Raw genomic sequence first — 66555 nt, forward strand, 5'->3', positions numbered from 1 at the left:
GCACGCAGGTGCCCCGTCCTTGCACGCAGGCGCCCCGTCCTTGCACGCAGGCGCGAAGATAGGCCAGACTTCCATGTTTGCATTTTCACACTTACCTCAACTTGGTGGTTAAAACTTCTAAGGACATGAAAATGTTCACAATCAATAATGCAGTTTTTTTTTTCTTAACATTTCAGCCTGCACTCGCTAGGGAGAGGCAAGTCGTGGATGGCGCTCTCTGCTCCCTGCAGGCCTTCACCTGGGAGTTGGCCTGACCCATGCTGCCTGCAGTCTTGAGGGGACAAGCATGTCGGCTTCAACAAAACCCCTGGCACTGGCAGAGCTAGCCCCCTGCCCCGAGGACAAGCCCAAGGGGAAGCCACTCCTTACCTGGGGCTCTCTCTTTGGCCCCCGCAGCGAGAAGGTGGTTTTCACCAGGAGCGAGGGAAGCCCCGAGGAGAACGTGCTCACCATAACCATTACAGAGACCACCGTCATCGAGTCTGACCTGGGCGTGTGGAGCTCCCGGGCTCTGCTCTACCTCACACTGTGGTTCTTCTTCAGCTTCTGTACCCTGTTCCTCAACAAGTACATCCTGTCCTTGCTGGAAGGGGAGCCCAGCATGCTAGGTAACACGGGCCCCCGGCCTTCTGGGGGTGAGGGCCACTCCCCTCGCATCTGCAGATCAATGCTGGGTCCCTGTGAGAGGCACACGGAAGTGCCCACAGCCCCGGGGAAGGAGGGCACTGAGGGTACTGGCTGTGAGCCGTGTCTGGGATGCAGAACAGCACGTCCTGTCTGCCTGCGCAGTAGGAACGGAGGCAAGTCTCTCCTCTCCCTCCTTCAGGTGCTGTACAGATGCTGTCAACTACGTTCATTGGATGTGTAAAAATACTGGTTCCTTGCTGTTTATATCAGCACAAAACCCGGCTTTCTTATCCACCCAATTTCCTCATGATCATGCTGTTTGTGGGTCTAATGAGGTAAGGGATCTGACGGTTGGGTTGAGTGTTGCGTAAAATGTCTTGGCCATCACCAGGAGTGGGAGGCCAGCTGACTGACCCTATAATTATGGGATCACAGGTGTGTTTTCAGTGCAAACTTTATGTAATCCCCAGGGCTGTCTAGATTTTAGGACAACAAATGGATTGGTCTTGTGGATCTGAATGCAGTCAGAGTCCTTCTGGAACTGCCATGAATCTAAGAGTGGTTTGAGAGGGGTACCCCTCCTCTCCCTGGGCTCGCCACTCTGCGCACGAAGCAGCACCTTGCGGTTGCGGTTGCGGGGCCCCTCCCTGCAGGGCCAGACCTAAGTCTTCATGGGGGAGGCCAGCAGGACGGGGAGCGGGAGGAGGAGGGCAGCTACAAGTGGACTTCTCCATCCCAGTGACACTCTTGGCTTATTTTTAGGTTTGCAACCGTGGTTTTGGGTCTGGTCAGCCTGAAAAATGTGGCGGTTTCGTTTGCTGAGACAGTGAAGAGCTCTGCTCCCATTTTCACTGTGATCATGTCCCGGATGATCCTGGGGGAGTACACAGGTGAGGGGTCCTCTGGCCCCGGCGCCCCTTCCCTGCCCACCTGTGCCCCCTCCCCCCGGGGTGAGGATTCTCCCAGCAGTGGTGCGTGCCGGGGCTCACCTCTCGGAGGTGGACGTTTTCACTTGCGTCCTAGAACATTCTCTGAGCAGCCGCAGTGCCTCACACACTCGCTTTGGCAAGTGTTCACCTCCGCTGAGCGCAGGGCTGTTCAGACATGTGCAGGCCTCGTGGTTGGTGGGGGACACAGGAGCAGGGGAAAGAAGTAAAAAGCAAGTAAAGGAGAAGTCACTGGTCCCGGAAGGTGAGACCGCCTTCTGTGTCACGCGAGGGGCTGCCTGGTGACGGTTGTGTGCTGGCGCGCCCATCGGTCTTGCCCAGGTCGGCCACCTCCTGCGTCCTTCCCGAGCTCGTCTGACAGCCTCCTGCTCTTCACTGCTTCTCAGCTGCACGTCTCTGTTCTCCATAAGGCCCAGAAAGCTGATTTATTTACAAATCGCCAACCTTCAATGACAGCAGACTGTTTCCAACTCCGCGTCACACACGTTCCTGTTTTTCCCACCAGCCTTTTCAAACGGAGCCCATCCAACATTGTTCCGTGAAAATGACCAGAGTGCGGACTAATGCATATACTGCGTAATCTTTCATCTAAGAGCAGTACCGATAGGTGTTTAGATACAGATATGCATTTGCTTCAACTAAGAAAATGACAGGATCTTGAGGCGAGTGGTGGAGGGAGGAGAGCACCGATTCGCAGCTGGACCCCTCCCAGATGTGCCTCCGGAACCACACTCATGTTTGAGGTGGTGGTAAGACGATCCAATCAGAGTGTAAACAGCAATCCCTAGAAATCACAAGCAACAGGAAACAAACGAAGCTGATTGCATATCAAGTGGGGGGGGGGCGCTCAGCCACACTGTTTATTTCAGTGACTTGAAAACAGCATGGTTTGGCTTCCAGCGGTGGTGGCTAAGCTTGTGGCAGACCAGCTCTCTTGTTGAGAACAATGAGAACATCTTGATAAAGCAAAAAGGATCTGTCAAGGAGAATGACCGAGGGGCCAGGATTCTAGAGCTGAGGGTCACCCGCTGCAGGGACCCTGGTGTGTGGCTCCCTCCCCACAGAGGCGTCTGCTGATTCTCGAGCAGTGGCTGGGATTTGGGGCAGAGCAGCCTTGTGGGGCTGCAGGGCTGAGGGCAAGTGGGGCCTGCCAGGGGGACACCCCAGCAAAGCCCTGGGCTCTCCCCCGGGACCCCGAGCATGCCCACGCCCGTGGGTGCCTCCCAACAGCAAAAGCAAGTCCTTCCTAAGAGTGAGACGGCTCTTGTGGCCTTGTGTTCTCTGGGTTTTCACACGTACAGTCTGTCATGCAGCAGACATTTCTAGGAGGACCGGAGGCCAAGACCACATGCTAGAAAACTAAGGGTGCTGGCCCACGGAGGCCCAACATGCCAGGTTCCCTTCCTCCAGCTCTCAGCCTGGCAACTGTGTGGGCCTGGGGGCTGCTCCTCGGTGTGATGGGGGCTCCTTAGTGACTGGAGTCTGGCCAGCACGGTCCTGTGCCGGGAGGTGGCCATCGTCTGCAACGGTCAGCATGGATCTCTCCCACGGAAGACTTCTTCCCTCATACTTTGAATTTCAAAGTAAACTAAATAGGATCTGAAATTGAAGCAACATGAGGCCCAGTGTCCTGTTTCCAAAGTGAATTGCTTTTCTGTTCTGCTCAACTTAAACCCTGTGTCAAGTTTGTTCCTTGGATTTCAGAATGAAGCAAAGAGAAGTGACCTCCACATCGTTGGCAGATTGTGGCCGGAGACTCGTTGAGCCAGGGCGTCAAACTGCCCCCACCTCTGGCTCCCCCTTTTGGACAGACTGGTCCAGAGACCATTCGCCCACCCTCCTCGTTCTCAAGCGAGAGTTTGTGCTATTGCAGTGCCTGGCAGGGCGGGACTTGGGGCTCAGGGCCCCAACCTCGTGCATCCTGCCCGCAGGCCCAGCAGATGCACCTCACGGAGAAAAGCCTTGTGAGGCCCCTGGCCTGGGAGAGGGTGGTGGGCTTGGTGCAGACGTGGATGTGTTGTATTTCCCTCCAGTGTAAAGAACTGGTAGCTGCTCATTTTTAAGCGAAAGTGGAAGTTAGCAGCTTTCGTGAGGGGTATGAAAACGGCCTTGGCGCCCAGAAGAGATTTTGCAGTGGGGAGACTGACCGCGGCATCTCTCCTGTATCTTTTGCCCTTTCCAGGGTTGCTGGTCAACCTCTCCCTCATCCCCGTCATGGGAGGCCTGGCACTGTGCACGGCCACAGAGATAAGCTTCAATGTCCTGGGGTTTTCGGCTGCGTTGTCCACCAACATCATGGACTGGTGAGTCAGGAAGAGCGTGGGGACACATGGTGTGATCAGGATGATGGACATTTAGGTCCAGATTAGCTTAGAATTACATCCCATAATTGAAAGCTGGACGCATCTGATGCTGCCTTTTGCGAAATACCAAACACCTTGTATCTCAATAAGGTAACCTTTTCTCAAAAAACAAGCCAGAGTTTGGCAACACGTGGTCTTGGTATGAAGAACACTCATCGTAGGGACGTGGTTAGCTAACATGCCGGAGTGCCCTTGTGGGTTCATGCGTCTGCATTCAGCTAAGCAAAGGGGAAGAGGCCGTCCTGCAGCTGGAACAAAGGGGCAGTTTCTGGTCTGTGCCCAGGGCCGGCACCAGGGAGGGGGCAGCCTGAGTCAGGTGCCGGTGGGAAAGCACCACAGGGGCGGCTCCTTGTCCCGCAGCAGGAAGGGGACGGATGTGTTGCGGGCTGCTCTAGGATTCGTGCAGCCGCCCTGTGTCGGGGCCGTGGTGTTGAGTCCACACTAGGCCCCCGCTAGCCCTGCTCTTTGAGAAGTACTGATTGCCTCTGGAAAAGAGAGGAGACAGCCACACAGGAGTTTATCATTGCCTTTACTGTTAAAGCCGGACAGGCTCACCCTGAAGTTTTCGACACTAGGGCCAAGTAAACATTTAAAAGTCACCTGTAATTTCATTTCTGACATTTAGATGTATTTCTTTCTGGCTTTTTCCCTCTGTGTTTGTAGCTCCTAGAAATCTAATACGGCCTCATCATGCATTTGGTCTGGTTCTGGCTCTGCTCCCTCTGTGGTCCCGTGAGTGTCACGTGCCGGCACCAGGGGCTCTCAGAAGCCTGGGCCTTGTGACCGCCTCCTTGTGTGGCTCGCAGCTGCCTGCGAATTAATGACTCTTTGTCTAGATGTGCAGGGAGCGTCTCCATTGCAGTTTCTGACGTTGTTGGGGTGAATTCCCACCGGAGACACAGAGCCTGAGAGTGTCTGGTTTCTAGTTCTATAGTGAGAGCTTTGGTCTTAACCTTGCCCTCAACTAAGTTTTTGCATCAGAACAAAATGAAACAACCACTGCTTCCGGAGCCCAGAGGGCAGAGTCCCTAGTGGAAGTGGCAAGCCCTTTGGTTCCTGGGGAAGCTGGACGCTGTTTCATTTTCTTGTTGGCCACATGTGTGTTTCCCTTGTGGTGTTTCTGTTTGTTTGGGGGTTTTGTCCATTATTTTTCCACTGGAGTCTTTGTGAGCTTAGACTGTGTTGTTCACCCGCTCCCACACGTTCAGCCCGCAGGTGCCCAGCCTGTGGCAGTTACTGGCTTATGGGAACTCTTGGTTCAGGGCAGGGTTTTGTGCAGCACTTTGAGCAGGGAGATTGGGATCCTGTGATCCCTAAGAGCTACGTAACCTCAGGCACATCGCTCAATCTCTGAGTACCTCAGTTTACCCTTCTGTAAAAGGGGCCAGTCATGGGGCCCCCCTCACAGCAGAGCGATGCCCAGGAATCCCCCGGCATGGGCCCGCCGTGCGGGGGCCATCCCTGAGGCCTGCCGTCATTGTCACCGCTTTGGAAGGATGCAGACGCTCGGTTCCTTTGAGGTCCATGCTGACCCCTTGTATCAACAGCTAACCTCTTCTTTTCTTTATTCTAGTTTGCAAAATGTTTTTTCAAAAAAGCTGCTCAGCGGGGACAAATACAGGTTCTCGTAAGTATCATTGGCCTGTGAAACTCCCAATTTTGTAGGCCCGAAAGGACTTCTTTCCCATTTGAAGGTTCAGAATCCCCTGTAGACCTGACACTTTTCCCACTTTGGCTTACGTGGCTTTTAGAAGTACTTTGTGGAGGGGGTCCCTGGCCAGCCCAGTCGGAAGAGCAGGCGACCCTTGATCTCAGGGTGTGGGTTCGAGCCCCATGTTGGGTGTAGAGATTACTTAAAAAAAAAAATAAACTTTAAAAAATAAGTAAATAAATAAAAGTACTTTGTGGAAACTTGGAAGAAAAGCCCCACCTGTTTCCAGCTGCCTCACTGAAGCAGCTGAAGGGCTGGCTGGTTCATGGCTGCGGGTTGGCCGGCACTCCGACCCTCCCCATCATGCCGCACAAAACAGACTCTGGTGTGCCAGGCGCTTGGGAGCACGCTTGCTGTGAGCTGTCTGCTTGAAAGCTGGCCTCTGCCGCGCAGAGGGAGCGTCAGGAGTCTCTGTTGCCTCCGCAGGGCTGCAGAGCTGCAGTTCTACACCAGTGCCGCAGCCGTGACCATGCTGGTCCCCGCCTGGATCTTCTTCATGGTGAGTTTCAGGACGCCGCTGGGCTCCTGTGCCGACGTTTCTCTGTGGTGACGGGCGAGTGGGACGATTTAACTTTCCAGGCCATGGGGTGGCTCCTTGCTGTGTCACTCACAAGGTCAGCAACGTGCACTTGAGGAGAAGGGAGAGAAGGCTGGAAACCAAACCTTGGACAGGCCTCTGTGCCCGTCGAGGCCAGTGTGTAGCTGCGGAGTTCCCTGAAGTTTGTGTGTGAGGGTCTGGAGGCTTGCTTATTTTATTACTATTTTAAAGTAACATGTGCCCACTTAGAGCAAGCAACAGGGCAGCAGTATGTAGACCAGAGACAAGGTCTGTCCCCTGGTCCCCTGACCCACTCCTCCAAAGCCCCTTTCCAGACCTGTCTGCTAGACTCGGACTCGGATACACGTGTACGTAGTACGATTCCACTAGTCTCATGAAAGCACGTGACCGTGTCCGTGCAGACATTTTTTTTTTTAAACACAAATGGAACTGGGCTGTTCTGTCCTATGCTTGTGTTCTGGGGTGTGACTGCGCCCTGACCTGTCATGGCCCCTTTGACAGACACCTGACTGCCTGGCACATTTCACATGGAACAGGGAGTTTCACGTGTCGTGTCTTTAGCAGACGAGTGTTTCTCTAGGATACATTCTTGGAATTGAAACGGTTGATTGAAAGAATGTGCATATCTAAAAATATTTTTATTGTGATAAAATGTACATAAACATAAAATTGACCATTCTACCCATTTTAAAGTGTACGTCAGATGTGTTCGTGTTGTGGCGCAGCCACCGTCACCGTCCGCGTGCAGACTTTCATTATCTCGGACTGAAACTCTGTCCCTATTAAACAGGAACTCTCCATTTCCCCCATAGGGGAGCGAGACTTTGCCTCTCCCTGCTAGGGTCTCCGGCTGGGTGATTAACAGGGGACGAGCCCACAGACTGATTTAACATAAGCTTTATGTGACACAGAAGCCTCATGAGGAAACCAAAGGAAGGGCGCAGTCTGCATGCGCAGCACGTGCCAGGCTGAACAGGGAGAGGTGACTGTGGGAGAGTGGGCTGTGTGTGGGGTGGAGGCGTGTGAGTCCTGACTCTCGGTCTCTGGTGATGAGCGTGTTTCGTTCCTCCTGCTGCGTGGGCGACCTCCATGTGGGGCCTTTGTCTCCTGCTTCTCAGGGAGGAAAAGGGAGGTCTGGGCCCTTCTTGCTCTTGCTCTTTTTTAAGGGTCTTCCGCCCAAAATAATCCTGATACCAAAGCGGCATATTTGAGTTCTGAGCTACTTCACCGCTCCCTTAGCCCTGGCACCTACACTGTACTTTCTGTCCATATGGATCTGTCAACTCTAGGTCTCTCGTGTAAGTGGAATCCTAGGGGATTTGTCCTTTGGGGATTGGCTTATGTCACTGAGCACGGTGTCCTCAAGGTCCCTCCTGCTCTAGCAGGTGTCGGCACTTCTCCTTTCTAAGGCTGAGTCATAGTCCCTGTGTTGTTGGAGCACGTTTGTCCGTCCATCCACCAATGGACACCTGGGTTGCTTCCACATTTTGGCTCTGGCAGACAGTCCTGCTGTGAACCTGGGCATGCACATAACAATTCAAGACACTGCTCCTGGTTCTTTGGGGAGTGTACCCAGAAGTGGGGTTCCTATTCTTGCAGTAATTTTCTCTTGAACTTGTTGAGGGCCCACCAGACTTTCTGCAGCGGCTGCACCATTTTACTTTCCCGCCAACAGTGCTCGAGGGCCCCACATCCTTGCCTGCACCTGACCTTCCCGTTTTCTGTGTTTGATGGTCACCGTCCTAATGGGTGTTAAGCAGTCTCCCGTTGGACTGTTGGTTTGTATTTCTCGGATGGTCAGTGATGCTGAGCACCTTCTCATGGGCTTATTGGCCATGTGTATATGCACGTTCAGAATGTTGATGGGTGCCGAGTGATTGTCCCCAGAAGGCTGTTTTCAGAGCACTGCTCAACATCAGTTTGTAGACCCGGATGACTGGGTACCTGTGACCCCACACCTCTCTGAGGGTGAGTTGCGGAAGGAAGCTGGGCAGCAGCACAGCGTCGTTCCCGTTCTGACCCACAGGACTTGCCGGTGATCGGCAGAAGTGGGAAGAGCTTCAGTTATAGCCAGGATGTCGTGTTGCTGCTGCTGATGGATGGCGTTCTGTTCCACCTGCAGAGTGTCACGGCCTATGCCCTCATGGGCAAAATTTCCCCCGTGACGTTCAGGTAAGCACAATAGCTTCCTGAGAGACAAAGTGTGCGTCCAGGTCATTTGCAGAGGAGTGGACTTTAAGCCCAGGTATTGTTATGAACGGTCTTTGTGTTTGTCATATGTGAAGTGAGGGCCATGGCCACATGGTGTGACTGCTGGGCTGTGCTGTTCGGTGCCGTGTAAAATATGGTGAAGCACGGGATGTCCATCTCTAGGGAAACCCCACCTACACATTAGCATGGAAACTGGAGCAGTTCGAGTGTTTTTCTGTCTGGGACAGCATGCCAGGGGCACTGCCTGTGATGCTGGAATGTTCTGGGCTGTCCAGTGGGGGGGTCATGGGCACCTGACATGTGGTGAGTGCAGTTAGGAACAGAATTATTTTATGGTTTTATTTATTTACTTATTTATTTGAGAGGGAGAGTGTGTGAGCACAAGCAGGGGGAATGGGACAGGGAGAAGCAGACTCTCCACTGAGCAGGGAGCCCGATGTGGGGCTCGATCCCAGGACCCTGGGACCATGACCCGAGCCGAAGGCAGACGCTTAACAACTGAGCCACCCAGGTGCCCCCAAGGAACTGAATTCTTAATTTTATCTAATTTTAAGCGATTTTAATTCAAATAGCCACACGTAGCCATAGTTCCTGTATCAGAGGCACCGCTATGGAAACAGAGGCCTCTCTGCCTTCTCTTCCTTCTGTAACTGGAAGAGTTTAATGGAAGCACCATTTCAAGACTGGAGAGTTTTCAGTAACAAGCAGAAAAGCATGAGCTTCTGTCGCCAGCAGCCTAGAAATCCACATCCGCAGCTTTGGCCACATCGTGTCATGTAAGTCAGTGGCCTGTTTTTTCAACCTCTGAGCTGGTGGCAGAGCAGGGGAATGGCCCTCAGCTGCGAAGTCCCCGCTGCACTTGCTAGAACTGCAGCGCCCTGAGGCCTCGCCGAGCCGCGCCAGCCTCTGTCTCCCCGGCGCCCCTCTGGGCGGCTAGCGCTCCTCCCTGCCCACGCCGTGGGGCCCAGGTCAGCGCGACAGCCGTGTGCGGCACCAGTCATGTGCCCTGACCTATGACCTGTGCGGTCCTCCCACTTGGTCTGCAGGAATGTTAGCAACTGTCATGATCTTCAGATTTGAAGCCGTGGTGGTCACTGTCTCTATCACACATTCTGATATCCATTTGGGGCCAGGAATTATTTCCAAATATCCCTGAAACTTTGTTTTTTAATGATTGTTAGTGATGGTTCAGAAAAGGGCAAAAAGCAGAAAACCAATTCTTTTTACAGAAAATAGTGTTTTTTGTGTGTTTTATTCCTAAGAGCGATACTTAATCCATTATAGGAAGTTTGGAAAAGACAGAAAAGTACAAAAAGTAAAGCATGTGTAGTCCATGATCCCCAGACACAAGCACTGTGAAGGTTTCAGTGATTTTGTATGAAGTTCCTTTTTACAGGGTCCTACCTAGCCTTGCTCTCACAGTGCTGTTTTCACTGGTCCAACGGTCTCCCCGGGGCCTCCCTGGGTGGCTCCCACTCGTCTCTGCCCATGTCGGTCAGCCTTGGAGTAAGGGTGCTACAACCATTTGCACAATTCTCCTGCTCTTTAACAGCGAGCTGAGCTATGTAGGGGCAAATGTCATAATGTCTGTGATTTACTTAAAAATATTTCGGTCCCAGAAAAGATGAAGCCGATAAAGCAAAATGTTAATTTAGTCTAGACACTGGGAATATGGCTCTTCATTATAACCTGTCCCTGCTTCTCTGTTTGACACCTTTGCTAATAAAGGAGGAGGGAGCCAGTGAGGGAGCGCCCTGGGCCAGGCGGGCAGGCGGGCTGAACCCGGGCCGTAACCCCTGTCATTGCAGTGTCGCCAGCACCGTGAAGCATGCCTTGTCCATTTGGCTCAGTATTATAGTGTTCGGCAACAGAGTCACCAGCCTGTCGGCCGTCGGCACCATCCTAGTGACGGCCGGTGTCCTGCTCTACAACAAAGCCAAGCAGCATCAGCGGGAGGCCATGCAGAGCCTGGCTGTGACCGCCAGCCGGACACCAGAGGATGACATGGAGCCACTGACCCCCAAGGACCCCAGACCACACCACTGAGCTCTGGAAGCCTCGGCAGGTGCCCAGGGCCCCGAGGTGCTGCCCACGGCGGCTGTCCTCGCTGACGCGAACACCCAGCCTCCTCGGGTCAGTGGGGTGATGTGCCTGCCGCCTTCCCTCCTCCTTTCTTGGGTTTTCAGTGAAAACCACCAGGAACGGGTGTCAGCTTCCCCAGGTGGAGACCAGAGCCAGCTGCTGCTGAGCCTGTAATGTGAAAACCCCCTCCTGCTGACCCTGTGCTGAGTGCAGGGGAGGGCGTCAGGACCCACACTGGCCTCTGCACGCCCTCACCAGCACGCAGGGCCGGCTGCAGTTAGGCCAGGCCCAGTTTCCCCGGGGGTGACAGCCACAGGTGCCAACGTGCACCACACCCACGGCACAGTGCCCACTCAGCGTCCCGGGCCTGCACACTGCCCTTCAGCCATCAGGGGTACTGCCATACTGAGACAGAAGGCTGAGGCACCCACTGCCTGGGCCGGAGGCCACAGCAGCCAAGTGACCACAGAGCTAGGAGAGAGTGGAAAGGGCACAGAAATAAGGGTTCCTGCTGCTGAGGGCAGGCTGTTGGGCCCTCACCTTCCTGCCCTTCCACCCACGGCATCCTCCACACCCCAGAGCTGCCAGCAGCTGGTACAACTTAGGGAAAGGCCACTGGTGAAAGGGAAGGTGCCCCACCCCTTTCAGGGTCTCTGCTGCACTAGCCCCCCCCCATCCTGAGGGTCCCAACCCTCACCTGTGGCTGGCCTTCAGTCAGGGACCCCCGAGGTGGTGTTGCTGGTCACTGGTGGAGGACAGACAGACATCTGTGGTGTTTAACTCAGGACAGGGATATACTGACATTCCCTTTTGTTTTTGGGTCCCCTGTTTGTAACACTGGCTGTTCTGAAGGGTTCCCTAGAGGTGCTCCTGCCATCACCCTGCTGGTCAGGGGCCACACCATACCTTGTCTCGTGGGCAAGGATGCTAAGGGTTTCCCTCATGAATGAGTGGGCAGGGGGGCGCTGGGAAGAACATTTGGTGTGTTCACAGTTTTTGTCACATTGCATTTACAATGACAGTGGAGTTTTTAAAGAAGGAAACAGGTGGCTTCTGGAAGGCGTCCTGTATAACAGGTAACCCACACTGAACTCACAGCCTGGCTCGGCCTGGCTCTCACCTCCCAGCGCAGACTGACTACCATGCTGGGCGTCTGAGCCCTTTGCTGGGTTCAGGCTCCTGGCCTCTTCACTCTGCTCCTCATCTCAAATCCTGGTGGAATTTCCGATCGGGGCTGCCAACCAGGCTCTAAGACCTCTCCATGGCGCCAAGCTCACGTGCTGGGGCATGTCACCTGCAGCTGACGCGGAGGACATCGGTGGTGACACGGCCATCTGAGGCCTGCCTGCCACGGCTGAGTGAAGTAGCCGACAGGAGGGCCTCGGGCGCTAACGGCCCCCGCGTCTGAGTTCCCCTCCCTGTTCAGGTCCTTGGCTCCCGTCATCTCTTCACTGGTTTTCCAGTTGGCTTCTCAGCTGGAAAATATAAAAATAGGCCCTCCTAGAGATCAAATCTCTCGGAAACAAAGAGCAATAATTACGTCTCATTAACTTCTTCCTACTTGAAAAAGTTTGCCATGATGATGGGTTACAACAGGCCTTTAAAACTACAACCTTTTATCAATGCCCACATTTTCCACCAAAAACAAAACAAAACAAAAAACTACAACCTTTTTATGAAGCTGACTTCGTAAAGCTGACTTCAAAATGTTATGAAGCTGTGCCCAGAGGACAAGCAGGTGTGCGTTCTACTGCACGTCAAGCTCAGCTCCGCTGTGATGTTTATCATGAGACTCTCCCCCTTTCCTCTCTGCTTCCTCCACAAACAACAGCGAAGGGGACTCGTTGGAGGTGGCTGGGGCGGCAGGATGTACATGCATCTGTGAGGACCAGCGTGAAAGCACGGCCTCCACAGCACCCTGCTCCCCCCTCGAGAATGTGGCTGCCATGACCAGCTACTGACAGGCCGTGAGCAGAGAAGAGGACGCAGCTGTAGTCATCTTGTTGCAAGACAGTTTCATGTTGCCTCTCTCAACGGATGTGGTCATCTGAGCATAGCCAGATGGGCAGCGCCTGCTTCTGAGCCTCATGAGGGACCAACCACCCTGCACGTCACCTGTGCCCTGTCTCCACTGAAGTGGCTTTCTGCCAGTTTTGATTTTCCAAATTCTTGGATCAGAAACAAAATGAAGATTTTCCTAAATTATTAGCAAATGAGATAATTTCCAATAAAGCTGCTTTTGAGACATTTCCTCAAACACAAGCTGTGGCCAGCACTGCGCTGGCCCGGGGCTTACGTTTCTTCTTCCAGTGTCTAGTCTCCACCCTAAAGCATGTGCAGGACAGCCCTGCCAGGAGACAAAACCCATGGCCTGTCTTGGCCATTTGTTGAATGAATGTACAGACATGTTTTTTATTAACTCTGTGTAGTAGTGTTTTTACTAGTATGTTCTTACTGAACCATAGCAGACATGTTTGCATTAACGTTGACACTGGTGTCACCGCTTCCTTGGGTCAGTTCTTCCATGTCCATGATCGTCGTCTGTGCCTTTGCAAAGAAAAAAAACACTTCAAACAGGTGTCAAGTCAGGTCACCTGCTTACCTACATCGATACTTAGAGATGTACGTATGTCTGGCTTTCAAGGAAACTTCCACTGAAGGGCATAAAAAGCTTTTTTTTTTTTTTTTATTCCAGTAGTCATAATTTCCTCTATATCAGCATTAAAAAAATCTGCCTTGGAAAGCTTAGAGTATCTTGCACAATCCAAACTTTGTCTTTAATTTGAGAAAAATACACATGGTGAATCAGAAACAGTCACACGCTGCACAAAGAACATTAGCCAAGTACAGTCGTGCCCATAACCCATGCTGGAAATGCTTTTCCCAGAACCAGTGGGTTCTGCCTGTGAATGGTCACTTGGACGGGCCGGTAGGGATGACACACGCACCACATGGCTTTTTACATCTGTCTGGTGATATGCTTTCCCAAGGCCTGGAAGTATTTTCACTGTTGCCCTGGGTTGGAAAAATAAAAGAGTGTTACTGCAGATAGAAATCTTCTTTTCTTTTGCCTTTGACCAACGTTGTACTAAGGGCTTCATTCTTTCACAAAATCCATACATGCTCTGGTTGGGGCCTCTTCATTCCTTAGTTTATAAATAAGAATGCCCCCAGCTCCCCTGGTGAATCTGCCCGTTTCCCTCTCTCCTGGCTGAGGAGCCAAGAGCAGAGGTGAGGTTGTGCTGACCTCCCTGCGACTCGGGTTGAAAACCTTCAACTTTGCCATCTCTGAAGAATTTCTTCCAGTTTTCCTGAGGGTTCTCATTCTGGGTTTGATGGGCACTGCACCCATGCCGATTCGAAACAGTTGAAAATATTCTAATTGGTAACAATTTTATTTTTTTAAAGATTTTGAGAGACAGCGAGAGAGGGAACACAAGCAGGGGGAGTGGGAGAGGGAGAAGGGGGCTTCCTGCCGAGCAGGGAGCCCGATGTGGGGCTCCATCTGGGATCATGACCTGAGCTGAAGGCAGATGCTTAACCGACTGAGCCACCCAGGCGCCCCTAAAGATTTTATTTTTAAGTAATCTCTACACCCAGTGTGGGGCTCCAACTCACAATAAGATCAAGAGTCACATGCTCCACCGAGCCAGCCAGGTGCTCCCAAATTTTTCCGTTTTTTTCTTTAAGATTTTATTTATTTATTTGAGAGAGAGAATGAGAGAGAGCACGAGAGGGAAGAGGGTCAGAGGGAGAAGCAGACTCCCCGCCGAGCCGGGAGCCCGACGCGGGACTCGATCCCGGGACTCCAGGATCGTGACCTGAGCCGAAGGCAGTCGCTCAACCGACTGAGCCACCCCCGCGCCCTGATTTGAGTAAAACTGACATTCATTGGCTATTCCTAGTCTGTCTGCAGATGTGTAAGTTGATTCTGAACCCGCCCAGGGGGTGTCCTGGGCTCTAGGCTGGGGAGGGCCACAGTCCCGGTGACTTTCCCACACTGGAAAACTTGAGAATTACGTCAATAACTGTCTACATCTGAACCAAGTTTTATCTGCTTTATACCGAACAAAACTGGAGAACCGAAAGTGCGTTGTAAAAATGTGTGTGCCGCTTTCTTTCACCGGTTGTGTTCAAGCGACTGGACCAGTACTTTCTCGAAATATGGTTGTTCAATCTGCGGCGGCGAAGCACCGATGCTCTTGGCCGTTTCTGTCCAAATCAACCACCTGGGACTCTCGTTCTGCAAAAGTACAGTAAACGTGAACCGCGTCCGTGCGCGTTCTCGTCCCTGGGGGACCGTCCTGCGTCTGCGCCCCCGAGCTGATTCCACGGCCGCTTCCTGTGGCCTCCCCAGTTTTCAGCATGAAGGGAGGAAAAAGCGAAGGTTTTCCTGTCCCCAAGAACTCAGGAAAGTCGGTCTCCGTTCCGCTCGCCCGCTTTATGCCCGAATCCGTCACAGGCTGCATTTTCCATTTCAAATGTCACTAATGTGGACGCCTATCTTCCGCTCTCTTCCCCGTCTGCGCGGCCCTCTGAAACCACGAAGGCCGGCGGGGTGCCGAGCGGGGCAGGGACAGGACCCCGGGAGCGAGGGTAGGCGCGCGGCCCAACCAGGCGGCCCGGGCCGGCGGCTCCGGGCCGGCGGGCGGAACCACCGAGGGAAGCCCAGGGCGGAAGTGACGTGAGGCCCGCGCGCCGGATCCCCTCGCTCCCGAGGCGGCGGCGGGCTCCGCCCCTCGTGTGTCATCAGTCCGCGCCGACGCAGGAAGTGGCGACGCTACTGGCGCGCGCCGGGCGCTGTTTCTCCTCAGGCTCCGGGACCGGCGGCGGCGGCGGCGGCGGCGGCAGTGCAGGGGTGAGTGGCGGAGGGCCGGGACGAGCGGCGGGCGCAGCCAGCTCCCTGACCTCTCGCGTCCGGGCGTCGCCCCGCGCGGAGCTGGGGGTTGGGGCGGCGTCGGGCCCGGACCCCGGCTCGAGGCGGCGGGGCCCGGGGGGCGAGGGTCCCGGCGCCGCGGCCGTGTCGCAGCGCCCCCCAGCCCGGCTCCCGGGCCCTGTGACGGGGGCCGCGGCCCTCCTGACGGCAAACCCGTGCGCGGGCAGGACCGGGGAGCGAGCTGCGCGCTCTGCGCGGAGGAGCTCGCGTAGCCCCCGGCCGGAGGGTGACGGGGCGGGGAGCCCGCCGGGACCGCGCGGGAGTGGCGGGGGCTGCGCGCGGGCCCGGCGGCCGCGTCCTGACGCAGTCCCGCTGCCCTCCTCGCTGCAGCGCCTCCACTCCAATGGGTGATGAAAAGGACTCTTGGAAAGTGAAAACCTTAGATGAAATTCTTCAGGAAAAGAAACGACGGAAGGAGCAAGAGGAGAAGGCAGAGATAAAACGCCTCAAAAATGTAAGCCGTGCTTTTAAGTAAGTGGTTTTCTTAAAGGAGATTCAGTGTCTGTGCCCTCGCTTTTCCGTTAGAACAGCGCTTCTGCGGTGGAGTTCTTTCGTACTGCAGGTGTCGCAGGTGAGCCCGGAGTCTGTTCTGAACGTTGGCGACAGCGCTCAAGCCCCCAGTTTACCAGCTGAGGACTGCGTGGACGGCAGGCCCACGTGCAGGCGAGGCGCTTTGGGCCGGCGTCCGTTGGCGCGGCGGGCTGGTTTCTCTCGCGTCCTGTCTCTGCGTCTGTGACAGCACCGCTGTGTGTGCCGTAGTAGGAAGTCACGCTGAAATCAACACCAGCGCTTTATCTTTCCTCCTTTGGTTTGCGTGGTAACATCTTCAGAGCAGCTTCTGGTAATTCTGGGAGGGGTATCGGCAGAAGGAGCTCCCCTGACGGTGTTGGTCACTGACCCTTGTCAGCGATTGCTGAGCTATCACGGAGTATCTGGCGTAAAATGTACCTTAGGGCTGGATTTCAGCTCGCATAAACAACTAACATACCTGGCACAGGGTCTGACATCCCTTGTCCTGTGTGTGCTGGTTTCAAATTTTTCATCTCAGGTTCTGAGTTTACAGCGAGTTTTAATTTTAGCATCATGTGATTTGAGTGAAAGGTTTTTTTTTCCATATTTTGTAACATTGGTCCATTCAAAGCGTATGTGAGACTTTGTTTTTGGATGTTGGCAAGGTTTGATCATCATTTAAAAGGCACTTACCTGTGAGGAAAATGACTTTCTCCTTGCTTTCTCAGTCTGATGACCGGGATTCCAAGCGGGATTCCCTTGAGGAGGGGGAGCTGAGGGACCACCGCATGGAGATAACGATACGGAACTCACCATACAGAAGAGAGGACTCCATGGAAGACAGGTGGGGGCGAGGTGTACAGCAGGGAAGGGCGTCCCGGCTGCACATGCACTTCACTGTGGAGGCCCGCTGGGCCCCACCGCATAGCAGGGGTCCTGTCTGACTTTTGTCGCTGTTACTTTGAACACATTTGTAGTCATGACTTCAGATTTTCCTCACAGTTGAGACAGACTCTGTGTGTTGTCACTTGCCACCGCAACCCTGTTGTGAAGATCGAATGAGTGTGTACCTCTTTCCTTGCAATTATCCTTCCGTTAAATCCACAAACTACGTTTGTTTATTTGTTTGTTTGTTCTTAAGGATTTTTATATTTTTGAGAGAGTGCAAGAGCAGGGGTAGGGGCAGTGGCAGAGGGAGAAGCAGATTCCCCACCGAGCAGGGAGCCCGACACTAGGCTCCATCCCAGGACCCTGGGATCGTGACCTGAGCCAAAGGCAGACATTTCACCGACTGAGCCGCCCAGGCGCCCCTCACGAACTACATTTAAATAATTGTTCTGTGTGCTTTTAATGATTAATAAAATCACTGCCTAAAATTGTGCACAGATAAACCACACTAGAGTACTGAAGTATAGCGAGCAAGTCCTGTAAGCAGAAATGGTCCTCCCCAGGCCTGTGTATTCCAACACTTTTCCCTGCACCACTTGATTCCTTCTTGTACCCATCGTCAGCACCAGATTATCCATCATCAGACAATTAAAGCCAACCTAACCAGCAATTAAGGTGCAGAGACATAGATCAAGAAGTCTCCCAGGATTTCAGTCATACAGGCAGTTGAAGATATTGTTGAGGGACCTTTTGGGTCATTAAGTTTTATTAAAGTTGTGGTACCTTTTTTTTTTTGTTTAACAGCTTTGTTGGTATATAAGTGACAAATGCATATATATATATATGAAGTGTGCAGTTTGACATCTTTGTACATACTTGTGCAGTTATGATCAGGGTAATGAACATGTCTGTTGCCCCCTAAAGTTTCCTCAGAGAGGCATTGTTCCATATAGACGTGGATTTTTCACTTACACTTTTGATCTGAGTCTGTATTTGACAAGCAGTTTTGGCTTAAGTTTCATAGTTAATGTTTAAAATGGTAGTTCAGATTGCACTCCTTTGTATTCTGAACGCTGCATGTTTCTGGGTTAGAGAAGCTCCACAGTACGCTGAGGCTCCTTTCATCCCTCTCTCTAGCATGGTGTGATGCTGTTGTGTATTTCAGAGGAGAGGAAGATGACTCTTTGGCTATCAAACCACCGCAGCAAATGTCTCGGAAAGAAAAGGCTCATCACAGGAAAGATGAAAAGAGGAAAGAGAAACGTAGGCATCGTAGCCATTCAGCAGAAGGGGGTACAGAAGCTTTTTTTTTAATTAAAAATTTTTTTTTTTTAAGTTGTTTGTTTGTTCATTTGGTTTGGGGTTTTCTTTTCTTTTATTTTTTTTTTTGGTTTCCCGCGTAAGTGTGGTCTGTTTCCTATATCATGATCTGCTGCCTTCTCCAGAACACAATTGAAAGAGAAGAGAAAGTAAAATTTTAGCTGAAAGCATAAATTTATTGTAGATCATTCTGAATAGGTGTTTCATTTTTCTTCTGGTGTTTTTTCCCCTTGTTACATTGTCGTGGGTTAGTTCGTTTAAACGTTGTATTGTCTTAATTCAACAAATATAGGTATTTATTATGCAATTTTTATAGCAGTTCAGTGTTGAATTAACTGAAGGAAAAAAAGATGTTTGATGAAGTCCAAATGGGTTTGATCTCCTACCATTAAGAGGTTCTTAGGGGTGTTGGGAAACATGGCCCTGGCACCTGGTTTAAGTTTCGTGTTATCAGTGCAGTTGATGAACATGGTTCTGTCACACAAGATGGAAACCCACCAGAAGGAGTTGAACTTTGTCCTGTGTTCTTTATGAATGATGATGTTGTTTAATTACGGAACTGGTGTACACCTGACCCCTGAACAGCACGGGCTGGAACTCCACGGTCCGCTTGCACACGGATGTCTCCTGGTAAATGCAGGACAGTGCCGTAAACACACTTTCCCTTCCTTCTAGTTCTTCTGATGATAGTCTCTTTTGTGTAGCTTACACAGTTTAAGAGTACAGTAGGGAACACGTGTGACACAAAAGATGTGTTGTCAGTAAAGCTTCTGGTCAGCAGTAGGCTGTTAGTAGCTGACTGTTCAGGATTCATAATTACCCTTGGATTTCCGGCCACAGGGGTGTCGGTGCCCCTGCCCTGTGTTCATTGGTCAGCTATAGTCCAATCGTAGTTTATTTACTACAGAAAGTTGAAAAACAAGATGTAGTTACAGTTCTATTCAGGGGTCACCACGTTGTTCTTCCCTGATTTGGAGGCTCCAAGTCATTAATTAAGTATTCTCTTCCTCACTGGGAATTTGCAAATTAAGTTTTGGGAGTTGGACCCCTTTGCATGACACTCTCTTCCTCCTTAGGGAAGCACGCTAGAGCCAAGGAGAAAGAGCGAGAGCACGAACGCCGGAAGCGGCACCGAGAGGAGCAGGACAAGGCTCGCCGAGAGTGGGAGAGGCAGAAGAGGAGGGAGATGGCCCGGGAGCACTCCAGAAGGGAGAGGTGAGCGAGCACAGTTTGCTAAGGGGCCTGAACGGAGCGCTCCTGGGGCCAGTAGGCCGTCAGAGTGGCAGAAGAGACCATCCTGATACACAGTGACCCGGCAGCATAACACAGATGTGATGCAGAAGTGGTTTATGAGCCCAGAGTCATGATGCAGTAAACGTGGTGGTGCAAACCAAGAGATTTGTCCTGAAGGGATTGAGTTTTCACTGCCTCTTGAAGACTGAAATGGGTGTGAATCTTCCTGAGAAAAGATAGTGAAGGGAATGGAACTCTGTGTGTCGGTTTCTCCAGGTGGAGGCTGGTGAGGGAGGTACTCAGGAGCGAGGCCGTGCTGGCAGTTGCTCGAGACCCCGTGTAAGAGTGTGACGTGGACCTGAAGGAAGGGGCATTGCTGGCAGGAGCTGGGTCTGAGATGGGAATTCAGACACAGGGAATGAAGTTTTGGGGCCAAACACCTAACAGTGGAGAGGGAAAGGAAGGTAGAGGAGGGAGAAGTGACTTTCCTAGGCCTCTCAGCTGATGATGGGTGAGGGGGAGGAGGGACTGTAAATACCTCTGAGCTTGGTGCCTCAGGATGGGGCGTGCCTCGTGAGAGGAAGGGGAGCACTGTGTTCGAATCATAGGGAGGCGCTCTTGGAGATAGCCCAGTGCACGTATGGAAATCCTGACACACAATCTGTACCCAAGAGAAGTCTAGTTTAGGGTAATTACTGGGCAAATATTTATTGAGTGTGTGCTCTGGACCAAGCTCTGTTCTAGATGGCCTGAGCCAGGAAAACTAAGGAAATACATTGCTTCGGGTTCTCTAATAGACTGTAGGCTGCAGGAATAGACTGGAGTTCTTTCAGACAGACAAAAGGAAATCCCAAGGGCTTGGTAGCAGCCTGGGTGCTGAGACACCAGACTCTCGGACATGTCTCCCAAGTACACCTCTGCGGGCTCAGATTCCCAGGAAAAAGCATCTGTTTAGCCCCAGATCTGTGATGTGAATAGTAGGGCCACCTGTGTATATTGAGGTCATTTCCAAAGAAAGCTGGTGGGTGGCCTGCTACAAGGAAGGGAGAAGTAGGGGGGTAGATGTGCCAACATTCCCAGGAGCCAAGGCTGAGGGCTCAACTGACGAAGATGTTACAAGAGCCTTTGTTCTCTCGTGGAGGCGCTGTGGGACGAGCTGTCTTCAGGTAAAAGTCTGAGATCATGAGGTTAGCAGAGCTCTGTGTCCAGGTTCACTGCTAGCATGTGAAACACCCATGTTTGCCAGGCCCTGTGCTGACTCTGTTTAGGATGGGCTGACCCCACAGCTGTGCACACACAGCGGTAACTCCAAGGAAGCCAAGCCTGAAAATAAAAAACGTATGGGGAAAAAAAACATCAGTGGCTGCACTCTAGTCGGGAGACAGAGTTCACAGATTAGCATGGCGTGTTGCCAGACAAATGGCAACTGAGAGAAAAAATGAGAATCCAAAGTTGCTACAGTATGTTATCTGAAATATCCAATTTTCTTTTCTTTTTTTTTTAAGATTTTGTTAGAGGAGCACCTGGGTTGCTTAGTCAGTTAAGCATCTGCCTTCAGCTCAGGTCATGACCCCAGGGTCCTGGGATGGAGCCCCACGTCAGTCTCCCTGCTCAGTGGGGAATCTGCTTCTCCCTCTCCCTCTGCCTGCCACCCCCCCCCCGCTTGTGTTCTCTCTCTCAGTCAAATAAAATCTTAAAAAAAAAATTTTGTTAGTGCCCCTGAAATATGTCCCAATTTTCAACAAAAAGGTTTTTTTGTTTTTTTTGTTTTTTCAAAAAGTTTTGAGATATAAAAGAAATAGGAAAGTATGACCCTGTATCAAGGAAGAAAAGCATCAGTAGAAATCAAATGTTCCACATTAGCAAGGAATTTGAAACGGAGTGATAGAAATTATGCTTTCTAAAGCATGGAGAGAATTGACAAAAGATGAACAGAGCCTCAAAGATGAAAAACATTTGGGGCACCTGGGTGGCTTAGCCGGGATCCTGGGATGAGGATCTTTGCTCGGTGGGAGGCCTGCTTCTCCCTCTCCCACTCCCCCTGCCTGTGTTCCCTCTCTCGCTGTCTCTCTGTCAAATAAATGAATAAAATCTTAAAAAAAAAAAAAAAAGAAAAACATTTATCTATACATCCTAGAAGCTCATACCCCAAGTAGGATAAATAAAGTGACATCACAGTGAAACGTGAAAGCCAAAGAGAAAATCTTGAAAGCAGGAGAAAAAATCTACATAGAAGGGAGGCTTCAGTGTGATTGAGGCTGACTTCTCAGAGTCAGTGGGGGCCAGAGGTGGTGGAATGGCATGGTCCCACTGCGGAAAGAAAGCCTGGCAACCAGGAATTCTGTATCCAGCAAAACTGTTCTTCAAAAGTGAGGGGGAATAAGGAAGATAAACTGGTGGAATTCATTGTTAGCAAGACCTGCCTTAAATACTCAAGGAATACCTTCATGTTGAATGGAAATGACAGCAGAAGGTATCAGGGAAGAAAAGGAAGAAGGAAGAAAAGACTACTGGAAATGGTAAAGGCTCAGGTTAACATAATAATCTATAAGTGTTTCTTCTCATGTCTTCTCTTAATTTCTATAAGAAACACAGGATTGCATAAAACAGTGATTATTAAAATGCTCTCATGTGACACGTAGCATGTGTAGGCTGCACAGAGAAGGGAGGGCTGGAGCTGTGTCAGAGCAGAGCCTCTACATTCACTGGAACGATAAGGTGCATACTTCCGTGCTGGAGCAACCACTAAGAAAATAACTAATAAAGTAATACAAACAGAGGAATTAACATGGTATTCTAAAAATCCTTATTTAAACCAAAAAGGGAGAAACAGGACCCAAAAAGACAGAAGGCATAAAATTAAAACAATAACAACAAAAAGTAAATTCAGCCAAATCCATGATTACGTGAACCGTGGAGTGTTTTCTATATCCCGGAGGAGAGGTCCTTTGATAGCAAAGCAAGATACAGTAAGTTGTCTGTAAGGAGAACCTCTGAGTCCAGGACAAAAATAGGTCAAAAGTAAACATATGGACAGAGATGTCCCATGCCCACAGCAGCTGCAGAGCACAAGTGGCTCAGGCGAGACATCAGAGTTACCTGACAGAAGTCAGACCGGCGCTGACACAGGTTTCCCAACGATGGAAGGGTCCATGCAGCAGAAAGAAGTGATGGTGGTGAACATGTCTGTGCCTGATAGCTGAAAGGGGAAATAGGCAGTTCATCAATTCTAGTTGGAAATTTCAATACCACGTTGTCATCATTGACAGAACTAGAGAAAAGGATATAAAACATCTGGAAAATAACCTGCACCAGCTCAGTCTCACTGACTTTGCATTTAGCACTCCACCCACAGCTGCAGAGTACACACTTGAGAGGGAACAATGTCCAACATAGATCATATGTGGGCCACACAAGTTCTGAATCTAAGAGAATTGAGATTGTACCAAGTACACCCTCTTACCACAAAAGGATTAAAGTAGAAATCAACACAGAAAAAAACCTGAGGACATGCTCAAATGGAAACCCAACAGTCCTTTCCTACATAACCTACGGCCCAAAGAAGAAATTAAAAGGAAAAACGGATGCCTGGGTGGCTCAGTCGGTTAAGCATCCGACTTGATCTCAACTCGGGTCTTGATCTCAGGGTGGTGAGTTCAAGCCCTGCGTTGGGCGCCTCACTGAACATGGAGTCTACTGGAGAAAAAAAAATTTTTTTTTGAACTGAATGAAAACAAAAGGAGTGTGCCAAAAGTTAGTGATGCAGAAGAGGCTGTGCATGGAGTGAGATGTTTTGGCTTTTAAGCACTGATAACAGAGAAGGAAGTTGTCAGGTCAGCATCCGAGCTTCTGCAGAAAGCAGAACAGAGAAGCAGACTCAACCCAAAGCAAGCAGAAGGAACATCCACAGAATCCCAAGCAGACAGAAGCAGGTTCACGGGGCAGGCTAGGAGCTGGCCACAGGTGGGCGTGAAGGGGCCTGTCAGGCGATGGGCATGTTTTAAAACTGGCTTGTGGTGACGGTTGCACAATCCCATAAACTTAGGAAAAATGGAGTACTGTGGTTGGATTTCATATGTTACGTTACAGTTTTTATCTCACAACAGTTTGGACTCGGGCACTTAGAGAATAGTTTCTAGAAGCCCAGCCTTCTGCAGTGGTGACATCTGATGGGCTCCAAAGTTGTACAGTATTGGTGACTGGACCACGGGCTATGTTCCGTTTTCGCCATTGTTTTGCTCATTTCTGTTTGTGTATACTAGTACTTACTTTTTTTTTTTTATTAAATGTATTAGCTTTCTATATTTGGACATAACCGTAGGGACATGAAACTAACTGGCCAGTTTTCACTATCTGCCGCGTTGTGGTGCAGTTAGCCACACACACCGCAGTACTCGAATGACTCTTGCCCCCTTCATGAAGCAGCTTTCCCCACTGCCCTTCACATATCACACTCAGGCCCGCTGACCTCCATGCCAGGCTGGGCTGGGGAATCGCCTGGGGGGTCCATCTGCCATAGAATCGAGTAAGGAGGGTCGATGGGGCCCCTGGCCTGAGTCTAGATCCTCCTCCCGACCTCCCTCAGCTGGACTCTTCTACCCCCTCTGTAGCCCCTGAAAACTTAGTGATAAAGGTGGATTTAAATTGTGGTGTCATCCATACCTAGCAGGTCTGCTAAACGCATCTGGAAGCAGTAGGCTCATTCCTCATTGGCACTTAACTCATTGTGCTAGTGTTTTGCTTTATTATTATTATTTTTTAAGATTTTATTTATTTGTGGGATGACTGGTTGGCTCAGTCGGTTAAGCGGCTGGCTGCCTTCGGCTCAGGTCATGCTCTCGGGGTCCTGGGATTGAGTCTCCACATCGGGCTCCCTGCTCCGCGGGAAGCTTGCTACTCCCTCTGCCTGCTGCTCCCCCTGCTTGTGCTCTCTTTCTCTAACAAATAAATGAAATCTTAAAAAAAAAAAAGATTTTATTTATTTGAGGGGCGCCTGAGTGGCTCAGTCAGTGAAGCCTCTGCCTTCAGCTCAGGTCATGATCCCAGGGGGCCCCACATTGGGCTCCCTGCTCAGCGTGGAGTCTGCTTCTCCCTCTCCCTCTGCCTGCCGCTCCCCCTGCTTGTGCGTGAGTGCACGCACTCTCTCAATCCCTCTCCGTCGAGTAAATAAAAATGTTTAAAAAAAAAAAGATTTTATTAGAACGCACAAACGGGTGGGGGGGGCAGAGAGAGGGAGACAAGCAGACTCTGCGCTAAACACGGAGCCTGACGTGGGGCTCAGTCTCACGACCCTGAAGTCATGACCCGAGCGAGCCGAAAGCCAGAGTCAGATGCTTGGGGCGCCCGGGTGGCTCAGTCGTTTGGGCGGCTGCCTTTGGCTCGGGTCATGATCCCGGGGCCCTGGGATGGAGCCCCCCGCATCGGGCTCCCTGCTGGGCGGGGAGCCTGCTTTCCCTCTCCCTCTGCCTGCCTCTCTGCCTACTTGTGCTCTGTCTCTAGCTCTGTTAAATGGATAAATGAGAATCTTTAAAAAAAAAAAAAAAAAAAGTCAGATGCTTAACTGACTGAGCCACCCAGGCGCCCCTAGCTTTACCCTGCTGTGGTTGTCAGGGTGTGTGCACGTCTGTCTTCTGCTTTTCAGCAGTCGTCCGTGGTTTGCATAACCTAAATGGACGGCTTTTAAATTTGAACAAAAAAGCACTCGGGGCAAAAAAGGAAAACGTGTCTGTGGAGAGAGAGTTGGCCTGTGCTTGTTGCAGGGACCGCCTTGAGCAGCTGGAGAGGAAGCGGGAGAGAGAACGAAAGATGCGCGAGCAGCAGAAGGAGCAGCGGGAACAGAAGGAGCGGGAGCGGCGGGCCGAGGAGCGGCGCAAGGAGCGCGAGGCCCGGAGGGAAGGTGCGGGTGGGCGCCGCTCCCACGGGTGAGCCCAGGGCTGCGCCGGTGACGCTGAGGGACGGGGCGCTCAGGACGGCGGCCGAGCAAAGTGGGGACGGGCCGTGGGGCTCCGCAGTTCAGCCTGACCCGCGTAATTCCCTGCCGAGGAAGGCTGCGGCCGCCGCAGGTGCGAGGTGAGGGCGTGCGGCTGGGGTCTTCCCGGGCCTGGTGCCGGACAGCTGCGTCTGCGGCCCGCGCTGGTCAGGCACAGGCTCGAAGAGGTGGGTCGTGGCCCCTTTTTGACCAATGGAGAAGAGTCTGGAAGGTCCCCATGGGTCCTCAGGGACAGCTCGCAGCCTCCAGGCCTCTGTCACCAGGGCACGTGTGGTGCATCACCACCAGCAAGGGTGCGGGTGAGACCTGACCGAGCTGGGCCCCTGCAAGAGAGGGCGCTGCCGGCTCCATGTCCCGCTGTGTTCTGTGCCCCAGTTTCTACGCATCACCGAACAATGAGAGAGGACTATGGCGACAAAGTGAAAGCAAGCCACTGGAGTCGCAGCCCGCTCCGGCCACCCCGAGAGAGGTTTGAGCTGACAGATGGCCGGAAGCCAGGTGAGGGTGCACAGTGCGCGTCTGGGGGCCGGCATGGCGTGGCACTCCGCTGACGGCTGTTTTAGCACAAGCACTTGGTGTTTTTGTGTACGATGAGATGATACGCTCCGGTTGTCCCGTGTCGCGTGACGGGGCCGTCACTTGTGTGAAGTACGTTTGTGTCTGTCGGTGGGGACGTTTGCCACGGTGTCTTCCAGCTCGGGGGGAGCCGTGCGTCATGCAGACCAGTTAGTCTCTGTGTGGAAGACGCCGTCGGGGCTTGTTTATTGTAAGGCACTTGCCACGTTCACCTTCGTGGTTTGTTCCACAAGTAAAAGAAGAGAAAATGGAAGAGAGAGACCTGCTGTCCGACCTACAAGACGTCAGCGACAGCGAGAGGAAAACCAGCTCCGCCGAGTCCTCGTCAGGTAGGCGCTGGCTCCGCCGCCGCGCGGGGAGGGCCCACCGGTCCCCACCGTGCACTTCCGGCTCTTTTCTTCCCGAAGCGGAGTCGGGGTCGGGCTCGGAGGAGGAGGAGGAGGAGGAGGAAGAGGAGGAGGAGGAGGAGGAGGAGGAGGAGGGGAGCAGCAGCGAAGACTCGGAGGAGGAGGAGGAGGAGGAGGAGGAGGAGACCGGGAGCAACTCCGAGGACGCGTCCGGACAGTCGGCTGGTGAGGGCACAGGGCCCGGCGGTTGCGTCCGGTGTCTAGAACCTGCGCAGAAACCATTTGAGCTCTCAATTTAAAAATATTTCCAAACAGAAAATGCCTTGGTGTCTGGGACTCACATGAGACCCCAAAATGGACGGTTTACAGTGGCTCTTGCTTCCGGGTAGCTAAAGCAGACCCTTGTTTGTGCTCGTGGAGGTTCTGAACGGCCCTGCAGGTCTGAGCAGACGCCCGCTCTCTCTTGCAGAGGAAGTGAGCGAGGACGAGATGAGTGAGGACGGGGAGCGGGAGAGCGAGAACCACGTCCTGGTCGGTGAGCGGCACCCCCTGGGCGGGCCTTCCCTCGGGCCTTCCCTCGGCTGCCCCTCAGCGACCGTGACCCTTTCTAAAGCCAGTGGATCACCACCTTGTGTGCGCGGCCCTCCCCCGAGGCGCAGGCAGCCGACTCCGAGAGACGCGCTTGTGACCGCGGAGGGCCAGCACCCCTGACTAGGGGCAGTGCTAGGTCAATATCATCCTCAGCGTCCCAGTGGCTTAGACACGGCAGGGAGGCGCCCTCCGCCCTGGCCTCTGAGCTCCGCTCCATCCGCAGGGCGGGCACTTCCCGTAGGCAGCAGCCGGGCCATGCCCTCGGGGGCCTGACAGGCCGCCTTTGAGCCGCGGCTCCCAGTGCTCACGGCTGAGGTGGCGAACCCCAAGACCCCCCCCCAGTGCCCTCTGTCCAGAGTGGTGGGGTACGCAGCTATGTGCAGCACCTGGGGTCTCTCCCGTGCGGCTCTGTTGTGCACTCGGTGTCCCCCCACCCCAGAGCAGGAGAGGGGTGATGACCCTGCTTATTCCTGGTTCCACAGTTGGGTTTAACATTTGAAGTTCCAGAGTCCCGATTTGACCGAGACTCCGGAGACAGCGAGGACGGGGAGGAAGAAGCCGGCGAGGGCACCCCGCAGAGCAGCGCCCTGACTGAGGGCGACTTCGTGCCCGACTCTCCTGCCTTGTCACCCATTGAACTCAAACAAGAGCTGCCCAAGTACCTCCCTGCCCTGCAGGTCAGGCGTCCCCCACCCCAGGGCTGGCTCGACTTTGCCGACGGCGGACAGGGCTGGGGGCTGAGAGCATGAGCGGGGCCCCCGGTGTGGCCATCTGCCGCCGGGGTCACCTGTGCCTCGAGGGAAGGTGCCGGGGCTTCGGTGGTTGTGCTGCCGCGGGCGTTCCTGTCCCCGTTGTTATCTTAGCGGAGGGCGGCCAGGCCTGGCTCTGGCCCAGGAGGGCATGCCCGGGACCAGGTTGTGTCCATGTTGGTTTTATTTCTTAAGCCAAGAGCATGTGCTCACTGAAGAAGCCGGGAGGAGGGCTGCTGCTGGCCCTGCCACCAGACGCGTTCTGGGCAGGGACTGCTGCACCAGCTCAAGCAGGTGTGAGCGTGGCCACGGCTGCTGTGTCCCCACGGTGTGCTTCCTTGCAGGGCTGTCGGAGCGTGGAGGAATTCCAGTGCCTGAATAGGATCGAAGAAGGCACTTACGGGGTGGTGTACAGAGCAAAGGACAAGAAAACAGGTGGGTGCAGTATCAAGTGGGCCCCAAGGTGGGAAGGGCAAATGTGGGACAGGAACCAGGCGGCACAGAAAACCTGTCCTCGGGCAGGAAGGAGTTTCTCCTGAGGAGCATTGTCTTTGGGTGCACCCACCGCCCTTTCTTAGGCCCAGCCTGGCGTTTGCTGGGCCCACATGCGGGCTCTGGGAGGGAGGGAGGCAGGGCGTCTCGCTCCAGCCACAGCCAGCTTGCAGGGACTGAGATCCAAGCCTGGGCCATCCTGACCCTTGGCACCCTCAGTATCAAGGTCACTGAACACACAGTTCCTACTCTGCTGAGAGTCTTCCCTCCCCAGATGCCCGGTCATGGCCTTGCCTTACCTGGCAAGCACGGGCCCCTGAGCAGTTGACTCCTTGATGTCTGTGGAGTCCAGAGGTCAGCCTGACTGTAGGCTCTGCTGCTTGCTTGTGACGGCAGGTGCCTCGGCTCCAGAAGGGACTGTGGAGTCTGCTTTGAGTGCTAGCACCTGAGCAGGTGTGTGAATCGTGGACCAGAAGCTTCCCTACCGCCCACATCTGGGTCTTGGAAACTCAGGGAGGCCACCTGAGATCCTGAGACCCTGATGAATGTTTCCGTGTTGGGATGTTGAGGTTTGCCGTGTCTCCTGGCGAATCACAGTAGGGCTGGAGAGAGAAATGGGACAGTCCTCCTCAGCTGTTTTGGACGAAAGCTGGTCTGGAAATAGGCCTCGTGTTCCTGTCAGGCAACAGGGTTGGGTTTTTTTCTGGGTGCTGACATGTTACGGGACTTTCCAGTTAAAACAAGACTTCTCGGTGCACAACAAGTGCTTCCCGAGCCCCAGCCAAGTGTGTGTGTGTGGAAGGTTTGCTCAGCCTGTCCTTGAATTGTTTTCAGATGAAATTGTGGCTTTGAAGCGGCTGAAGATGGAGAAGGAGAAAGAGGGCTTTCCAATCACATCTCTGAGGGAGATCAACACCATCCTCAAGGCGCAGCACCCCAACATCGTCACGGTCAGGGTAAGGCAGCGCCGGCCTGTGCCCCGAGAGCAGCCTGTGAGTCACACTTAACCCGTGTTGTGCAGAAACGAGGCACGAGCCCCCTCACCCCAGATGGCAGTCCCTTGATGGTCATCGCACTTTACAGGCCCTTGCCGTCGCTGCATGTCTGTACTCCTGGAGGCGGTGGTTGCAGAGGTGGGGCCTGGAGGGGAGCATGGCGCCCACAAACTTTTGTTTTTTAGGAAATAGTCGTGGGCAGCAACATGGACAAGATCTACATCGTGATGAACTACGTGGAGCACGACCTCAAGAGCCTGATGGAGACCATGAAACAGCCGTTCTTGCCAGGTGGGGCCCCTGGGCACGGTGGGGCCCCGAGGTACTCCTACGGATGCAGCCCTCTGGCGTCCCCCACGAGGAACATCCCACCCGTGGGCTGCCCGGCTGCTGGTGGTGTCCCTGACCTTGTGACTCTGAGCCCGTCACACCGTGTGCGTGAGTGTGTGTGCGTGGAAGGGCCCTGCTGAGCTGGGAGCGCTCCTGGGGTGAATGCACCCCAAGAAGCCTGGTCGCTGCTGAGGCGAGCAGATGACCTAGGACAGTAACCCACTGCCCTCTAGGGGAGGTGAAGACCCTGATGATCCAGCTGCTGCGTGGTGTGAAACATCTGCATGACAACTGGATCCTGCACCGGGACCTGAAGACCTCCAACCTGCTGCTGAGCCACGCTGGCATCCTCAAGGTGAGCCCCCACGGCTCACCCCACAGGGCGCCCGACACCCGGGCCTCAGAGGTCTGCCCACAGCCTGCCCTCCATCCTTGCAGGTCGGCGACTTCGGGCTGGCAAGGGAATACGGGTCCCCTCTGAAGGCCTACACTCCAGTCGTGGTGACCCTGTGGTACCGTGCCCCAGAGCTGCTGCTTGGCGCCAAGGTGAGTGCTGGGGGCTGGGGGGCCTAACCCGTGTTTGCTGCCCCACCAGCCCCCTGAGTGCACCCCTGGCCTCCCAGGAGTACTCCACGGCTGTGGACATGTGGTCGGTGGGCTGCATCTTTGGGGAGCTGCTGACTCAGAAGCCGCTATTCCCTGGGAAGTCGGAAATCGATCAGATCAACAAAGTGTTTAAGGTGCGTCTGTGGCTTCCGCCTGTGGGGCGCCCTGGCAGGTATGTGCAGGCCCCCCGGACCAGACCCTCCCCCGCAGGCTGTGGCCGTTCTGAGACTTGCCTTTCTGTCTCTCTCTCTTAGGACCTGGGGACCCCCAGTGAGAAAATCTGGCCTGGCTACAATGACCTCCCCGCGGTCAAGAAGATGACCTTCACCGAATATCCCTATAACAATCTCCGTAAACGCTTTGGGGCGCTGCTCTCAGACCAGGGCTTTGACCTCATGAACAAGTGTGTCAACCTGTGGGCGCCCCGCCCCCCACCCCCGCCCCCGTGCTGGGTACCAAGTGCTCTTGTTCCCCCAGGTTCCTGACCTACTTCCCTGGGCGGAGAGTCAGTGCCGAGGACGGCCTCAAGCATGAGTACTTCCGAGAGACCCCCCTCCCCATCGACCCCTCCATGTTCCCCACGTGGCCCGCCAAGAGTGAGCAGCAAAGGGTGAAGCGTGGCACGAGCCCACGGCCCCCAGAGGGAGGCCTGGGCTATAGCCAGCTGGTGAGGGGCAGGGCCGGCAGGGGAGGGAAGGGGGGTGGGGGCTCCCCGGGGCAGGGCTGGCGCAGCCAGGGCCCCACAGCACCACTTGCTCCCCAGGGCGACGACGATTTGAAGGAGACGGGTTTCCACCTCACGACCACAAACCAGGGAGCCTCGGCCGCGGGGCCCGGCTTCAGCCTCAAGTTCTGAGGGTCGGCACAGAGCCTGCACCAGCCCTGCGGGGGCTGCCCGGTGCGACTCAGCCGGGCCCCGGGCCGGTGCCGGAGGCAACGTGTGCGGCCAGACCCGGGCCCTGCTCTGAGCGGACACAGCCGGCGTGGCCGTGGGTCTCCACCTCAAGTCTCAGACTGCCCGTCTGTTTGCTTTTCCACGTTTTATTTTTATTTTATCTTGGCTTGTAAATTTGTAGAATTAAATCACATTTTCCTTGTGGAAGGAAAGGCTGTATTTTTTTAGATGTGTCAGACTTGCCCTGCAAGGAGTGGGCGGGCATCCGTTGGTGGCCGGTGTGGACAGCATACCCCCGGACACGCAGACTCACGTGGTCACCACCGGGGGCTGTGCCGCGAGGGTCCTGGCCTTGATGTGGAATGGAGCGGGGGTGGGAGGCAGAATTTTTCTACTTTAATCTTCAGGCCCCTGCTTCGCACCTTCCTGCCCCTCGCTCAAGGCATCCATGGCCCCCCAGAGCCGGGCCTGCGAGCTCTTGGCCACAGTGGGTTTTGTGTGAGGTTCTTAACACGTTTTAAGATGCAGTAAAATAGGCTTGGAGGAAAGCTCTGGCATGTCCTTTCCACAGCTGGCCCCTGGCGGACTAGTCGTGCACTCGTGCTGCCGGGGGGGCCTCAGGCCCGCGTTCTCGGGGGGGGGAGGACGGGGGGAGAGGGTGGCCTTGACCCCATGTTGCCGGGTTCTTCCTGGCCCGCCAGGTCTCCGGCTCCCGGTCTAGCTGGACAGGGCGTCACTCTGGCAAAGGGGGGTGCTTGCCACTGCCGGGGGCGTCTGCCTGCCCCACGTCCCTTCTGGTGGCACCACCAGCCTCCCCCCCCAACTGCTGTCTGGGCTTTCGCTCCCGGGCCTGACTTGCCCCAACCCCCATCCCACTCCCTTGGGAGGCCTTGCAGGCATAGTGGCCTGCCCTTCTCAGCCTTCCTGCCTCACCCCAACCCTGAGCAAACCCCAGACCCACCAGGGACCCCGGACTCCTTGGGCTCAGCCTGCTCTCCCAGAGATGCTATTTACATTTGGGCCTTAGTTTACCCCATTTCTCCAGGACCAGCCACGAAAAACCCTCTTTGGCCTTAGCCTCTCAGAACCGCATCCTCACCCCCAAGGAACTGTGGGGAAATCGGCTCCCCACATCAACCTGAGCACAGGCTGAGGGCCCCCCCCCCCCCGCCCCGGGGCCCAAGGCTGGCCACCCTCCCTCCCAAGAAAGGGTGCGCAGACTTCATTGAGAAAGTGCTTTATCAGCGGCCTCAGCCCCGCAGGGCGCTCAGCCCCGCACTCGGACTCGCCACGAGTAGGTGCTGAGCACGCGCTGCCGCCGGCGCACCACACACGTGTACGTGCCCTCGTTGATGGCATTGGCGATGATGCTCAGGTGTGCCTCGCCCAGCGCCAGGTAGCCAGGGTAGGAGAACTCCAGGGGTTCCTGGTCCTTGTACCAGCTGCGGGGAGGGTGGCAGGGCTGGGCAGGGTCCCGAGCCCCCGCTGCCCACCCTCGGGGGGGTCATGGGGCAGGGCCACTCACTACACTTTGCCTTTCTTGTGGAGGATCTTCTGGCCACAGCGGAAGGTCACATTCCGGCCCTCGGGCACCAGCCTGGTCTTGGTCCTGGGTGGTGGTGCAGTGGCGGCCACCGTGGGGAAGGGAAACTCTGCTCGGCAGCGGAAGGGGCGGGGTCAGAGAGGGCCCCATCAGTGTGTCCCCCCCCCCCCCCCCCCGACCAGAGCCATGCCCCATGCCCAGAGTGGGGACCCGGCCTCACCGTAGCAGAAGTCGCAGCTGCTGGGGCAGAGCCTCTTCATAAGCCTCCGGCGGGTGTCACAGAACCCCCTCCGAGCCCAGGATGTGCACACGAACAGCCGGTCCAGGCAGCCTGCCGGAGGGCATGGTGGCCTTAGGGCCGGCCCACCAGCCTGCCCGCTAGCCCGCCCCCCCCCCCACAGCACTCACCGTAGAGTCGGTGCAGCCCCCACAGCTCGTCCTGTGACAGCGTCTTCCAGCCACGCAGAGTGGCATTGAGGTGCATGAGCGCCCGGCCATGCTGCGAGTGCATCAGGCCCAGCGCGTGGCCAATCTCGTGGGCCGCCACGTGCACCAGGTCGGTGAGCCAAACGCCTGCAGGTCCGGCGGGTCAGCCCCTCGAACCCTGGCCCAGCCCGCCCCACTCTGCCGGCAAGCCGGGCTTGCCGTGGCCACATCTGCTGCACTGTGGCCACGGAGCCTCCCTCAGCACAGCCATGGGAAGATAAGAATGTTCCAGAGGCAGTGAGCTCGGTGCCCAGGAATGTAGCTCCAGCTCCGTCTCCAGCAGCAGGGGGCGGGGGCGGGGGGCGGGGTGCTCAGGGCTCCTGGAACCCAGGCCTATGGCCGCCTCCCAGCACCCCCCTTCCTGCCTACTTGACCCCAAATCACAGCCACCCCCCCCACAGCCCTCTTGCTGTGCCCACCGTGGTGCCCAGGGCCCCACAGGAGGCCAGGCCATCACCTTTCTTCCAGCTGTAGCGCGTGGGGCCCAGGACCCAGTATTCGCTGTCATCAAAGTGGATGCCGCCGTGCGGAGGGAAGAAGGCATGAGCCAGCTCGCCTGTTGGGCCATCAAAGCAGTGGTGCAGTGCGGAGACCAGGCAATCCGTGTGGTTGACCGGGTAGAAGCCTGGGGGAGCACAGGGCTGAGAGGGGGCCGCGGGGCCAGGTGGGGGCGGGGGCACGGCGCCCACCTATGCGGAGGTCGCTGGGCTGCTCAGGGGCCACCTCTCGGAAGCTGAAGGGGGACACGTCACTCCACATGCGGAAGGCGGTGGCCAGGCCCCGCCGGGTCTCACTGGGGCTCAGCAGGTTCCGTGGGAAGGAGAGGATCCTGGGATGGAGACTCAGCTCAGGGGTGGTGGCCAGGCTGGGGCATGCTCCCCCACCCCCACCACCCTGGGCCACGGTCACACCTGTAGGTGAGGTTGAAGTGGTCCCAGCGCAGCCTGGCTGGGGTCAGCGTGTAGCGGCGTCTGCGGGGCCCCTGGAGGGGCAGAGGACCGGGTCCTGGGGTGGCGAAGACACCAGCGGGGTAGGGTGCAGCGATGTCCCCCTTCAAGGAAAGCGAGTGCTCGTGGGGACGGAGCAGGGATCATCCCCACGTCTGAAAACACTCGGAAAAAGAACTAAAGAAAACAGGGCGGGTGCGTGGTTCAGGGAGCGTTGAAATTCCCTCCCTCGGTCTTTCTGCGTTTCCAGGTTTTCTACCCCAGTCTGCTGCTTTTACAGCCAGGAAAAAAAAGGTTACTAACCACAGGCCAGGTCGGAGTGGGCGGAGCTGGAGGCCTGATGCTGGCTTCCCCCTCCTCCCGCACCGCCCCCCCACTCCCGCCCCGGGACACGCAGGCTCTTGGACCCCCCCGCCCCGGGCGCCCACCCCTCTGCCCATCCCCACCCGCTCTCACCTGCGCCGCGCTGGCCCCCAGCCGGGCCGCCGGGGCCCCGAGCCGGGCCAGCAGCAGGAGCACCGGCAGCAGGCACAGGGCGCCCAGCACGGCTTCCAGCCGGCGGCGAGCCTGGGCTCGGGCCCCCGACGCCGCCAAGGACATGCAGGCCCCGAGGCCCATGGCGCCTGCGGACTCGCTGTCGGGGCCTAGCGCCCAGTGGGGCTGCGCGGGGAGGCGCTGTGAGCGGCTCGGGTTACAGGGGTGGGTGCAGGGGGAGGCGCGTGCCCCTGAAGGGAACCAGCTGGCCGTCCGTCCCCGCTGTCAGGACAGCCCGGCCGCCAGCCTGGGGTGCGGACCCGGGGCGCGGACCCAGGGCCTGCGGGTCGGTGGCAGCAGCATGGGCAGGGCCTGCTGGGCGGGGTCACTTGGGGAGGGGGGGGCGAGGAGGGACCGGCAGCGAGGGAAGGGATAGATGTCAGAGGCTCAGGCTGAGGGAAGGGTAGTCAGTTGGGGTCCTGAGACCAGCTTTTGTCCTGGATGGAATTCCTCCAGCCGCCTGGAGGCTGCACGAGACCTGGGAGCGGAGCTTCCATTCTAGGCGACTCAGGACCTGTCCCTGCCCGCGCGGCTGCCTGACCGAGTGCCCCAGAGAGGGGTGGGGATGAGGAGAGTGAGTACTGGGCGCCGGGGGGCGGGGGCGGGGGCGGGGTGAGAGGCAGGGGAGGGGGCAGGCGGCTTGGGGACAGCGCTACAGAGGATCAGGCTGTGGGCGCCGGAGAGAAGAGATCCCACGGGGAGTAGAAGGGAAGCGAATGAGGTGCGGGGTGGGGTGGGGAGCCAGGAACCCCTGGCTGGAGCCAAGGTCTGGAATGGGCCTGGGTGGGGAGGCAGGGGAGCAGTGTCCTGAGGCCGGAAGCCTCGACGGCACGGCCTGCAGGCTGGAGGAGCTGAGCCAGGCGGGAGGGTGGCGAGGGCTCCTCCGGGCTGGGGGAACTGGGCCCCAGGCGGCCTGAGAGGGTGAGAGCAGGCGGGGATTGGGAGTAGAGAGGCAGAAGGCCAGACCAGGCCGGGGGGCTTGGCGTTCCGCTCTCCATCCAGGCCTTGCGCCCAGAGTGACGGCAGCACACCAGGCCAGCGGGGTCAGCGCCAAGTTGCTGGCCCACAGCCGGGAGACTGGCGGCGGGGGGGCATTTCGGGTGGTTCTTGGAAAGCGCCCTGCCTGGCCGCTGAGCCCAGCTGAGTGAGAGCTGCGCCCCGCTCTTCATGGCTAAATATTTGCCCCAACAAACTGCTCCCTTCCGCCCTGTGTCCGCCCTCTCTTCAGCGCGCTGTTCCCGCCTTCCACGCTCTACGGTGCTAAGACTCTATGGGGCCCCAGGCCCGAAAGAAATACCTCCCCCAACTCCCTGCTTAGCAGGCACCCGACGGGCCACAGATAGAACAGGGTCAGAGGCGACTACACAGCCCGCCCCGGGGAAAAGAGAAAGGGGCAGTGAGGACGACGCAGCAGGGAGTCGGGGAAAGCCCACCAGCTAGGCAGACGCTGGGATTCTGGCCGCCCCAGCGCTTCTGGCGGACACCACGCTCCCAGGCCCCATCCTTCCCCGGCCCCAGGCCAGGAGCGTGGGAGGCGGCCTGCGCCTCGGCCCGGAGGACCCTAGCTCAGCGGACGAGGTCTGGGCAGGGGTCTGGAAGCGTCAGCGCTGTAAAGGAGCAGGACGCGCAGGGCGCGGGCCAAAGCGCAGAGCCTGGGGCTGGGGCAGCGGCGGAAGAGGGGTGGGTCAGGACAGCCCGGGGGGGGGGGGGGGGGTGCAGCGGCGCGGCGGGGCGGGACCCGGGTGCGGACCCGCCCGGCCCCCGCCCCAGGCAGGCACCAGGCGAAAAAGTCCGAGAATCTTTTTATAAAACATGGGGTGGGGGGTTGCGAAGGCGACGGCGGGACGTGGCTCCGGAACGTGGCGGGGCGCGGCCGGGACGCGGGGCGGGCGAGGCGGGGGGCGGGGGGGGGGGGGGGGCGGGCTACACGAAGATCTGGATGCGGTCGCGGATGGGCTGGCGGCAAATGGGGCAGGCGCTGAGCGCGGCGCCGCAGGGCGCGCACGCGCCGTGGCCGCACTGGAACACGAGGCGGATGTGGCTGTCGATGCAGATGGGGCAGGTGATGCGCTCCTCCATCTGCCGGTAGCGGCTCTGCAGCTCCTCCACCAGCTGCCGCGGCGGGCCGGGCGCCGGGGTCGCGCTGGCCACCTCCGTGCCGTCTGCGGGCCAGGATCCCGGGCAGGGGTGAGGGGAGGCGGGACCACGAGCTGCCGGCCTGCAGTGCGGCCCGCGGGTGGAGGCGTAACCGCGCCCGTGGGGGCGGGACGTGCGCGCACACGCGGGTCTTGGGCGAGCCACCCACCTGGACGCAGCTTCTTGCCGATGACCACCTGGCACCTGATGCACTTCTTCATCCTGCGCGCACATTCTGCGGGGGGTGGAGGGAAGTGCGGTTGGGCGGGCTCGCGCACACCCCCCACCACCCCGACACACACACACACACACCCGCGCTCACCCTCGCGCGCACGCGCGCACACCCGCGCTCACCCTCGCCCACACCCGCGCTCACTCTCAAGCGCGCCCCCACATACCCGCGCTCACCCTCGCGCGCGCGCACACACACCTGCATTCACCCTCGCGCACACACCCGCACTCACCCTCGCCCACACTCACCCTCGCACACGCACACACACCCGCGCTCACTCTCAAGCGCGCCCCCACATACCCGCACTCACCCTCGCGCGCCCACACACAGCCGCACTCACCTCGCACACGCGCGCGCACACACACACCTGCACTCACCCTCGTGCACACCCGCACTCACACCCCCGCACTCACCCTTGCGCGCGCGCGCACACACCCCCGCACTCACCCTCGCACACCGTGCGGTGCTGGCACGGCGAGAACAGCACCAGCAGCGCTAGTTCCGAGCACACCAGGCACTCGGCGGCCTCGGGCCCCGACGGCGCGGCCACGTGCAGGTTCGTCACGGTGTTGGGGGTGCCGAGCACCAGCCTCGGGCCCGGGGCCGCGCCCCCGCTGCCGCCAGCGTGCCGCTCCCTGCGGTTGGAGGAAGGGGCTTGAAAGGGCCCCGAGGCGCCGGGGACCGCCCCCCACCCCGCCGGGCTCACCGGAAGCGCTGCGCGCAGCCCTGCAGGGCCTTAAGCACGCGGGCCTCGGCGGCCAAGTCCAGAGGGCTCCGGCCGCGGTGGTTGGCGTAGCTCACGTCCGCACCCTCCAGCGCCAGGAAGCATGCGACCGCCGCGCCCACCGTCAGCTCCCCGCTGCCCGGGAGGCCCGAGGCCTGTAGCTGCGCGGCAGACAGAGGCCGGTGAGGACGGGCGCCGGAGCAGGCTCCAGGGCCGGCCCGCTGGCCTGCGGAGAGGCTCTCCCAGCACCCGGCTGCCCGGGGCCTCGGGTCCGAGGCACCGGCACCCCCTCGCCGTCTGAGGCCGCTGGAACAGGAGGGAGGCAGGCAGGAAAAGCGCCCGACAGCAGGGGCTGAGTTCCCAGACAACCCCCGCCACACGGGGCCCCATCCCTTTTTCCGGGCTGGTCAGGCCACGCTGCAGTGACTGGGTCGCAGAAAATGCCTCTGGCAAACCACAGCCCCCGAAACTAACCCACCCCCAAGAAGGCCGGGCTCCCTGGTCAGACACCCACAGTGCACGCGGACAGCCCCTCAGACCCTGCCTGTTGCCTGCAGCCGGGCACTAGGGCCCACCTCTTCACCCAGATGCACATTTCCTCACCCTGGACAACAGCTGCAAGGGCCCCGGGTCCCCCCCGGCCCCATCAGCCGCCAGGGGCAGCAGCTGATGACGCCGCAGTGCCACGTGCAAGGCCGTGTCCCCCTCCTCATCCTCGGCGTTGACGCTGCAGCCCGCGTCGACCAGCAGCGGCACCAGCCCCACGTGCGCCTGCTGCACAGCCAGGTGCAGTGGGGACTGGAGCTTCCGGTTGCGGACATTCACATCACAGCGGCCCTGAGGAGGGAAGGGGGCGGGCACGGGCTCAGCCCAGAGACCCCAGATGGGCCCTACCGCCCCCGCCACGCCCCAGGGCTGGTCCAGGGCCCTGGGTCCACACCTCTCTGATGAGAATCTGGGCCACCTCCCGGTGGTTGTTGAGGGCAGCCAGGTGCAAGGCCGTGAAGCCATCCTCCTTCTTGGCATCCACCAGCTGTCGCGCGCGAGCGAGAATCCTCCTGACGGCCCTGGGGGAGCGGAGACACATGCCTGGGGTCCGGAGTGGCCCCAGAGTGGCCCAGCAGCACCACGGGAACCTGGCCACTGGCTTTGCCCCCCCTAAACTCACAGTGTGTGGCCCTTGAGGGATGCATGGTGCAGCAGGGTGAACCCCTGGCTGTTAGTGGCAGTGACATCGATGCCCGGCACCTCAGTGAGGACCTCCACGATGCCACTGGCGCCAGCACCCGCCGAGATGGCACAGTGCAGCGGCGTGTCGGCATGGGCGTCCTGCCGGGGGGGAGGGGCGAAGCAGTCACTTGGCAGGAAGATAAATGCCACTGTATCCTTGACCCCGGGGCCAGAGCCAGGGGACCCAGCACTTACAGGCAGGTTGACATCACAGCCACGTTCACAGAGGACCCTCACCACCTCCAGGAAGCCCCTCTGCACGGCCACGTGCAGGGCTGCGCTCCGGGTGCTGTTCAGGGCATTGGCCCCGCACCCAGAGCTCAGGAGCAACCGGGCAGCCTCAGGCTGGTTCCTGACAGAAGAGGAAGCAGGAGGGGCCCGATGCCCACTGGCTGGACCTGCGGGCCGCCCAGCCCCCACCGCATCCCTGCGCGGGCCTCACCCCAGGGCGGCGTAGTGCAGCGCCGTGTTGCCCTCCTCGTCTGGCAGGTCCGTGCCCGCCCGCGCCTGTAGCAGCAGCCGCACCAGCTCTACCTGGCCAAGGTAGGCGGCCACCTGCAGGGCAGTCCTGCCCTGGTTCTTGGTGTCCACCTGCCAGGAGAGCCTGCAGGTCAGTCCCCGGCCCTCTTCCCCTCTCCCTGGGGCTGGCTAAAGGGAGGACGGGCAGGGCGTCGGGAGCTCGCCTGCTCTGGGTGCCTCCTCAGCAGGTCCAGAGCTCCAGCCATACTGCCCAGGGCCACCTCCACCACCAGTCTCCCTGGGTGCTCGAGGTCACTCTTCTGGGCTCGAAGCTTGTCCAGGGCGACACTCAGGGAGCCTGGGTGGGGCAGGGCTCAAGTTAAGTGGCGGCCAGGGGTGGCCCTGCCTCCCGCCGGCCACCCAAGCTGGGCACACGCACTTTTGTTCTCCCTGGCGCGCTCAGCCACATCAAGGTTGGCATCCTCCTCGGGCCGGTAGGCCACCAGGCAGGAGGGGCTGAAGGTCCACAGCTGACCACCGACCGCCACGCGCAGGTTACCGTCTCTGAAAACTTTCACCACCTTCCCGATGCGGCCCAGGGCCTGAATCGGGAGAGAGCAGGGTCATAGGCAGGCCTCCCACAGGGGAGGGAGGGGGGTGGGGGTGGGAGCCAGGGCACTCACAGGGGCCATGTCATCTGTCCACTCGCCGTGCCCGGCCTGCAGCCGCTTCACTGTGTCAAGGTCATCGATGACCCGCACCACATCGCCCACCCAGAAGGCATTGTGCTGAGTGACAGAGAGAGGCACGTGAGGGGCACCCCCAGGCAAGTGTGGCTGCCCAGGGCCATGGAGCAGGAGGGCACCCTCACTGAGCTCCACAGGACAGGCAGACCTGAACTTGACCCCAGCCCCTGCCTCAGAGCTGGATGAGGGTCACACGTGACCAGGGCAGTCCTGGGTGGCCAGCCCCGGAGCCATGAGGGTGACAGCCAGAGAGACAGCCAGGCAGTGGCATCCAGACCAGACTAAAGCCAACTCTGGGGTGAAGGTCAAGGCGGGCCTGTCCCTACACACTGATGCATGGCCAAGGCCAGTCAAGACAGGCACAGGGGGTGGGGGTGGGGCCCTGGTACAACCAGGGGGCAGGGTCAGACTGCCATGGGAGTGGGGGTCAGGAGCCACTCCTCCTCCCCCATCCCCAAACCTTTCCTGGCTACATTCCCACCTGTGCCCTCCTCTATGCAAGACTTACTCTGCAAACCATGGGACTTATGACACCCCCCCCACCCCCTGGGGTCAGGACTCCAGGTCCAGAGCTGAGCTCTAGGAGTACATGCCTCCACCCAGGGCCCCTATCCGCACAACCCTGCTTCCCACAGTTCACTGTGCCCACCACTGTCCCCAACCTCTTCCTAAAGGGCCTTTCCACTGTCCCCATGTGCTCCCCACACCACACCCACAGGGAGCATTTTAGAAGATCACCTCCCACCTGTTAATGCAGCAGTGGCTTCCTGAGGCCAGGAGGGTAAAGGCCGGAGTCTGGGCCGCCAGCCCCCAGCCTCCACCAGCCCCCAGCAGGCGCCTCACCCACCTCTGTGTCCCGTCATGCCTGGATCCCCTCTGTGGAACTCAGCCCCTCTGGACCCCACAAAGCCCTCCCCTGTTCCCTCAGGGCTGGAGAAAGGCATTCCCAGAGCCGATCAGGTACGTGGAGGGGTTGCAGAAGCGAACAGACGGGGCTCAGCCCAGCCCCCCATGCACCTTGGTGAGAGCCCCAGGATGGAAGGTCCAGCGGGTCTCATGGCCGAACTGCACACGCACATCCCCACGGTCCGTGATGCGGTGCACGGTGCCCGTCTGTCCGATAAACTGTGGCGGGTCATGGAGGCTGTGGCTGGGTGGAGCGGGAGGGCTGGGGGTCCAGAGGATGTGGGGAGGGGAGGGGACAGGGGGCTCAGCAGGTGGGGCGGCTCACCTCCGCCATCCTGGGGTTCCACCCGCCGTGGCCTTCCTGCATCTCCCTCAGGATGTCTGTGTCCAGCAGACACTTAACCTTGTCCCCGTGCTGGAAAGGCTGTCCGTCAGCACTCACCCTGCGCTGCAGCTCTGCCGGTTTGCCTAGGGGTGGGCAACAGGCCCCCCTCAGCGGCATCCCTTCCATCGGCGGCTTCACCGGCCAGCCCCCACCCAGCGCTGCCCCAGGACCCAGCCAAGGCAGAAGGGCAGCTGGGCAGGCAGGTGTGGGGTCCTTGGGGCCAGACCCTACCGAGCCTTGGGAGGTGCTCTTTGTAGTAGAAGCCACCAGCCGCCTCGCCCACACACTTGAGGTCCACCTTGCCCTTGTGGCCCACACGGTACACATTGGTGGTGCCATCGGCCCATGTCACACTGGCCACGCTCCGGCCCGTCTCCACGTCCCAGCCACGGATGTCCACCACTCGGCCTGGCTTCCCTTCCCCTCCTGGGGAGACAAGGGCCCCGTCGCAGGCTAAGCCTGTGCCATGAAGCCTAGCCACAGCCAGTGGCAGCCCAGATCCCCACTCACCGTCCTGTGAGCCCCACTCCCAGTCAGGGCCCCGCACCACCTTCGCCCCCTGGAAGATGCCCCTCAAGGGGATCCTTGGGAGGCCCTGGCGGGGACTCAGCGTGACCCTGCAAGAGAGTGAGTGGGTGCTGGGCCACGTGGGAGAGAAGGGTGAGGGTGCAAGCCCTCTGCCCCACCCAGCTCTCGCCCGAGGATGGCTGGCCCAGCTGGTCAGCGGCCTCCACCCTGGGCCCCCTCACAGCACGGCCTCCGCATGCGGTCCTCCTCCACACCTGCTCCCTCCCAATGAGCCTCGGGCCGTTAGGGTCTTCCCCAGAGCTCAGCACACAGCCTGGCCCGGAGTGGGGGAGGGGTCGGCACAGAGAAATGGAAGGAGGAACACAGGCTTGCCCAGAGGTGCCCAGACAGCTGATCCCTGCCCCTGCTCTGGCCAGGGGGCAGCTGGGACCAAACACACACCTCCCCTCCACGTGCGTGGGAAGGGTCCAAGAGACAAGGGTGGCAGCATCTCGTGGGTGGGGCCTCTGGGTGGCCACCCCGGCCCAGGAGATCCTCCCAGTTTCATTCCCTACCCACCGGCCCAGCAATGGAGCCCCCTAGGCAGGCCAACAGGGTCTCCCCAGCTGTGCCTCTGGGTTAGTCCCCAGCATGGCTGCCGGGGACGCCCCCAGGGGAGGCTAGCCATATACACACACTGGACGTTTCAGCGCCCCCGGCACAGCTGCACTGGGGAGCTAGCAACACTGGCTCTAGGGCTGGTGCCAGGACCCCAACCGCAGCACCAGCCTCCGCAGACCTGCTCCAGTGGATAGGGCTTCCTTCCACGGCCAGGGAGGGGGGAGGAGGGGGTAGGGCCAGCGGCCACTCCTTCAGGGCCAAGGCCAGCTCAGGTGTTGTGTGTGCTTGTCGTGAGGCCGGGGGCATCACAGGCCAGGACCCAGGGCCCCGACACCTCCAGGCCAGCGCACGGCAGCAGGCAGGGGCGGCGGGCAGGACTCACGGGCGGGAGTGAGCCGTCTCGTAGCGCTCGAAGGCATGGGCGAGGTCGTGCTTGTTGTGCATGTAGCACTGTGTGCACAGGTCATAGTCGAAGCAGACGCGGCACTTCCAGCGCATGCCCCGCAAGCCGTGCTTCTTGCAGCAGTCACAGATGATGTTGGGGTGGCGGACGCCTGGGGACACGGCAGGGTCAGGGAGCGCGGGGCCTCTGCCCCCACCCCCCAGGGCCCTGCGGCAGCCGCACGCACCGATCTGGGCGTTGTCGTACAGCAGCAGGTCGTGTGCACCCTGGTAGCCTGCGCGGTAGTTGGTGCGGGTGCCGTGGTCCCACTGCACGACTACCGTGCGGTCAGGGGTCGAGGGGCTACCGTGGCGGCCAAGCTCCACCACTGTGCCCACGCCGCCCTCACCGCCATCCTGCTGGCCCCACTTCCAGTCCACGCCGCGCACCACACGCATGCCCACCTGCACGCCTGCCTGGGGGTCTGGGTCCATGGCGGGCAGGAATGCTCCGGGACCTGCAGGCAGACGGCACCCTCAGGCCACATCAAGAAGGCCACACAGGCTCTCGCCAGCTCTGGGAGGGCTGCCGGGGAGACAGGTGGGAACAAGTCTGGGAGAGCTTGGGAGGGAGGGGGGGAGGGCAAGTGCAAATGCCCTGAGGCAGAGAGAAGCGGGTGAGCACGTGTGCTATAGCCCAAATGAAGCTCACCTGGCCACTGGCCGACAGCAGGGCACACGAGCTCAGAGGTGCAAACAGCACCTGTCCTGGAGGAAAGGTGGGCACCTCTGTGGAAAGGCCCCTCCAGCCACTATGAGACCCTGCCTCGTGGTGAGCACGGGCAAAAGTAGGGGGGCAGTCCCAGTGGAGAGGCCGGTGGACCCTCAGGGAACAAGACTTGGGAAATGCCCACAGAGGGTCCACCTGTGCTGGCAGATCCAGTTCTGGGTGGCTGGCACACAGTGGCCCCTCAGCACGTATTTGTTCTAAAATTAATGGATCTGGATTGCAGATATCAACGTGAAAGGTAAGGCAACAAAGCTTTCAGAAGAAAACAGACTCTTTGCCATGCAGCCAGTTGGTAAGTTGGGCTGTGCCAAAGTCAGGAACCAGCATCCACACCAAGAGACTGACAAGGCCGCAGGCCCGAGAAGACGCCTCTGCCCACAGAGGTCCTGTCTCCGCGCGCACAGAACTCAGACGTATACAGAGCGGGCGCCCCAGGGTAAAGGGACACAGCCTGGCACAGGTGCCCCCCGCCAGACTCACCAGGCCACTGCGCATGAGTGGGACGCTACCCTAGGTCAGTGGACAGCACCTCAAGGTCACCTGAGGCCCCACTTCCGGGGTCTTCTCTGGAGAACTATGGCCCACCCTCTCCAGGCTGTACCAGAGAGAGGGGCGCCTGTCACCTCAAGGGTGACCTGGGTCACAAGATGTGGTCTGCCCACCATACTCTACACAGCCAGAAGCTGGGAGGCAGAGCTCAACAGATGTTGAAGGAAGGCAGCCACTTGCCCACTATCTGAATTCATTCACAAAAAGGTCACAAAGCAAAGAGCCGGCGGCAAAGGCCGCCATGGGGGCTCTGGGACCTAGGAACATCCTACCTCCTGATCTGGGTGCTTATTATGTTGCCAGTCACTTATGACCTGGGACCTTTACTGTATGTTTCTTCAATAAAGGTTTGTTTAATTAATGACACAACTGGATTTGAATGACAGTTAAGAGGGAAAATCAACAGGACTTGGAGGGGGCCCAGGGCCTCTCAGCCTGTAAGAGAGCAGTCACCACTCCATTCTGGAGAGGGTCTGCCATGCTGCCAGCAGGGCTCTGAGGCCAGAAAGCAGCTGGCCTGGGTGTGAGCCTGGCCGTCCCCTCAGAGCTCCCGGGAGGCTGGATGGAGACTGAGGTTACTGCCAGCTTCCATCAGGGCCCAGCGGCCCCGTTCAGCCACAGGACACTGGCCAGGAGCACGGGAGGGAGACCACCTGTCACCCCCCACCCGGGCCCCACCCCCTGGCGTGACACTCGGCATCCCAGGCTGGGACCCCTCAGGAAACACTGCCACCCAGCTGAGGCCACAGGTGGGCAGTGAGGAGGGGTGGCAGCCAGGCTCTGCCAGGGGCAGGGGCCGAGCCCCACAGGCCATCTGACGCCTACCCTCTGCCCAGCTCCACTCTGAGACCCGTGTCCAGCACAGGATGGGCAGGGTAGGGGCACCGGGCCCACAGGGCTGGGCCTTAGTCCATGCCCAGCCTGGTGTCTGAGCCAACGACCCCCGCAGATTCTCAGGGCAGGACCCATCCGGCCAGCTCCGACTTCCGCAGATTCCCCTCCCTCCAGACAGGCCCCTGTGGTGGCGGCCTCTTCACCCTGCCCCGGCAGGACCCTCGGGGGGCTTCCGCAGAAGCAGGTGGATGTTTTAGTAGGATAAACCTTCCCAACGCATGGACTAATTAGGAGCCTTTCCACAACAAAACTCCTCATTGCTCGTTCATGCAGAGAGCCTCACCTCTTGGGCCACTCTCCCTGTTCTGTCACTTCTCAGCTGTCTTCCCTTCTGGTCTCTGGCCTCTGCTAAGATGGGGCACCTGGGCCAAGAGCTTATCCCTTCCACAGAGCACAGCCAAACCCAGGCCTGCCCCAGCAAGAACGCCCCCACGAACACCGGTGACTCTCGGGTGCCAGCAAGTTCCAGACGAGGGGAGGCATCCTATGGGCTGCCACCGTGGCAGTGAGGTGGTGCCTCCCCATCAGCAGCTGCTACAGATGTGTGACCTGGGCACAGCCGCACAGCCTGAGCTGGTGGCCTGCTGGCAGAGTGGTGGCGTGCCCTTCATGCACGGGCCCCACCGCCTACCCTGCCTGCCTCAGCCAGATCCTCCTGCATGCTGGGAACCCACCAGAACTACCGGCGGTGGACGGGTCACACTGAGCTACTCCTTGCCCTTCCCACGCACTCCAGCCAGAGCGCGCCTCATCCCAGGCAACCACAAACCCAACCACGTGCGGACAGACAGGCCCAACTAAAGGTCCCTGCTAGCAGGGGTACCCCACCTGCAGAGCCCAGAAACCGGCTCCACACTGAAGTGAAGGACTCAGAGCAGGAAAGGACCCAAGTGCCATGAGCCATTCTGTGGCCAGCCTCTCAGCCTGCCCAGCCAGCCACCACACCTGCCCACCCACTGGCCTCATGGAGCCACTGGCCACATGCTACAGGCTCATTTCCAACAGAACACGGGGTCACCCCGAGAAGGAGAGCAAGTTGTGGCCCACGCCTGGCCCTGCTCTATGGCAACGGGCAGAGAATGAAGAGTGGGGTGGAGGGGAGCCTGGACGGGTCTGTGTGAAGCTAGGACTGGGCCTCAGCTGGTGACAGCTCCACGTGGGGCAGCAGAGCAGTCCAGCCTGTGGCGAGAGGCGCTTCGGGCCAGTGCCTGTCGCACTCACACTCGGAGACCCCCACAGCCCTAGGAGCCTCCTTGTCTCCTCCCCTCCAGCACCTGATCCGCACAGGTCTTGAGGTCTCCCCTCTGCTTCAGCGTCTCCATCCAGCATGATGTCACCTCAGCTCAGGCCTGAGCAGAGCCTCCAGCAACATCCCCCTACTGGCCCTTCCTACACGTCCACCCAGCTCCTGGGCCTCGGAAGCATCCTCACATGGCATTCCAGCACGGTGCACCAGGTAGCTTTCCAGGTCTCTCCATCCCTTCTCTGCACCCACCTCTCCGCCTGTCTTTATCACTGGTGTCCCTGGGGCCCAGCACATGCTGAGCATGCTCCACGTAACATCAGGCGCCCAGCCCTCCTGGTATTAGGACTCACTACTTTCCTTCAGCAGGTCCCACCGGGGTGTGTGGAGAGGGGCTGGTAAATGGGGAATGGACCAGGGTCAGGAGTTGGGAGGCAGTGACCAAACCCAGAGAGGCTACGGAGTAAGGAAGCACCCATTTCAGTGGGAATATTCACCCAGAGAGTTCTTCCTTTCTCTTTCTTTGTCAGAAATGCTGTACTCTAACATCTTCCTCAGATGGCCATACCCCTGCCTGGCACCCAAACCCTCACAGAGGCTGTCACTACAGATGTTTAAAATGACTCTGAAGCAGGGCGCCTGGGTGCCTCAGTTGGTTAAGTGTCTGACACTTGATTTAGGCTCAGGCCATGGTCTCAGGGTCATGAGACTGAGCCTCCTCAGGCTCCACACTCAGGAGGGAGTCTGCTTAAGATTCTCTCTCCCTCTCCCCCTCCCCCTCCCAGTGGCGTGCAAGCACGCTTGTGTGCACGCTTGCCCTCTCTCTCTCAAAAAAAACAAGACTCTGAGTCAGTCAGAGCATGAGGACTCAAGAGACAGATGCACACTTAGCAAAACTTAACTTACCTTAGAACACAAACCAGCCTCGAGTCAGCATTCCAGACACTTAGCAGCTACTTCTTGGGTCACAAATTGGACAGCCACCAAGATTTCCTGTTGGAAACTAGCAGCCATGCCGACACAGAACACAGCAAACCAGACAGGCAGCCAGCAAGCAAGTCTGGAGAAAATGGTTTTTAAAAGGCAGTTTTACACTTTTAGCATTTACCACTTCAACCAAACAGGCGGACATCTGGGTCTGTTCTGTTGGGTACTAGTTTCTCTTGTCTCAAGGAACTGCCAGCTCTTGGAGGGCAGAATGATTTCCAAAATATACACTGGGACAGTGTAGCAATAAAAGGTTTTCCCTATTTGTGAATATTTTATTGGAAAAACTTGTAAAAGCCATAAAGATTAAATCCCATTTAGCTAGGAAGTTGGCAAATTGCCTTTATTCAGAAGAGTGCAGTTTACGTGATGCTGAAATGACATACGACAGGCGGCTGCCACCCCTTTCCTGTGCCTCCGGCTGTGCCTGATGATGCTGTTTGAATCCACACCATGTGGGGCACAATCAACTGGCAAAACTTGGTGAATCACGGGCTCCTGTCATGTAGCAAGTCTGTGGCTAAGACAAAGGTGGACATCCTGGGTGCTGGGGAGTCTGGCCCATTAGGGACTGGGGAGAAGCTCTGAGACAGAGTGCCCAGGAAACCCAACTTGGCCCAGCACGAAGACACCTGCTGGCGGAAGGCCCAAAGCAAGTACAGGGCTGTCATCACCTGAATGTTGGCCCTGAGATGGAAGCCTTCAGGCACCCTGCAGACTGGGGTGTCACGCCCCAACCACTGCACCGGGCCACTCCGCGCGGGAGCAAGGCATTCAGATACTTGTTGCATCTGGAGCGACAGGCCAGGAGGGGACCTGCCAGAAAGGACTGGGTTTGCCAAGGCTTTCCATTCGGCCTGCCTCATCCCCAGCCCCTGCGGGTGCCCACCAGGAAGAAGCTTGTTCAGCACCTCTCCTTATTTCTTCAATGGGTTCTGAACGCACAGGACTGGTAGGCAGAATTAACCTATCTCACACACACACAAACACACACACACTCAAAAACAACCAAAACTCCTCTGACACGGCCATCAAACAGAATCCACAGGATGAAACAATCAAATCCAAACTATCACACCACAAGCCTGTCAAGAGCTCACCTGTCTGGCTGTCCAGTCGCTCCCCCCCTCCCCCGCCCCTGCCCGCCTTGAGCCTGCTGGGCTGCAGCCCTTGACGCCTGGAGACTTGGGGACTGGCCTCTAGTCTTGCTGAGCTTCAGCGCAAGCCCTGAGCCACCCAACCCTGTGGCGCCTGGGAGATGCCAAGACGCACAGTTAGCACCTCCGACGGGACGGGACGCGGCGGGCGGACGGAGCCGGCCCGTCTGCTCCTGCGCTGCCTGCTGTCTACATGCCCATTCCCGTGCCGACACCGTGGTCCCCAGCGCTGCCCCGGGGGCCTGCCTCCCGCCTTGCAGGGCTCCCGGGCTCTGGCGGCCTCGCTCCTGCTGCAGCAGTCAGTCTGGTGCGCGCAGGAGCCGCAGCGCCCGAACACGACCTGCCGCCGGGAGTGGAGCCGGAAGGCTGGCGGCCCGGGCGCTGCAGACGTCAGGGCCCGGCACTGCGCCCCGGCCGAGGCTCCGCGGGGACAGCGGGGGCGGGCCGGGCCGGACTGGGCAGGGCCGGCGCGCAGCCCCAAGCGTGACCCCGCCCCACCCGCCCGGGTCCGCCCCGCCTCCTACCATCCCATCCCCCTTTCTCGGGAAGCCGCCCAGGGCCCCGGTCGCGGTCAGACCCTAGTGCCCCCATCGACCCCTCCACTTGCCCGTAAGTTTGCGTCCCGCCCGCTCGGCCTGGAGGCTCCGGGGGCCGAGAAGCGCCGAGTCTATCTGCCAGTGGCCTGCCGAGCGACCTCGGTGTGTGACAGCCTGCCCGCAGCCCCTCTGCTGCTCAGCCCCCGCCAGCCAGGCCGCCCTGCCGCGCCGAGACCACCGGCTGAGACAGCCGAGGACCCCGAGCTCGGGACTCCTGGGGCCGCCGCGGGGCCTGCCGGGAGTTGTAGTCTGCAGCCCGCTGGCGCCGGATCCCCGGGGTCGGGCCCAAACCACAACTCCCAGGAGGACCCGCGGCGGCGGTGACGCACGCGGCCGCAGGAGGCGGGGCGTGAGGGAGGGAGTCCCGGCCCGTGCCCCGACAGTGACGGAGAAGCCTCCTGCTCTGCTCCCGGGAAGGGCCCGGGGCTGGGCTGGCCTCTGCGCCAGACGCGGACGGAGGGCGCGTTCACATCGGACAGCGTGTAGTACACGTCGTCAAAAAGCGGCGGCGGCGACCTCGGCGGACCTGTCAGCACGCCGAGGGCGGAGAGCCGAGCAGCGTGCGCCTAGGCTGGAAGGAGCCGGGCTCCTTGGCCGGTTGGGCGCCGGGACTCTGGCACCCCGGAGGCTACCGAGGACCAGGCTCGTGCGGACCGGGCGAAGTGGGGCCACGCCCCCGGTGCGCGGAACTTACGGCCACGCCCCCTCGCGGGAGGGGGCGTGACCCTCGCCGGAAGTGCGTCACCCTCGCGTCGGCCCTACGTGGCGCGGTTCTGAGAGGCTCGGCTCGGAGACGCCGCCCGTTGCCGTGGAGACGGACGCTGCGGCCGGGCGAGGCGGGCCTCTGCGGCGCAGAGCTGAGGCGTCCTCGCCACGGACTCCTCTGGCTGGATTTGTCTTAAATTAAGTCAGAGTGACGCCGCTGTGTGGCTTTGATCCTCGCAGTGAAGAGCAGCGGTCCCCTGCCGTCCTCCCCCGCGGCAGATCCTTGTCGGGAACCTCCAGTGTCCACAGCGGAGGCCGGGGGGCCTTGGGGTTTCCAGGGCCGGCGGCGCGGCCCTGCCGCGGCCCAGGCGTCCCGAGCTCGGGCCCGGGTGGGGCTGCCCCCCGAGCTCGGCCCCCCGAGCGCGGGCCCGGGCCGCGGCCGTCCCTCCTGCGCGCAGGCGCAGCTCGTGTTTCCCTCAGGCCTCGGTCGGCGCCCCCCGCAGCGGCTTGGCCCGGACGCGCCGGCCTTCCTGCCGCCCGCCTGTCCGTCGCGTTGTCCGGAGGCTCAAACGCTGGCGCTTCAATTCCCGGAGCCCCGCGTGCGGCCTCCCCGCCCCGGGGCCAGCGCCCCGCCCCGCGGCGGCCTGCGGCTCGCGGCCGGGGTCTGGCCTGGAGCCCGCGCCGCGTGCGCCTCGGCGTGCGCGCCGGTGCCGCTCCCGCCCGCCGTCCAGCCCTCTGGAGGGCTGCGCGTCCGCGCTGGCTTTCTCGGTGCTCGTCTCGGATCCAGAGTCGCGGAGGGCGCAGTCCCAGCTTGGGAGCGCTTGGCCTTTCAGAACGTCCCCAGGCGCACGTTTTGCTTCCAGCCTGCGGGCATGCTGTTCCAAGTCCGAGGTCCTGATTCCTGGCCTTCGGCTTCTTACCCGCTCGCGCTCTGAGAGCTGTAGGAGCTCCCCTTTACGCCGCTCTGCGGTGTCGCAGACGCACGTCTTCGTGGGAGCCTCGCTCTGTTCTGTGCCCACGGTTGCCTTCGTCCCGTTGTCCTTCCTTCAGCTCGGGAGCGTAAAAAACATCCCCTTGTATTTTCCTGTTTGCCCTCTCGCTCGCTCGCTCTCCAGGCTTATTTATGTGAGAGCGAGCACACGCGGAGGGAGGAGGATGGGGAAACCCAGGCCGACTGCGCGCCCCGAACGGAGCCCGACGTGGGGCTCCCCCCGAGGCTCGATCTCATGACCCTGAGATCAGGACCCGGACGCGTGAAGGACTGCGTCGCCCAGGCGCCCCCTGGGTTTGCTCTTGATGGGATTCCTGTTTCCCAGATTCTCATTGGACTTCTTGGACTGATCCTGTAACTTTCTGCTCTAACCTAGTGTTTTTTTCTGGTAGATATCTTTAAATTTACCATCCGTCCCTTCTGTTGATCAGTTAACCTCTATGATTTTGTGACTTATAACAAGAAATGAACACTTGGTTTTCATCCCCTCTTTCTAGCACAGAGCTCCTAAAACCTGAATTTCCTAAGAGAGCCATAAAGGTTGTGTTTTGATACTCACGAGAAGCCTCTTTCAGCCACATTTGAGTTTAATAAAGTTGAAAAAGTGATTTTCGGAAAGTCTTTGTTAACCTTAAAAATAAAACAGTTAGGGGCGCCTGGGTGGCTCAGTCGTTAAGCGTCTGCCTGCAGCTCAGGTCATGGTCCCAGGGTCCTGGGATCGAGCCCCGCATCGGGCTCCCTGCTCCGCGGGAGGCCTGCTTCTCCCTCTCCCGCTCCCGCTCCCCCTGCTTGTGTTCCCTCTCTCGCTGTGTCTCTCTGTCAAATAAATAAAATCTTAAAAAAATAATAATAAAACAGTTATTTTACCCACAAAAATGGGTTTACTTGGGAATAACAGAAAATCCCAATTCGGGACCTGCAAGCTATAGCAAAACTACAAGCAAGTCCAGAGAACAAAGGAGAAGATCGTTATTTTATGGAACAGAGAGAGGTTGGGAGCGTTGTTTTGGTTTTGTTTTTAAAGATTTTTTTTTTAAAGATTGTATTTATTTGACAGAGAGAGACACAGCGAGAGAGGGAACACAAGCAGGGGGAGTGGGAGAGGGAGAAGCAGGGTTCCCGCCGAGCAGGGAGCCTGATGTGGGGCTCGATCCCAGGACGCCAGGATCATGACCTGAGCTGAAGGCAGACACTCAACCAACTGAGCCACCCAGGCGCCCGGGGGCACACTTCTAGATCTTCTCTTAAAAAGATGGGATGCCTGGGTGTCTCAGTTGGTTAAGCGTCAGCCTTTGGCTTAGGTCATGGTCCCAGGGTCCTGGGATCGAGTCCCTCATCAGGCTCCTTGCTCAGTGAGGTGGCTGCTTCTCCCTCTGCCTGCCGCTCCCGCTGCTTGTGCTTTCTCTCTTTCTCTCTAATAAATGAGTAAAATCTTAAAAAAAAAAAAAAAAGGAAAGAAAGAGACCTAGTAGGAGTCGCTCTCTGACATTAAAGCGACACGTAGTAGGAGTACAAGGTACTCCCCCAGAATTACAATCTCGCGCAGTAGGAGTAACGACGGGGAAAGGCAGACATCGCGAACCTTCCTGGGAGAGGCAAAGAAGGAGCTCAAGGGATAGATGAATCCATGGGTCCAGTGGCAGTAGGAGCCGATATGGGTGTAAAATTGATGATCAGTGTGGACACTGGGAGCAGCCGGAGCGTGAAGACCAGCCACCCTCCCTTGTCATGAGCACTGAAGGATGTGGTGAGCATGACATGACATTTCAAACAACCCATGCGGGGGCGCCTGGGTGGCTCAGTCGTTAAGCATCTGCCTTTGGCTTGGGTCATGGTCCCAGGGTCCTGGGATCGAGCCCCGCATCGGGCTCCCTGCTGGGCGGGAAGCCTGCTTTTTCCTCTCCCACTCCACCTGCTTGTGTTCCCTCTCTCACTGTGTCTCTCTCTGTCAAATAAATAAAATCTTAAATAAATAAAAATAAAATCTTAAATAAATAAATAAATAAAACAACCTATGCGGGGTGCCTGGGTGGCACAGATGATTAAGCAACCAACTCTTCATTTCAGCTCAGGTCATGATCTTGGGGTCTTGAGGTCAAGCCCCATGTCAGGCTCCCCACTCAATGGGGAGTCGGCTTCTCTCTCTCTGCCCCTCCCCCCTCTTTCTCTCTCTCAAATAAATCAATCTTAAAAAAAAAAAGAAAATAAAACATTCCGTGAGGTTCAAGGGCTTGTCTCCATACAGAAGTACACTGTGGCTGTGTATGTGAAACATTTTTTTCCTTAAGTTTTTGGGGTTTTTTTAAGATTTTATTTATTTGAGGGGCACCTGGGTGGCTCAGTCAGTTAAGCGTCTGCCTTCAGCTCAGGTCGTGGTCCCAGGGTCCTGGGATCAAATCCCACATGTGGCTCCCTGCTCAGCGGGGACCCCGCTTCTCCCTCTCTCACTCCCCCTGCTTGTGTTCCCTCTCTCGCTGTCTCTCTCTGTCAAATAAATAAAATCTTAAAAAATATATTTTATTTATTTGAGAGAGAGAGCACTCAAGAGAGCACAAGCAGGGGAAGGGGCAGAGGGAGAGGGAGAAGCAGACTCCCCGCTGAACGTGGGGCTCAATCCCAGGACCCTGGGATCATGACCTGGGCCAAAGGCAGACTCTTAACCTACTGAGCCACCCAGGTGCCCCTCTTAGTTCATTTCTGCTAATTTTTTTTTTCTTTTTCTTTTTTGGTTAAATTGTAAAGCACCAGTGAGTATCACTGAGAGTCCCAGAGCTGCTTGGCCATGCTGGAAATGACACATCGGAAACTCTCATGTATTTTCTCTTTCGGAGTGCTTGTTTATTTTTTCTGATTCTTTTTCACAGATAATGTTCTTTCATAAGTGCACTTTTTCTCATTTATGGAGAAATTAGAATTACTTGTATAATTAATTATATATATATATGTATAATTATAATTAAAGATCGAGTTTTCAAGCCCGTTTTCTCTGCTTCCTGCACTGACTCTTCCATCCAGTCTCCTTTCCTCTATGTGCTTCGGTCTCTCGGCTCCAGGTTGAAGGCTTTCCTCAGACATCTGATGAGCCTTCTTTCTCTGTTCAAATTTAAGAGACACTGCAGTGGGTAGGCTCAGGCTCAAGCAAGCATGTCAGAAAACCTCCAAACAAAAGTGGTTTAAAGAAGACGGAGGGGGCACCTGGGTGGCTCAGGCGGCTGGGCATTTGCCTTCGGCTCAGGTCATGATCCTCGAGTCCCAGGATCGAGCTGAGCAGGGAGCCCGCTTCTCCCTCTGACCCTCCCTCCTCTCATGTGCTCTCTCTCATTCTCTCTCTCAAATAAATGAATAAATAAAATCTTTAAAAAAAATAATTATAATTGTGAAGTAATGTATGCATTGTGGAAAAAAGGCGATATGTAACTATAAACCATGCTGTGGGCTATAAAATTTTCTGCGTTTAGCATAGACATTGAATTTCACTACATAAGTGTTTAATGGGTCCTTCTGCATTTAAAAAAACGATAAAGGTTTAGATGTTAAGTGAAAAAGCTTGAATTTATTCTGAGATGTGTTTGAGGCTTTATCGATGTGAGTTCTTAATTTTCCATTTTGTAGCTCACTTATAACTTCATTGAATGTAATTGTGTGTGTCTAATAAACTCTTTAAAAGCTAGAAGTATTTTATTTGGTATTTAGATTCTGAAAGCCCTTTGTAATAAGGGGAAGTGACTTTTTAAATTGGTAGCAGTTTGAAACAAGCACCAAGGGCACCTGGGTGGCTCAGTTGGTTAAGCGACTGCCTTCGGCCCAGGTCACGATCCTGGAGTCCCGGGATCGAGTCCTGCATCGGGCTCCCTGCTCGGCAGGGAGTCTGCTTCTCCCTCTGACCCTCTTCCCTCTCGTGCTCTCTATCTCTCATTCTCTCTCTCTCAAATAAATAAATAAAATCTTAAAAAAAAAAGAAACAAGCACCAAAAATGTACAATTGCATAGTTCTTTTTCATCAATTTAATTTTTTTGCAAAGTTATGTGGTAGCAAAATGTTTGGAATTGCTGTTCTTTTTCTGTTAGCTTGGTATAAATCACCTAGACTAAGTATATGTATGTGATATGATCTATGTATACAACGTGGCTTAACTGCCAATGGGCAAGAATGTTGGCTCTTCTGATCCTGAGTATCTGTCAAGTTCCTTCCCCATGATTATCTTTAAGATCCGTTGCTGATACGGTGCTGCCTCCTAGGTGCACCAGCAGCATAAAGCTTGACTGAGAAAGAACAACCCTCCTTCTTGGTTCCAGGCCAGACTGGTTTGTCAGCTTTAGTTATTTCTTAGTGCTCTGTAGCCCTGCCACACTGTGCTTGGGTCAGGAAACTGTTCTTATTCTCCCTTCTCTGTGTCCCCATTCCCCTTGTAATTATTCTATTTTAGGTTGTTATGTAGTAGTTGCCTGAGTGGCCTGTTTTCCTCTGTTTTCTTTACTTGTGTCAGGCTCCGTGTCGTTTTGTGATGAGCACTGCTTTAGAACTGGCAGACCTTAGAAGAGACTTAAGCCAACTGCCCTAGGGTAGGGGCCCATATTTCTGTTTTGTACTGGTGTCAAGAGAGGATGCCTTGTAACTGCTCTTTGGTCATGATAGTGGTAATGAATCCGTTCATGTAAAAAGTAATATGTGTGTTAGATTGGGGCACCCGAGGCTCAGTAGAGGTTTATATGATGCCTTCCTTCCCTTCCTCTTTCATCTGTGAAGAAGCTAATTTCTGGCACAGCATAATCTGTGTTCTGCTGCTATCTCCTCTAGAGGGGGCAGATGTTTCTTCTTAGTGTATTTGTTGATAGGTCAAAAAGGGACGGGACTCTAGAATTAGCGTTCACACTCACAGATCCTATGTGCTCTTGGGTAAAGGCTTATCCATGATCCTAAAACAAGAGGAAAGCCATTTAATTTTGTCAGTATTTCCTAAGGAGCTTAAAGTCATGGTAATATTGGCCAAAATTGATTTTGAAACTCCATTAACATTTTAAGGATTTTCATATCAGTCAAATAAAATTTTTCTTACAAAAATTTCCATTTTGGGAAAGTTGGATCCGTTGTGATTAAGATCTCTTACCATTCATATTGTGTGGTGTAATTCTGCCCTGACAAATAAAAACTTACTCGGCATAGGCTAGGACTTGGGAGTCAAAAGATCTGGTTTTACGGTCCGTCTGGACTTAGTCATTGGCAGTGGGTCTCTTGAAAGGTCCCAGAACCTTTGAGCCTCAGTTATACCTCACTTGTGCGATCACACCTACCTCACAGGGTTGTTGTGAGGATTCAACGAGAGGATGTACGTGGAAAGCACTTTGTACATTGTAAAGTGCTGTACTCATGTTAGCTGTTGTTGTATCTGAGATGTCTTAATTTTTTTTCCCCTTCAGAAATAGTCTAATAAACCTCTAGGGCTTTTCTGTTAAAGTATATTAGTTGGTAAAACTTTGAATAAACAGTTTGTTACAATATAAAAAAAATTAAAAATAAATAAATAAACAAGACAGAGGATTGTTGCTTTCTTTAGTGGAGGTGGCTCAGGGCTGGTGTCAAAGGTCCCTGGTCCCCAGGGACCCCGTCTTATTCTCCTTTGCTGCTCTCCTTTCCTCGTGGGCCGCGATGGCTCCCCAAGCTGCGGCTCTCCTGCTGGGGAGCCAGCTGGTGGGAAGGAAGAGTGACCTCTAGTAGCTGGCATCCAGTGGCCAGAACTTGGCCCAGCCAGCTACAAGGAAGGCGGGGATGTGTAGTTTTTATGGAGACATGTATCCGGGTAAGCTGGTGCTGGTATTACTGAGGACTGAGGGAAGAATGGATATTGGAAACAACTGGTAGTCTCTGCCCTGAGAAGCTGGCTTGACACTCCGCACGCCTGAGCAGGGCTCACCGTCCCCTAGCTCCTCCAGGGTCCTCCCAGGCGAGCTGATGAATCCTCCACTGCCTGTAGCTGAGTATCACCTCTGCTGCTTCTGAGACTGTTCGGTTTCTGCCCTTGGAGAGCGTGCCTGACAGGCTTCCTGCTGGAAGCAGAATGGGGGGAAGAAGCTTGGGTATTATGCCCCCCTGGGTGCAGATTTCCACCTAATCTCCCTCTTTTCAACACTTTCCCTCCATGATTCTCTCAAGTTAAATCATCAACATCATTATTTTCTGTGCTCACTGCAAGTGGTCACTGTTATAACTGCCTTACATGTTTTTTCACACATAATTCTTACTCAGCCCAGCGATCTGGGAGGTAGCACCCGTCCTGTTTTACAGATGACATGGAGGCTGAGCAGCCTGCCCAGGGTCATGCTCCAGGGTGGTGGTGCTGATACACATGTAAAATGGTGCAGCTACTTTGGAAAATAACCTGGCGGATTGTTGTATTAATCATACATATTTCCTCTGCCCCATAAATTCCACTGCACCCAAGTATTTACGTAAGATAATGGAAAACGTAGCCACACAAACACTTGCAGTGGTTGTTTGTAGCAGCTTATTCATAATTGCTAAACCCTGCCCATGCCCACCAACAGGGGACCGTGTGAACAAATTACGGAGTGGATGGTGCTCAGCAGCAGCGGGAGGAGATGACCTGCAGAAACGTGCGCCACGGAAAAATCTCAGACCCATTGTGCTGAGGGAAAGATACAGACACGAAGAGAATGCACGTCCTTTTGTGGGACAGCCTGGAACAGCAAGGCTTTAGTGACTGGAGGCACAGCAGGCATGAGGCAGTGGAGCACTGAGGGGCTCAAGGTGACTTTGCAGGAGCTGTAAATGTTTGTGTTGGGGTCAGGAAGTGGCTGCACAGGTGTCCACCTTTGTCAAAATTCATTAAACTTTAAAAATGGATGCATTTTTTAAACACTTATTTTTAGAGAGAGAGAGCGTGTGCACACACGTTGGGGGGGGTGGAAGGGGGGAGGGGCAGAGGAAGAGAATCTTCAGATTCAAGCAGACTCCCAGCTGAGCGCAGAGCCCTACGATCATGACCTGAGCTGAAATCAAGAGTCCCACGCTCAATCAATTTGAGCTACCCAGGCGCCCCTTATTTTAAATAACTTGTACCTCAATAAGACGTATGTTTTTTTCTTTTTGTTTAAAGATTTGTTTATTTTAGCGAGAGAGAGAGAGAGCAAGTACAAGTGTGGGGCAGGGGCAGAGGCAGAGGGAGGAGAAGGAAAGAGAATCTCAAGCTGACTCCTTGCTGAGCGTGGAGCTCGATGCGGGACTCAATCTAACAACCCTGATCGTGTCCTTAGCTGAAATCAAGAGTCAGATGTCCCACCAACTGAGCCACCCAGGCGCCCCAATAAAATGTATGTTTAAAAAAAGACAGTTAAGGGGCGCCTGGGTGGCTCAGTCGGTTAAGCGACTGCCTTCGGCTCGGGTCATGATCCTGGAGTCCCGGGATCGAGTCCCGCGTCGGGCTCCCTGCTCGGCGGGGAGTCTGCTTCTCCCTCTGACCCTCCCCCCTCTCATGTGCTCTCTCTCTCATTCTCGCTCTCTCAAATAAATAAATAAATCTTTAAAAAATGAAAATTAAAAAAGACAGTTAAAATAGAACGAGAGTGTATCATGCTAAGCAAAATAAGTCAGTCCCAGAAAATCAAGTATGATTTCACACATATGTGGAATTTAAGAAAACAGATGAACACAGGGGAAAGGAGGGAAAAATAAGAAACAGGGAGACAAACCATAAGAGACTCTTAACTATAGAGAACAAAGAAAGTTGTTGGGAGGCGGGGGGATGGCGTAACTGGGTGATGTACTTGTTGTGATGAACACTGAGTGTTGTATGTAAGTGATGAATCACTAAATTCTACTCCTGAAACCTATATACACTATACGTTAACTAACTTGAATTTGAGTTAAAAAAAAAAAAGATAATTAAAGGCCATATATTAAAAAGCAAGAATACCCAGAACATTTTCAACAAACAAAATAAAGACGCATGAGCCCCACCAGATGGTAAAGCATATTCAGATCCAAATAATTAAAACAGTACGCAACAGAGCAGAAGCCAGAAACACTGCATGGAGTTCCTGTAGGGTTGGGGGTGGGCCCCCCCATCATAAACCCCCAGGGCAAAAGAGGACCATTTAATCAATGAAGCTGATTCTGGAGCTTGGGCTTTGTACAGAACAAACCCCAAGTCGATCAAAATCAGACCTGGAATAAATAAATAAAATTATGACAGCATGGGGGAAACCAAAGGAGAACCCCCCTTTTTTCCCCTGAAGAGTTTATTTTTAAGTAATCTCTACACCCAAGGTGGGGCTTCAACTCAGGACCCTGAGACCAAGTCCCACACCCCACCAACGGAGCTGGCCAAGTGCCCCAGAGAATCCTTTTGTAACATCCACTTGGAAGGCTTTTCTAAATGTGACCCCAAATCCACAAGTGATAAAGAAAGAGAGTTACATTTTACCACGGAAAAATAAAGCATTTCTGCCTGGCAGACCCGTTAGGCACAAACCCAAAAGACCGCAAACCCCGAGAGCTATTTGCAACTTACAGTGCCGATAAAAGGCTGGGGCAACACAAATTGGTAAAGATGGAAAGGAAACGGGCCAAGGACACAAAAAGGACAGGGAAAAAAAAAAGGTTTTTTTCTTTTTTTTATTAAAGTGAAAGTTCATGTAGTTTTTTTATTTTTTTATTTTTTTTAAAGATTTTTATTTATTTAATGAGAGAGAGAGAATGAGAGAGAGTACATGAGAGGGGGGAGGGTTAGAGGGAGAAGCAGACTCCCCGCCGAGCAGGGAGCCCGATGCGGGACTCGATCCCGGGACTCCAGCATCATGACCTGAGCCGAAGGCGGTCGTTCAACCGACTGAGCCACCCAGGCGCCCTCATGTAGTTTTTTAAAGGCAAGAACCCCCCCCCGCGCCCCCCGCCACCAAGACACTTCCTGAAGGGGAGAGGCCCGCGCGCGCCCCGGCCCCTGACCCTGGGAGCTGCGGCGCCCCGAGGGCCGGCCCCTTGCAGTATCCCGCGCGGCCAGCAGGTGGCAATGCGGCCGGGCCCGCAGCCCAGCGCGGCGCCCCCTCCCGGAGGCGACATGAAGCGCGCGCTGGGGATCCCCGAAGCCGTTCGTTCATAGGTGGCAGGGCTCCCGCGCGCGGGTGCGCACAGCGTCTGTTCCCGAACCGTGTGCGCAGCCGTGTGCATAGTAGCGAAAGGCGGAAAGCAAAGCTTGCTAGCCACAGAGCTCCCACGGGCCCCCGAAGGCATATCATCGAGGGGAGAGCATTTAGTATGCTACGGCTGTAAACACGGGGGAGCGGGGGCCTGCACACCCTCATCTGCAGATACGCTAACCGCCTCTGGAAGGAAACACACATTTGCTGACCGCGGTTGCTGTCTGGGCCGTAGCACAGGGTTCCCCAAACGTATTTTTTTTTTTAAGATTTTATTTATTTGACAGAGAGAGCGCACAAGCAAGGGAGGTGGCAGGCAGAGGGAGAGGGAGAAGCAGGCTCCCCGAAGAGCAGGGGGAGCCCGACGCGGGGCTCGATCCCAGGACCCCGGGATCACGACCTGAGCCGAAGGCAGTCGCTTCACCAACTGAGCCACCCAGGCGGCCCAAACGTATTTTTTTTTTAAAGATTTTATTTATTTATTTGACAGAGAGACACAGCGAGAGAGGGAACACAAGCAGGGGGAGTAGGAGACGGAGAAGCAGGCTTCCGACGGAGCAGGGAGCCGGATGCAGGACTCGATCCCAGGACCCTGGGACCCTGGGACCCTGACCTGAGCCGAAGGCAGATGCTTAAGGACTGAGCCACTCAGGCGCCCCCAAGCTGTATTTTTATGACGTCGTATTGGTGAGCCAGGTCTTGCCTCTGCAAAAAATAAAAATAAAATGATGAAATGAACTAACGACTGAGAAAGAAGAGTCCCATTTTCAGCAACAGGGTGGATTCAATCACTTGAACGACCTCAATGAAATGGTGGAAAATCTGTGTAGAATATAGAAAGCATCATTTCAAACGCCTGGCTGAGCTGAGAATTGCACGGAGGGAACCGGTAACCCCCGTGACCCCGGAGAGGCTCACAACTGGGACCGGAGGAAGTGCGCTGACACCGAGAGGAGGGGGAGCCGGCAGAGGCAGGGGAGCATCGGCTCCCACAGGGGGCCACTGTCAGCAGTGGGCCAGGCAGGGGGGCGGAGAATCAGTGAGCGGGCTCAGCATCGCGGAGAGAGTCGGCCTTCTCTCCCTGTTCCCCCGCCAGCAGGGCCCGCTTGCGAGCACGACGGTGACAAGCGAGTGATCCTGCTTGTTTAGCCTCCAGCATGCAGGGCTTGCGTGGCCACGCCGGGCTGGGAGGACTCCCACTTTGCAGGGGAGCTGCGGCCGCAAGTCGGCCTGTGCCCGGCGACCTAGACGTGTCCCTGGTGGGGGGGGGGGGATGCTGAGGATGACGCATTCAAGAAGAAAAGAGACTTTCAACCCTTTTCAAGTAGCGAAAACAGCACCATTGTGAGATTCAGCATAACTTTTTGCAGAAAGGGAGAAGAGGGAGGTTCCAGAGCTTTCTTCTGGCTTCACAGGGAAATGGCTCAGATGCCCTTAAGAAAAGACACTTGTAATGTAGATAGTGGTATCAGGGCATGACGTCACTCAAGATAGGTCCAACCAGAATGTTGGATTTGGGGGTGACAGGTCACACTCTTAGAAGTCCAGGTGATGGAGAACGTGCCTTTGTGCAGAGAGCATGACCAAGAGCAGCTTTATAGCATCAGAAGGAAAACAGGAGAGGCTTCTCCCATGTCTACACGACACAGGAGGAGAGACACCGAAGGTGCCCAGTACCCAGAGAGAGCAGGGGCGGTGAGGTCTCCCCCACTTGTCCCCAGAGACCCCTCTCCTCCAGCAGCTGGGAATGAAGTGAGGCCAGAGGCAGGAACTCCCCCAGCAAACCTCCAGAAAGACTGGCCTGCAGAGCTCAAACTTACCAAAGGGCACCAAAGGGCAGAGTAGAACTTTCTTAGTGAGAACAGGGCACGCGATGGTTTTCTGCCACATTTAGGAGTGGCAGAAAAGAGCATATAATTACATATGCAGCCAGAATGAAAACACTGTAGACACTTTTATGCCAAAACGTTTGAAAGGAAACGAACAATTTCCTAGGGAAGCTAAGTAGACTTAAGCCAGTAGAGTGGCCTGAGATGGGACAGCGAGGGGCCGAGCTGGTCAGGGCCAGCTGAGCTGCTGAGCCCTGACGACTTGTCCTGTCTTCCTGATGTCCTGGGCCACCACTGGCTCCATGAGGGTCTTTGTATAAGAGCAGAAACAACTGTGACAGATGGTAGCTACACTTGTGGGGGGCACAGGATAACTACAGACTTGTCAGATCATTCCATTGTACCCCTGGACCTAACATAACATTGTGTGTCAGCTACACTTCAACTTAAACAAAATCCTGTATGAAGGAGGAAAAAAAGCAGAAATGAACCAAATGGAACCCAGGTAACTTCTGCATGTGCCTTCTTCCTGATCCTTGGAAACAACACACACAGATCATACTCTGCTCACCACACTCTTTTTGCTCAATTTAGGGCATTTGAGGCAAAAGCAGCTGCCAAGGCCTGTCCTAGTCTGGGCTGGGAGGCGGGCTGGGAGGTAGAGAAGCCACAGGAAGGAATTGCCAGGGAGCCTCATAGGTCCCTGCACCTCCTGACTCCCTCCATGGGGTCCTGGGTGGGACTTGGCTCCTCGTTCCAGCCTCACGGACACTCTGAGCCTCAGTTTCCCTTCTGCACTGGGGGGCATCTGCCTGCTTGCCCAGCTGGTGGTCAGGTGGCCCTTTGGACCCAGTTGCTGCCCCCTCACACTGCTGGTTCTTGGCTGCCTGCACTCGGGCATAAGGGGTTGGGGTCACAGGTGAGGCTCACACTCCTGCATGTCCTGGGAGCCTCAGGCATGCACCCCTCCCCTAAAGCTCCACGAAGTGCTATGCTCCCACCTGCCCATGTCTCACGAAGTCGCTGGGAACCTGAAGCAGCTGCCCAAACCCCAGAGTTCGGGCCTGGGCAGACCACAGGGCCCTGGAAGTGGGGACTTGCCCTACAAGTGAGAAAACAGGACTAGGTGGTGATGGGGACGACAGATGCCAGCCTGCTGCACATACGGCCCCGGAGAGGTGCTTGCAAACGCCCAGCACATCTCCACCCCCGAGGAGCATGGAAGCAGCTATGTCCAGGCTGGGGTGCTGGTCTGCCCCCACCCATCAGGGACAGTGGCAGGAGCGGTCACCCTCTGCACCAGCTTCCTCCCACGCAGAAGCAAAGGTGATGGGTGAGGTGGGCAGAGGCTCGCACGGCACAACCTCAGAGCATCATCAGGCACCAGGGCACCTGTTGTTGCTGTAAACAGTCACGCCTCAGGCCTGGAGGTGGCCCGGGCACTGAGGACTGGCCCTGGGGCCCTGGCATCCAGGAATGTGAGCAGCCGTTCGGAAAGTGTTCTCTCTGCGCACACACCCCCCCACCCCTGTTGGCCACTAGAGGCCACCATGCCCTGGGCCTGGGGTCTGTGGGGCACCTCTCCCAAGTTCACCTGTCCCACACGTTGATGCCTCCTGTGGATGCCTGCTGGGCACAGGACATTGGGAGAGCCGTGGAGACCATCCCCTCACCTAGCTCAGGCTACGCAGATGCCCAGGCCACAGCGTGGTCTCCAGTGGTGGCCGAGGCACGTGCAGGGTAACTGGGCCACTGTCCTGCTCTTGTGGAGGGAGGCCACCTCGCAGAGAGGAACTGGGATTTGCTGTCCCCTTGAGGTGAAGGCTTTGCCGACTTCTGGGAGCCTGAGTCAGAATGGAGTATGGCTCCCACCAAAGGCCCCTCTGCCCTGACTTGGGTCCTGGGCCCTCCCCAGGGAGGCGCACAATGCAGGCCCCACCCCTCGTCTCGCCAAGGTCACTGTCCCGCCCTGGTGCTTGGGCTTTGACTAGAGGTTAGCTCTCAGGGCCATGCTTCTCCAGAAGAGAAAGATGTCCCCTGCCGCTGGAAAAAGGGAGTGAGACAGTGGTCCTCAGAGTCCTGAGGATGGTGTGTGCCACACACCAAAACTGCTGTGCCGGGGAGGCCCAGAGGGCTGTGGGGGCCGTGGACATGGGCAGCCGCTGCCCTCACCGAGCCTGAAGAGCAGCCAGCCCAGGTCCCTATGTCTCCGTGCTCCCCGTCCCAGCAGGCCCAATGCCCGCCTCAGGGAGGCCCGTGGCTCTCTCCAGGCCCTGGCCAGGGTGAAGGCCTTGTCTGCAAGCCCCACCCCCCGGGGTGGGGTTCGGTCCCAGGAAGTTGTCACTTCAGTTGGCTGAAGTGTCTGGCTGTCCTGATGGGCAGAAGCATTTCTGACAGGCCCTGGAGTTTAGGCAGGGGACCATGAGGGCTGGGCCCCCACTCTGCACAGGAGACAGACACCAACCCCGGGCAGCCAGGATGTGACCTGGGTGGGTTCACCTGGAGGCTCCCTCCCCAGGTAGGAGTGGCAACTAAAGAGATCCCATGGGTGGCCATGGCCCAGCAGGCTCTGGGGCAGGCCTGGGAGGCTCTCAGGCTGCATGCAGCAAAGGGATGGGCAGCATTGGGGGTGCAGAGATGGGGGTGGGGACACCCTTTTTTTTAAAGATTTATTTAGGGGTTCATGGGTGGTTCAGTCAGTTAAGCGTCTGCCTTTGGCTTGGGTTGTGGTCCTAGGGTCCTGCGATCAAGCCCCACATGGGGCTTCCTGCTCAATGGGGAGTCTGCTTCTCCCTCTGCCCCTCCCCCTGCTTGTGTTCCTTCTCTCGCTGTGTCTCTCTCTGTCAAATAAATAAATAAATAATTTTTTGTATTTATTTGAGAGAGAGCGAGCGAGCACAGGGAGGGGCAGAGGGAGAGGGAGAAAGAGTCCCAAGCAGACTCTGCACTGAGTGGGGAGCCTGAGGCGGGCCTTGATCCCACCACCCTGAGATCAGGACCCTGAGCCAAAACCAAGAGTCGATGCTTAACCAGCTGGGCCACCCAGGCGCCCCCTGGGGGACACCCTTTTTAAGGTCAGTCTGGTGCATCCAAGCCGGACAAGATGACTGTCTGCTATTTATTTTTCTGGCATCTTCTATTTATATTCATGGTATGAAGTGTCATTTTAAAAAAAAATCTGTAAGTGAAAAAGTGAATGGACTTTTTAAAAGGTTTTATTTGAGATAGAACAAGTGAGAGGCAGAGAGTCTGAGGGAGTAAGCATGAGGGGGGGAGGGCAGGAGAGGGACAAGCCGACCCCCCCCAGCCACGGTGTGGGGGTGGGGCTGGGGGAAGATGCTCAGATCTAGAGGGAGGGCCCGTCAGGCTGAGCGAGTGACCTGGGGGTTCTAGGAAAGAGAAGGGGTCAGGGTGCAGGAGTGGGAGAAGTGGGTAAGGTTGGTGGTGCCTACTTAGGGCCCGTAGGTCATGTGTCCAGTGGGACTCTGAATTTCCACAGTTGGAAAGCGGGTGTTTCAACGTTTACACAAAAGAAGTTTTCCTGGCTCTGGTGACTTTGAAGTTCAGGGGATTCTTTGCTTCAGGCGAGGCTGGATCCAGACGTTTGGAGCAAACACTCTGGCCAGGTTCCTTGCCCCTCTCAGGGGTTGGCTTCATTCTCAGACCAGCTCTTCCCACACAACATCTTTAGGCAACAGCGGGCAGTCCACCCCTCCAGCAGGGAAATCCTCTTCCCTGTGAGCTTCAGCAAAGGCGTCAAGGCCAAGGAACCGAATGGTCTCACTGGCCAAGACCTGGGGGCCCCGCCGAACCCTGGGCAATGGTGGGTGAGCCCCACCCAAACCCCCATGGACTGAGGACGGAGAAAGGAGGTTCCCAGAAACAGGGGTCACTACTACTGGAAGTTGGAACGGTTGCGGAGCAAGTGGGCACCACCCTGGCCATGATGCTGCAGGAGGACCCTGGGGTCAGCTTTGGCGAGCGGGCTGGGCCTTCCCTCTCTTATGTCAGCCTGGCGGCACTCCAGCACTCAGCCACCAGCTGTGCGGCACAGCCCAGGCTCCTGCCTCTGGTTCCCAGTGGGACTGCCCAGGAAGATGGCTCCAGGCAGAAGTGGGGGGCCACCTCTTCCAGCCCACCTCCACCTCGCCTCTGGGATCCTGAAGGAGGTGGATGAAGGAAAAGCTGCTGGTGCGCATGTGAACTTGGAGCAGTGCACCACACATTCTCTGCACGGGGCAGGTGGTCCATGCTGAGTGGTGTGCAGGGGGCCCTCACCTTTGCAGTCCTGCCCACATGCCCTTTCTGGTGGGAGGGAGGCCACCAGCGCCACATTCAGCTACCTGGGAAAGGCGGGTGCTAACCCTCAACCTCCTCCTCCCCTCCCCTTAATGGAGCAGAGATTACAACAGGCTCAGATGCTCCTGTAATCCCCATTAGCCCTTACATTTCTGGGCAGGGGGCTGCTGAAGGGGCTCTCCCTGGAGGCTCTCAGGACTTAGATCCAGGATCAGAGAAGGACTGTCTCTGTGACGCCAGGAGAAAGAGTACCAATCCTCCCACATTCCCTTCGGGCTGTGGCTGGTGGCACACAGGTTCCAGGCCCTCAAAGAGCCAAGCACTGGGACTGGGCCTCAGTAGGACTAGAGAAGGTATCCCTACTGGCCGTTGGCAGGGACAGCTGTGGAGACAAGTATGGAGGCTGACGTGGGGTAAAAGGTGGGGGAGTCCCTCATAGTCTCTGAGGACATTTCCTTTGCTTCATTAGCCCAGATCCCTCACGTGGGAAGAAAGGCTTTCTTCTCCCCAGTCCTGCTGCAGCACGACAGAACCTGCACAGGGATACCTGGGCACAGCTCTCCCCACC

General features: G+C 56.6%; 5 protein-coding genes across 30 annotated transcripts in view; 3 read left to right on the forward strand and 2 right to left on the reverse strand.

Moving 5' to 3' along the window:
- Positions 1-10770, forward strand: part of SLC35E2B (solute carrier family 35 member E2B) — a 22069-nt gene extending 11299 nt beyond the window's left edge. For 10 of the 13 annotated variants that reach the window (XM_025856402.2, XM_025856405.2, XM_073903501.1 and 7 more), the window contains 8 exons: positions 177-608; positions 827-962; positions 1390-1517; positions 3757-3877; positions 5511-5564; positions 6075-6147; positions 8234-8379; positions 10227-10770. In XM_025856402.2, coding sequence (XP_025712187.1) covers positions 287-608; positions 827-962; positions 1390-1517; positions 3757-3877; positions 5511-5564; positions 6075-6147; positions 8234-8379; positions 10227-10464 — 1218 coding nt within the window. In that variant the 5' untranslated portion in view covers positions 177-286 and the 3' untranslated portion in view covers positions 10465-10770. Of the gene's footprint in view, positions 1-176; positions 609-826; positions 963-1389; positions 1518-3756; positions 3878-5510; positions 5565-6074; positions 6148-8233; positions 8380-8990; positions 9195-10146 lie in introns of all 13 variants that reach the window. The other 3 variants (XR_012381398.1, XM_073903504.1, XM_073903505.1) reach the window with 3 other exon arrangements.
- A 4996-nt stretch (positions 10771-15766) lies between these two features.
- Positions 15767-31169, forward strand: LOC112811902 (cyclin-dependent kinase 11B). 4 transcript variants are annotated; one of them, XM_025856383.2, is made up of 19 exons: positions 15767-15890; positions 16675-16790; positions 18000-18127; positions 19231-19369; positions 25147-25283; positions 25752-25874; positions 26186-26281; positions 26360-26524; positions 26769-26834; positions 27392-27567; positions 27984-28074; positions 28966-29087; positions 29312-29417; positions 29690-29811; positions 29895-30002; positions 30080-30196; positions 30317-30465; positions 30540-30729; positions 30826-31169. In XM_025856383.2, exons 1-19 carry the CDS (start codon positions 15780-15782, stop codon positions 30916-30918), a joined length of 2355 nt encoding a protein of 784 aa, XP_025712168.1. In that variant the 5' UTR covers positions 15767-15779; the 3' UTR covers positions 30919-31169. The 4 variants fall into 4 exon arrangements, with proteins under 4 accessions (XP_025712168.1, XP_073759608.1, XP_025712170.1 ...); XM_073903507.1 differs by having other exon boundaries at positions 18000-18097; XM_025856385.1 differs by lacking the exon at positions 15767-15890 and having other exon boundaries at positions 16704-16790; positions 17972-18127.
- Positions 31170-31299: 130 nt separating this feature from the next.
- On the reverse strand, positions 31300-34979 carry MMP23B (matrix metallopeptidase 23B). Of its 2 annotated transcripts, none has more exons than XM_073903509.1 (8): positions 34390-34979; positions 33898-34037; positions 33676-33815; positions 33444-33542; positions 32909-33073; positions 32721-32831; positions 32483-32609; positions 31300-32399 (listed from the first exon to the last, which is right to left on the reverse strand). In XM_073903509.1, the coding sequence occupies exons 1-8, from the start codon at positions 34549-34551 to the stop codon at positions 32225-32227; spliced, it is 1119 nt and encodes a 372-aa protein (XP_073759610.1). In that variant the 5' UTR covers positions 34552-34979; the 3' UTR covers positions 31300-32224. The 2 variants fall into 2 exon arrangements, with proteins under 2 accessions (XP_073759610.1, XP_025712555.1); XM_025856770.2 differs by having other exon boundaries at positions 33444-33611; positions 34390-34978.
- A 1278-nt stretch (positions 34980-36257) lies between these two features.
- Positions 36258-49581, reverse strand: MIB2 (MIB E3 ubiquitin protein ligase 2). 10 transcript variants are annotated; one of them, XM_073903516.1, is made up of 22 exons: positions 49022-49581; positions 47177-47330; positions 43507-43562; positions 43260-43312; positions 43043-43124; positions 42796-42967; positions 41796-41902; positions 41517-41711; positions 41226-41368; positions 41012-41119; positions 39932-40036; positions 39688-39850; positions 39473-39606; positions 39232-39380; positions 38985-39141; positions 38728-38888; positions 38500-38626; positions 38163-38396; positions 37542-37720; positions 37283-37470; positions 36773-36838; positions 36258-36629 (listed from the first exon to the last, which is right to left on the reverse strand). In XM_073903516.1, the coding sequence occupies exons 4-22, from the start codon at positions 43287-43289 to the stop codon at positions 36391-36393; spliced, it is 2739 nt and encodes a 912-aa protein (XP_073759617.1). In that variant the 5' UTR covers positions 43290-43312; positions 43507-43562; positions 47177-47330; positions 49022-49581; the 3' UTR covers positions 36258-36390. The 10 variants fall into 10 exon arrangements, with proteins under 10 accessions (XP_073759617.1, XP_073759616.1, XP_073759613.1 ...); XM_073903515.1 differs by lacking the exon at positions 43507-43562; XM_073903512.1 differs by having other exon boundaries at positions 43043-43312; positions 43507-43557.
- A 13252-nt stretch (positions 49582-62833) lies between these two features.
- FNDC10 (fibronectin type III domain containing 10) overlaps positions 62834-66555 on the forward strand; it is an 8003-nt gene continuing 4281 nt past the window's right edge. Inside the window, exons 1-3 of the mRNA XM_025855800.1 lie at positions 62834-63021; positions 63231-63428; positions 63919-63970. Coding sequence (XP_025711585.1) covers positions 62834-63021; positions 63231-63428; positions 63919-63970 — 438 coding nt within the window. The remainder of the gene's footprint in view (positions 63022-63230; positions 63429-63918; positions 63971-66555) is intronic.

The sequence above is a fragment of the Callorhinus ursinus genome, unplaced genomic scaffold (genome assembly GCF_003265705.2).
Source record: "Callorhinus ursinus isolate GAN/ISIS: 27379988/994484 unplaced genomic scaffold, GSC_fseal_2.0 scaffold18, whole genome shotgun sequence".
Classification (NCBI taxonomy): domain Eukaryota; kingdom Metazoa; phylum Chordata; class Mammalia; order Carnivora; family Otariidae; genus Callorhinus; species Callorhinus ursinus.

Bases quoted from the DNA above. Each gene is read 5' to 3' on its own strand.
- LOC112811902 (XM_025856383.2), top strand. From the start codon at position 15,780: ATGGGTGATGAAAAGGACTCTTGGAAAGTGAAAACCTTAGATGAAATT. The intron at 16,791-17,999 runs GTGGGGGCGAGG...TGTGTATTTCAG, and splicing joins GAGGACTCCATGGAAGACAG to AGGAGAGGAAGATGACTCTT. The intron at 18,128-19,230 runs GTACAGAAGCTT...CTTCCTCCTTAG, and splicing joins TAGCCATTCAGCAGAAGGGG to GGAAGCACGCTAGAGCCAAG.
- MMP23B (XM_025856770.2), bottom strand. From the start codon at position 34,551: ATGGGCCTCGGGGCCTGCATGTCCTTGGCGGCGTCGGGGGCCCGAGCC. The intron at 33,074-33,443 runs GTGATGGCCTGG...CCGGACCTGCAG, and splicing joins GCGCTACAGCTGGAAGAAAG to GCGTTTGGCTCACCGACCTG. The intron at 32,610-32,720 runs GTGAGGCCGGGT...GCTGCCGAGCAG, and splicing joins CAGCTGCGACTTCTGCTACG to AGTTTCCCTTCCCCACGGTG.
- MIB2 (XM_073903513.1), bottom strand. From the start codon at position 43,289: ATGGACCCAGACCCCCAGGCAGGCGTGCAGGTGGGCATGCGTGTGGTG. The intron at 39,851-39,931 runs GTGAGTGCCCTG...CTCCCGATTCAG, and splicing joins GGACAGATGACATGGCCCCT to GCCCTGGGCCGCATCGGGAA. The intron at 39,381-39,472 runs GCGAGCTCCCGA...CTCTCCTGGCAG, and splicing joins TGAGGAGGCACCCAGAGCAG to GTGGACACCAAGAACCAGGG.